This window comes from Musa acuminata, chromosome BXJ3-5 (genome assembly GCF_036884655.1).
Source record: "Musa acuminata AAA Group cultivar baxijiao chromosome BXJ3-5, Cavendish_Baxijiao_AAA, whole genome shotgun sequence".
Classification (NCBI taxonomy): Eukaryota; Viridiplantae; Streptophyta; class Magnoliopsida; order Zingiberales; family Musaceae; genus Musa; species Musa acuminata.
The window spans coordinates 16,698,161-16,770,249 of NC_088353.1; the positions used below are offsets into that span (position 1 = coordinate 16,698,161).

The 72,089-nt window shown below is 36.4% G+C and overlaps 2 protein-coding genes across 3 annotated transcripts; one reads left to right on the top strand and one right to left on the bottom strand.

Annotated features, from left to right (window-relative positions):
- Positions 1-28,015: 28,015 nt before the first annotated feature.
- On the top strand, positions 28,016-55,775 carry LOC135637945 (receptor-like serine/threonine-protein kinase ALE2). 2 transcript variants are annotated; one of them, XM_065150843.1, is made up of 8 exons: positions 28,016-28,474; positions 30,473-30,580; positions 30,651-30,737; positions 30,901-31,275; positions 31,351-31,623; positions 35,371-35,760; positions 36,730-36,970; positions 54,848-55,775. In XM_065150843.1, exons 1-8 carry the CDS (start codon positions 28,417-28,419, stop codon positions 55,536-55,538), a joined length of 2,223 nt encoding a protein of 740 aa, XP_065006915.1. In that variant the 5' UTR covers positions 28,016-28,416; the 3' UTR covers positions 55,539-55,775. The 2 variants fall into 2 exon arrangements, with proteins under 2 accessions (XP_065006915.1, XP_065006916.1); XM_065150844.1 differs by having other exon boundaries at positions 28,017-28,474; positions 30,904-31,275.
- Positions 55,776-56,314: 539 nt separating this feature from the next.
- Positions 56,315-57,406, bottom strand: LOC103985284 (uncharacterized). Its single transcript, XM_009402939.3, has 2 exons — positions 56,968-57,406; positions 56,315-56,854 (listed from the first exon to the last, which is right to left on the bottom strand). Exons 1-2 carry the CDS (start codon positions 57,362-57,364, stop codon positions 56,595-56,597), a joined length of 657 nt encoding a protein of 218 aa, XP_009401214.3. The 5' UTR covers positions 57,365-57,406; the 3' UTR covers positions 56,315-56,594.
- Positions 57,407-72,089: the final 14,683 nt, after the last annotated feature.

Genomic DNA, 72,089 nt, shown 5'->3' on the forward strand with positions numbered 1-72,089 from the left:
TGTTTAGAAGTTTGTCCGTGACATTCTCCCCCACTTATTCCTTCGACGTCCTCGTCGAAGCCTTTGTCGACACTGCAACTCCTCGCCTTTGCTGAGTCTTCAATCTTCTGCTCCAACTGTAATGCGCCTCTTGGCTCCCAACTGCTCTCCGCTGCTATTTTTGAGTAGTCGAACCTTTAATCCGCCATGCTGCTTCAACTCGCCAATGACTCTGACTCTAGTTGGGGTTGGCTGAGTAGTGTTGATCCCTGTTGGCTCCTACGGATCCTCCAGATGAAGGAAAAGACCATCCTTACTATGCGCCTATCTCTCAAATGCTCATGCTACTTGAACTGGGTGGATGCTTGTTGGAGCTTTAACGAGCATCGTCTTGCAAACTTCTGAAGTTTTTGGGTCCTTCCTCCACAAAATTTACCCGTTGACTCTTCTTTCACTTAGTTGTCACTTCCAAGTAGGTTCGCATCACTTCCGCTTTCGATTGGCAGTTCGTTGGGAAATAAAGCGGATAATCTACTCTCAATAGCACTGATCACCGTTGGTGAGGATTTGACAACTATTGTCTTCCATTATCTTCGAAGGGTCTTTGAACAGGTGTAGAGCTCCTCTACTAGATAGATAAGAGAATTGGGATACTCGATTTCGCCCATTCTCTTAAGAGTTGAGAAGGCAAAGGTTACTTGACTTCGCCCGCCTCCTCGAGGTTATACTCCATGCATTGAGCTGGTTAATGGCCTTCGCTTGCTCATTGCTCACACTTCTGAAGCACTTGAAGTGTTTGCACTCCTTGCATTGAGTTAGTTACTGTGATTCACCTTCTCAAGGTCATCGAACTTCTGGAATGCAGGAAGTTTTCACCCCAACTTGGAGTGATTCTCTCATAGGTTTGATCGCCTTTGGGATTGTACCGTCTTCTCCATCGACCCTGCCGCCTACTCCATTGAGTAGCAAAGGTACAACACCGCGTACTGTCTACTTCGTTCCTTAGTCATGCACTCTTGCCTCACCCGAAGTCCTTCACTTTCGGCTATCTTGATGATAAGCTCTTTGACACCGGTCTTACGAAGTTCCTTATCCTCTACCCTTCAGCCTTGTCTCGATACTTGGAGTTTGCCTCTGCATGCTCCACCTCCTCGGCCCCTTTCACGACCAAGCGCTCTCCCTCCATGAGAACAAGGGATCAATGAATTTCATGGAAGTCCCGCCTCTGCGGTACCATGGTGCTGCCATGCCCATGGCCCTACTATCCGTCGCCTCGTATCTGTATCCCTTTTCTTCACGATCGGTAGATATGTCTCCATGACACTCCTCTGAGTCCACCTCCATTCTAACTAATGCTTGATTTTGGGTATCTAAGTCCCTTTGGACTCGTCGTCGCTTCCTCGCCCCTTTCAACCCCCTGCTTCAACACCTCTGTGTTCTCCAAGCAGCTCCCTTTAGTCGATAGAAAGACAGACTGCAACTCCCATGCATGGCCTCTGCCATCGTATTATAGGGTTTGCACCGATTCTGTTTTCCTTAGCTTCTTTGGTAGCAACGTTCGCTTACTCGACCTTGTCCCGTGACTTGCCGAGCTCCCTTAAGCTAATATGAGCTCTGGAGCAATCCAACTCTCCGGTTGCTTCGATCATACCTCTGCATGATCAAGTCCCTCCCATGGGACTCACTGGTACTTGCATTCGAACTTTTCCCTTTGTTGAACACAGCACCCATATGCTGATGACCAAGGCTTTCATCCGATGCAAAATTTGATGCACGCATGGAAGACCTGCCTCTACGGTACCATGGCCTTCACTTATTTAATAAATAGGCCTTTTTGTCATCATGTTGTTCACCGAAGTGAAGCTTCCAGTAGCTCTCGATCATACCTCCGTATGATCTAGTCCCTCATGGGACTATGTTGTGTGTATCGCATTGCCACGAACTGTTCCAACACGATCCGCTGCACCATGTCGCCTTCTGGTGACATCTCTATTACATTCTGATCCTTGTGGGATGAACTCGAATTGTGAACCCTTCATGTGTGGCCTCTACCAATACATCGTAGGGTCTCTTTCACCTTCGATTTTGTTCGCTCCTTTGGCAATCGACCTTCATCCACCCACTCTTGGGTCACACCTAGATGAAGCACCGCTCTAGGATAGTCCATCGCCTAGTAGCTCCCGAAGTCCCCCGACTTCGTTGCAATTAGTGCACCATTGTTTGGATCCTAGGCCTCTGCCCCTACCAGCACAATTTCCGCTATACATCACTTCCTTCGTGGCAACTTGAATGACAACACTGTGGTATATTCTTTAAGAGTACCCGCCTTCGCATCCTCTTGCCCCGTGCCAAGGCCTTCTAAACCCAACTTTGCCTCCGTAAATTGAGTCGCCTTAGTTCCTCCATCAAATGCTTTTCCGAGATAAGGTGCATGTGCCCAAAAGCTCCCTTCGTCTTTGGCACCTTGCAAGATGAGTCCGCTCCGTCAGAATGAAGGACCCATGGAACAACATGATCCTGCTCTTAAATCTGTAAGAGTTCATGTCCTTGACCTCTATCCAAGGAAAGCACTATGCCTCCGCTCCATGTTCTAACTTCTATGCTGACTCCCTTTATGCGGCTTAGGTACTTCGCCAAGTCACACCCAAGTTGCTCCGCTCCTCGGTTTTACATTGAGTTGATGGTAGCACTCGCGCCCACCATTCCACGGGTCAGCCCTCCCTTGAGTCCGATCTCCATATCGACTCCAAGTGTGCCTTCATTTGTGTTGCTTTGGGTTGCACCCCCACTTGATCTCGCAATGCATCCACCAATGCATTCTCTCGAGCGAGATCATGCGATGACTCCTCGCTGCTTGCTCAGTCCATTGAGCTTCGTGGAGTTGTTGTTTGTTGAGGTACTCGTCCTCAACATGTGAGGTCCGTCCCACATGATTCTCCCTCTGGAGAGCCGGGGCTTATCCCTCCTGGATAACTGTCCCGTTGGAGCAACATCTCTCTTCGTTTTGGAGACCACCATCCCCTTGAACTACTTTGATCTGCTAAACGAACTGTGCATTGTTCTGCCTCCTGCAAACGCACTTGCTAGATTGCGACTTCACGTCAATACAGCCCCCGTTGCACCACTCAAGGCCTAGCAATATGCTGAACTCGTTGCACACTTCAGCCTCCTACGGATGTATCCTTCACATGCCGAAGAGAAAGTTTTAATGCTCTATGGCGCCGAGTTTCGGTCGCCTTGGGATGGCCACAAACATTCCATCGTCCGCATACAAGCCCATGCATGAGTACCAAATTCTTCGAGTTAGCAATTCCCCTCACCTCTGTGAGCTTTGCATAACTCTTTCGATCGTTGAGCAACTCATTCCACCTTGTATGGTCTCATCCTTTACCGAGCACCTCGCTTGCCTTGAGCACCATCAAGTATAGTTGTCAACGTTAAGCCGTAGCTCAAACTCAGCCATCTCAACCTTTGTGCGCTCCGCATTCTTCCAAGCTTGCCTGTTCCAGCTAAGTCTGTCATGGACTTAGCTTGTTTTGCCTAAGTCGTGATGTATCCTTGCGTGTCCGTCCACAAAGGTTAGCCTCCCTGAAGCCTCCCATATCTCTTAGGACACACAAAAGAGAGAACGAGTTAGAGAAAATACCTCATTCGGGATCCATAAGCAAACATTTCCGAAAACACTTCATAGATAATGTAAATTACAAACAGACTTTACAAGCTCTGAACAGTTGCACAACAAAGGGTAAAATGGTCCATTACAGACCGAGAATCTCTCACACGTGTCCACATGACACAACCTTTTTTACAAGCCTAAAGCGGCCACCAATCTAACTAAAATGGGACTATTATGCCTTCGACCGCCCCTCTACATGCTGTATAAAGAATGAACATATCAAAAGACACGGACATACATAAGCATTACATCAAACATCTTGTTTAGAAGTTTGTCCGTGACAAGGTGTTAAGTCGGAGTCAAGACCAAGATCATGTTAGGGGTTTGAGAGTTTGTCAGAAGTCCGGACGGTCGTCGAAGGTTCTAAGGGAATAATCCGAGAAGTCCAAGAGCTTGCCAAAGAAGCTCATCGGAACTCACCAAGAGGATCGTCACAAGTCCAGGAGTTTGTTGGGAGTCTATCGGAGCATCGTCGATGGTTCATCGTATGTTCACCGGAAGATCGTCGGAAGCTCGCCGGAAGAAGCGATTGATGCACCGGAATACGATCTGTAGTATTGATGTCTTAATTGTCGTAGTTAGCATGTAGATTAAGTTAGGATTGGGAGGTGATCCCATTAACTTAATCTGGGGCCAACTAGACCCTTGGCAGACCTAAACTGGGCCGAATGGATCAGCCCATTCGGACCTAGAATTCCTGACAGACGATGGCACTGCCTAGGAGACTCGGTCTCCCAGGAGTTCTGGATGGTAGTACCGCCCCTGTCAGGCGGTGGTACCGGCAGGACCCTAGAAATATGAAAATAGACACTTTTGAGCTCCGAATTCAAACGGATTGGGGCCTATATAAACCCCACCCTTTCCTGCATGAAAGGGCAACTGAAAGCTTGCTTTTATTCTGAGTATTTGAGAGCTTAAAAGTTTTATAAAAGGCTAGAGTTCCTCTCCCTCTTTTCTTTTTAAGTCTTGATCATTCAAGAGAGAAGTGAAAACTTGTAAGGGTTATCTCCTAAGCCCGTCAAAAGGAGAAAAACTGCAAAATGATAGTTGGCCTTCGCCTATTGAATGAATGCCTCTAGTGGACGTCGGTGACCTCGTCGGAGAAGGAAGCCAAAAGTGGATGTAGGTCAAGATTGGCCAAACCACTCTAAATCTCAGTTTGCATTTACATTCTACTCTTTTTCTTAACTACAAACTGCCTCCATTGCTTCACATCAACTATACTTTCGTTTGCTCTCAAGTTAAAGATCTTTCCGAAACGGTTTTCGTACGAAATCTTTTTAAACCAACGAAAGTTTTCTACTGTACTAATTCACTCTTCTCCCCCTCGTGCTCTTAACAATCATAATGACATCAATATCAACATAAGTCTAAAAAATATTTAAAAATGTATTTGGAGGCACAGACAAGGTAAAGATTTTAAAGCTTCAAATTCTTCGTGAATTTGAAACTTTTATGATGAAATATTCTGAATCTATCACTAATTTCTTTTCAAAACTTCTTCTATTATGAATCAAATGAGATCTTACGGTGAAAATCAAAAAGATCAAATTATAATAAAAAAAGTTTTATAAAATTTATCTCCAAAATTTGATATGATTTCTAGTTCTATAGAAGAAGCTAAAGATATAAGTATGTTGTCTATTGATGAATTAACTAGCTCCTTTTTAGTTCATGAATATAAAGTAAATATATCTTCATATGAAACTTTATTTTTGTGAGTCTATACAAATTATCTCACGTGATGAATCCTATGAAATTAAAATTGATACGAAGATGCCTCAAAACAAGATTAAAGTTGATGAAAGTTTTGATGAGAGCAACGAGAAACAACAATTCAAGAAGCAAAAAGTTTCAGATTCTATTCCATCTACAAATGGTAAACCTATTACAAAGACTTTGTTCCATCTACTAAAAAGCAGAGCACCTATAGTGATGAAGATGAGGATAACAGCTTTGAATAAAGTTTTGATGATAACCATTCAAAAGGGCCCAAAACTCCTGTTACAAGTCAAACTCACACTCTTCAAAAAAATCTATTAAAACTTAAAGAAGACTTTCAATCCTCTACGTGAAGACTTGCAAACCTATGGAACTGATTGATAAAGGAGAAATTTAAATGAACTACGGCAACACTAAAGACTAGTTTTTGCTGATATCTTCATAAAAGTTTTGGCAAAAGAAAAAAAAAATTTTTAGGACAACTTCAAGTTACAACTATTTGAATTAAAGGGGTGTATTAAGATTAATTTAAATAATTAAAATTAGATAAAATAAAAGATAAAAATTTAGATTTAAATAAATAGATTAGTTTAAAAAAATTATTTGGGATATAGTAGATTTTTGTATTATTTTAAAAAACTTATATATTATCTTTTAGTCCATATATAAATAGTGCACTTGAATGAATCCAAAAATATTAAAAATATTTCTCATGTTTTTTATTATTCTCTTTTCCTTCTGAAATTTTATAAAAAAGCCAACACAGGGAAGCGAAGGTAGATTCTTCTATTCTATTCTTTGGCCACCATGATATATACCTGCGCTGGAGCACGCATGGGGCCTCCCTGTTCTCCGCGGGTAGTACATATGTAATTAACCGAAATCATTAGAGTTGGGCTCTGCTGCACGCCGGGAACACTGCAGTCGGCAGATAGTCTTTTAATCGCAGCAGACGTCGGTACCTGCCGTCAGCCGTCAATTGTAACTAAGAAGAAGCCTATATTTAGGCAACACTGCTTCCACCTCTGCATGCATGAGTAATTTAAATCTCTTGATGAGCAAGAGTTAGCTAATAATAATAGCCGATCATTATTTCAACTGTTCCTGTAGAGTGATTTATGACATCTCTACTACTACATCGCATGATAAAGTTGATGTCCTTTTAGGACGTGAGCTTTCTCGTTGCTTCTTTCTTGCACCGGTAGCGTTCTCATCATGTGCATAGCGTGTGAAGACTCTCCTAGTTGAAGCGAAAACAAGCATGAATGATCTCTTCTACCATCAACCATTCGAGTGCTGCGTAAGATAACTCGTTCTATGGTCAAGCCATCTTCAAGAAAACACATGAACGACTGTTAAGTGACTGCATCATATATATAATATATAAACTGGTGAAAATACTAACTATGGAATGTCCTGGACGAGCAGTTATTATGCGCATAGAAGCTTTGGGAAGTGACTGATGATTAATAATAAAAGTGCCAACTCATTTCAATTCTTAAAGTAATTTTTCATTTTTAGATATCATTAACTTAAGAAAATAAAATATTTGCTAGTTTATTTTTTCATATAACATATCAGAAAACTCAGGTTAATCATTCTCAACCATTTTTAACATTAGTTTGATCGTAGTTAATTCAACAAGTATAAGAAGACATAATAAAACACCATTTTTTTTGCCATGAGTAGTATTTTTAATGTGGTAATGAATTAATTGTTAGAGGGAATTAATGTAGATCAGAGTTTCAAATAATTATCTTATACTAACTAATCTAGATTAGCTAAAACGGAGTGTTGCCTTAATACCCACGGCACCATAATCGTCAGACGCGCTGGGTTACGATCCCATATCCCCTCCACGGCAAGAAAACGGTGCTTAGCATCCAAGTCTCTTTCTCTCTCTCTCTCTCTCTCTCTCTCTATCTATCTATATATATATATATAGTTTCATGAAGGTTACGGTTTCATCTTGAATCTTTTTCTCCCGCACGTACATAGAATAGACGCATCAAATTCAGCCACGCTACAAAGGAAAATAAAATTTAGTTTTTTTGGGAAAGGTTTCTCGTGCATTAATTATACTTGTGTATTGTTCTGCAAAAGTACGGACATCTGTAGTTGCCTTGTGGTGGAAATACCCCTAGTTAATTAGCTTTTCCTCTGGAATGATTTATTAGGTAAGAAGAATACGCAGGCCTGCTTAAGCTAATTCTATATGACACCCTAGGGCTTGGTGATAGCTTCCTTTCTAGGGTGGAAGGTTCAGCAATTGACCATGGGATATTTGGGCATGCAGGTCCCTTTTTCTTATTTATCTATTGTGGAGCATTGAGGACTTCATCATGTAAAAAGATGTCAATGAGTATAGTATTGCTTTTAGCATTTTATTTATTTAATTGGGTTTCTTTACAAATACATGCTCTGATTATGTATATTGAAAAACCATAGTAGAAGATGTATATATATATATATATATATATATATAATTTGGTTTTCTCTAATTCTTTTTTATACTTTTTGTTGTAATTTTTGGTGCCAAGTATGAACGTCCTTGCGTTAGTGCATGCAGATGGATGACTCCTTATATCTTGGGATTAATTTCTCTGACTACAACGGCTAATACGTTATAGTGTTCCTTCTTTTTGACTTTTCTCTTTTGATTTGACATATAAGTTTTCATATTTAAAATTGGGTACTATTTGATCCAAAGCTCTAATAATTCTTGAGGGAAAAACGAAAACGTCGAGAAAGAAATTTTTGAAATGTAAATATATAGTATTTACATTTAATATTAATAGAACAATAAAAGTAAGAAGTCTAAAAAATAAATATATGTATATATAATATAAAAATTCCCTGAAGATTCTGATTAAATAAATAGAAAGTATAGCGTATGTATCTTTTTTCTCCACTTTCTTAATAGCAACTCTTCCCACACTGATGTTTTCTTTTCTTCTCTATGTAATCTTTTATATTTCAAAATAATATATCCTAGGAGTCATATTGATCTTCAATTTAATAACGGATCATGTACTCGATCTAATATGATGATGTTTTATATTATGTTCTATTATATTATAATTGGATTTATTTTACGTTTTTAATTAATTAAAATATCTTACAGTTGAATTTTTATTTTGTTTTATATGTGAGTTTCCTTTATTTTATTTTTTAGAATTTATTTTTTGTATGGAAACCTAATATTTTGTAAATCTACTATGGTTGAATTTTATTTTTATTTTTTTTCATTATATGTTATATTATTTCTCCTAATCTGTAATTTTATATATATATATATATATATATATATATATATATATATATATTTCTATTATGGTTAAATATATGTTTATTTATATATATTTCTTTTTTTTATACAATTTTGTTTATTTTTTATATTATTTTTATTTTATTTTAAGCTATATTACTACTTCCTCAAAAATCTCGACCAAAGAAGACAAGATGACACACACGTTATAGGAGGTGAATATCCAATTACTGGATATTTTTGGTAATAACAATGCTTCCTAGAGAGCATTTCACAGATGAAAAGAAATATTTTACTTAGGCATAGAGGAGACATATAAGGTCTAAATAAAACATAATATTCAATTTTTCATTAATGCATTCATGAGCGTTGCGGCAGCATGACCCCAAATGCTGATGTGCACCGGTGTTGGTGATCGTAAGAAGTTTAGGCAGTAGCGGACAGTAATACGGGTCAAGAAATCGATCACCGGATCGGTGAAGGACCAACAGTGGGTTTCGGTATCGATGCGGCGTTGCATCAGGAATCAGCAATAATTGGTCGTGCGACAACGACGGTTGATGGGCTATGGCATTTAGCGATCACACAATGGAGATACCACATTTAGGAGATCGCTGTGCGACTGTGAGAAGGTCGTCGGTCGGCCATGGAGAGCGTGCATAGCCGGCGAGACAGCGAGCGAAGAAAGGGCATTCGGGTTTAAAGCTTCACCCATCAAAATTCAATTTTGCTTCGTCCAAAACTATTAATTCCAATTTCTATCCCTTGGTTCTATTATTTTTGCCGGTCCTAACTATTTTCGACTTATGTTCTTATTCAATAGAATTCTAGTTCTGCGCTTGTGCGGTTTCCTATTTCCGACTTATGTCCTTATCCAGAGAGATTCCAATTTTATCCTTTTAAACTGCTTTTTTTTTTTTGCTAATATCCTTTATTCTATTTTTAACCTTATCATATTGCCACCATTCTCTCAACAGCCATCATTCAATAATAATGAAAATTATGTCATAAAATCTAATAAATAATTTTATCAGAACTAAATAAAAATAATTTATAGATATTTTATTGCTATCCATATGCCATAATTTATTTTTATCAAATTTTATTACTTATGTTATTTAAAATTTTTAATTATTATTATTTTTATATATTTATGTGGCTATTAAATACAAAAGAATGAAAGAAAAATCATGAAATACTATTTATTTCACATGAAAGCATGATATTTATTCTTGATTGTTGCTATTATCTTATCATGCTTATTGAAATTTATGTTCAATTATTGTGTTTATTTTATTGAATATATTTTGCACAATAATAACATTAAATAAAAATTAAGTGAATATTATTTATAATTTATATTTCTAGGTTTTATTTCACAAATAGTCGCTAAAGTGGTAAAAGATAATAGATTTATAGGATGTAAATTATAATAAATGGAATATTATTTATTTTATATTTTATTAATCTTATAGTCACCAAATTAACCTAAATTAATAATTTTTATAAAATTATATTTAAAAATAATTATAAATAATATTAAAAAATAATATTCAACCTTACACCCATAATTAAGGGATTTAGAAAATCTTAAAGAAGAATTTTTTTAATTAATTATGTGGTGGGGAATGATAATATTGTTTGAATAGCCATGTAGATTATGATTTTATACTCAAATATAATAACATTTAGATATCCGGATGGTATTAACCTTTCATGATTATTATTTTGAGTAAATAATATATATATTAATATTTTAGAAATATAGACGCTATCAATAGTTCATCAAAATTTGATAACTCAAAGTATTAATATTATTTTTTATTTTATAATTTCAATAGTTCTTCCTTCTTCTTTATATACTCAAGCTCGAGCGTTCCGATTCTTTCTAGATCAAATTACTCAAAATAACTTAAGCATGTTTAGTTTACATTAGGAGTATTAGATCTTGATTTAATATTGCTTATTGAAAGACTCGTAGATATCACTAATAATACCAATTTATAGTTGTCATATATAAGATTGATAACTATAAATAATATCAAGATTTCATTATCGCCAACAAATATTACAATCAAATACTCAAAGGGTATTGAAGGGAGTTTCAAGACTATTAATAAGTTATTAGTCGACACTCTAATCAAAAAGTTAATTTTAACTCAATATGATGGTACTAGAGGAATTAGAGATCATATTCTCTATATAGTCGATAAAGCTATTAAGCTCAATGCCTTAGGCATGAATGTTAACATGTCTTTCCTCATATATTTTATTCTCAATTCACTTTTTTCACAATTTGGATCATTCAAGATCCACTATAATACAAATAAAATTGATGAAACTTGAATGAATTGACCAATATATATAGGAGAATCAAGAATAAGATAGAAAAAGGCTAATGATATTTTCATTGTTTCTTGCTGACCTAGTAATAAGAAAAGGAAGATAAAACATTATCCACCAAAGAAGCTCGCTAGGTTTGGAAGTTCTCCTCAAACTCATAAAAAGAAAATCTTTATGATAAAGTATTACTTTTGTGATAAAAAAACAGAAGGATTGTGCTAAACATAAGGCTTGATTCAAAAAACGAGGTAGATCATTTACCTTCATATGTTTTGAATCAAACTTTACTAAAGTGACTTTGATTCATATTACTAATAATGTATAGGAATTTTTTTCAACTCAGAAGTCAAAAGAACATAAAAGATTCATTATTATACATAATTATTTAAAATCAAAGGTGGTAGTAATAAGAATTTATCGCTTGTACTTGGAGATATATCACTTGATGGATATTAAAGGTGTTTTTTATGTTTCTTCAATTTTAAAAAAATTAGTTTCTATTTCTAAATTAGATGGTACATTCTTTCTTTTAGTTATAAAAAACTCAGTATATTTTATAATTCAATAAAAATTAATTTTAAAATTCTATATGATGGTTTATATAGAATTAATTTAGAATATGAGTTTAAGAAAACTAACAATCCTACGATTGCATATTGGAATAAAATGTAATTCCATTAATGAAAATTTTTCATTTTTGTGGCATAGATATTTCTGGTGTATCTCCAAAGAAAAAAGTGAGAGATTAGTAAAAGATAGAATTTGAAAAATCTAGACTTCATTAATTTTGATATGCATATAGATTACATCAAAAAAAAAGCAAATCAAATATATTTAAAAAATATCACAAAAATATATAAAACTCCTTGATATAATGCATAATGATATTTACGAATCACTCAAGATTCCATGTTTTAGCATAGAAAGATATTTTATCACCTTTATTGATAAATTTTTAAGATATTGATATTTATATGTAATACATGAAAAATCTATATCCTTGATATATATATAAGTGAAGTTAAGAGACAATCAATAGAAAAGTCAAAATCATAAAGTCATATAGAGATGGTAAATTCTATGGTAAATATAATGAATTGGATCAGCATCCTATTTATTAAATTATTAGAAAAGCAGGATATTTATACTTAATATTCATTACCAAGAGTGTCATAGCATAATGGTATTGTTAAAAGATGCAATCGTACCCTTATAGATATGTTTAGGAGTATGATGAGTTTTTCTTCCGTTCCTAAATCAATATGGATTAAAACCCTTAAAACTATTATATATATCTTGAATAGGTCACAAGTCAGTTTTATTAACTCCATTCGAGTTACAATAGGAAACTTAATATAAGATATTTACATATTTTGGATTATTCACATAGATAAGAGTCTATAACTCATATGAAAAGAAATTAAATCTAAGAATTATTTTTGAATATTTTATAGGTTCTCTAGAAAAATTTAAGAGTATATACTATATTTTATTGCTCTAACGATAGTATGAGAATAATTAAGTCTGGTAATATAATATTCCTAAAAAATGATTAAACTAGTAAGAGTGAAAAGTCTTCTACTATTTCGAGAAGTTGTTCCTCAAATTACTTAACAAATTAAGGAAAATAAAAAATATGATGGCATTGATGAACTTATAGAATAGCCGTAACCAACACCTTTGAGAAGATATGTCATTTTATATAATATATTTATAAAAATCAGATTATAATATAGGAATAAAAAGGGACTCTACGATAAGATAAAAGAAGAGATTAAATTAGTGAACCACAATAATATTTGAGACTCACTAAATGATCTAATAATTAAAAAAATTGATTGTAAATGGGTCTTAAACACTAAACTTCATTCGAATAATAATATTGAATGATATAAAGCTAGACTTATGAATAAATGTTTTATTAAAAAAGAATACATTGATTAAATAAGATATTTTTTATTTTTAATAATGATTCATTAAGAATCATTATAACCTTAGTAGCTCATTATAATCTTAAGTTACATTAGATGGATGTGAAAATGTCTTAAACTAAGTCTTAGTAGCTCTTGTTTCTAGAGCTTGAAGGGTTCATACAAAAAGAAAGAGAATATTTAGTTTGTAGACTTAAGAAATCTATTTATGGTCTTAAACAAGAATCCAAATAATGATATATATAAAGTTTCATGATATCATTATTTTTTTAGATTTAAAAAAATATAATTGACTAGTGTATATAACCGAAGGTCAGTAGGAGTAAATTTATTACTTTGATCTTATATGAGGATGATATTATACTTGCTAATAGTGATCTTGGTTTACTGTACAAAACCAAGAACTTTCCCACCCAGAATTTTTAGATGATTAATATGAATAAAGTAACATATTGTCACGAACAAACTTCTAAACAGGATGTTTGATGTAATGCTTATGTATGTCCGTGTCTTTTGGTATGTTCATACTTTGCCTAACATGTAAAGGGACAGTCGAAGGCTTAATAGTCTCATTTTAGTTAGGTTTAGTGGTCGTTTTAGGCTTGTAAATAAAGGTTATGTCATGTGGACACTTGTGAGAGATTTTTGGTCTATAGTGGACCATTTTACCCTTTGTTGTGCAACTGTTCAGAGCTTGTAAAGTCTGTTTGTAATTTGCATTGTCTATGAAGTGTTTTTGGGAATGTTTGCTTATGGATCCCGAATGAGGCATTTTTTCTAACTCGTTCTCTCTTTTGTGGGTCCTAAGGGATATGAGAGGCTTCGGGGAGGCTAACCTTTACGGACGGACACGTAAGGGTGCCGCATGATTTAGGCAAAACTAGCTAAGTCCGTGACAGATGGTATCAGAGTGGGACAAGCACTCATAGAAACACTCAGCATGCAAATGTGGGGGACCTAGCGGGGCTGCGTTGAGGGCAGTCAGCACACGCGCGACCATTTGGGGGAAAACGGGCATGGAGATGTAGGAAAAAGGAATCGCTTGGAGGAGTGGGCATATGAGATTGGCATTCAGAGGAATAGCCAACCCTTCGCGCAAGAGGCACCACGAGAACAATCAAGCTTGGAAGAATGCGAAGCACACAAAGGTTGCGATGGTTGAGTTTGAGCTACGGCTCAACGTTGACAACTATACTGTTGGAAAATCTTGAGGGAGACATCACATGCGCAGCGGAAGAACAATAAAAAGAAATCCCCAATTCCCAAACAGATAATCGTTGTCGTACGAAGATTGGTGTGCAAAATCCGCGAAACTGAAAACTACGTATAGAGTAGATTGTGTTACCTAGGGAGATCGTATATCCCTGTTTCCTTACAGATCTTTAGGAGAGGGTGAAGGAGGTCAAGCGTCCTCCTCTCTAGCGGTGATCCATATAGCAGGGCTGCGACGATGCTCCTCAAAACTCCAGGCCTGATCTGAGGTAGAGAGGGGGAGGAGAATATGAGAGATAAGCAAAAGCTCTAGCCTATGAGGCTCTGAATCCCTCCTATTTATAGAGGTCCCCTGTCAAACCCTAATTGATCCTCCCTTAGTGGGTATTGGATCTACATCCAATAACCCAAGCCTTTTAGATTAGTGGATCTCTATCCAATAATCTCTCATGGGCTCTTATTGGATCTCGTTCATGAGATCCAATAATTCAGGGGCTTTTGGGATATCCAATAAGACAAGGGCTCCGTCGGATATCTCATATCCGAACCTCTACTTATCACAATGTCTATCATATGTGTGTGACCCTCTAGGCCCAATATCGAGCTGGCCGTGAGTCATACCTGTCAGAACTCATTCTAACTTAGTGAATTATTATCTCTGTAATAATTCACTCTACTCATCGACTACGGACATGCTAGGCCACTACGCCATAGTCCCCAGACGATAAGGGGAATCCAATACATTGGACCTGTTTGTCCTTAGTTACCGTGTACCTATAGTCCCTCATCTATCTAATATCCTAGAGACCGTATATCGAGCATGGTGTTGTCAGACCCATACGGTTTCTACTCGAGTCTCGCTCTAATCAGATTCTCCCGGAGAAACCTTTCTCTCTTAACCTGAATGACCCTGGCCAAGGATTTGTCTAAGCAAGAACACATGGGATATTTCTCTCATGATGCCGAGAGTGGATGATCCTCTATCAACACTCAATAGCCCTCGTAAGGTCGACTACTACTCCCAATAACCAACTGTACTAGATCTGGGACAGCCAAACCTATTAGTCTGGTATCAAAGAGTGGAGCACTCATACAGGACATCCTTAATGTCTCAAGTCTAAGGACCAGATACACCACTAGGACTACGGAATTGTTGTCTGACAATAAGGCATCATCAACCATCCAGCATTTCGTAAACGAATCAATCAGTGAACTCATTCTCTAATGAGCACCTGTACTGTATCTATAGTGTCCCTACACGAGCGGCTATGAGACCAGCTGCATCCATTATATGGATGGGTATACAGTACACCAGTCTGTCCGGTTATCACGATATCCCTCTTGAGTAACCTATGACCGGGATTATTTAGGATATGTGTTTAAAGGTGAATCGATCTCATTATCGTGATCTCATCACGATCCGATTCCCATTGCACAAATCCAAGGATATCACTATATATATATATATATATATATATATATATATATAAAGTGATATATGCCAAAATATAATAAGCAAAAAGATTCTATATCAAGTCACACGTGTCATCACTCACGTGATTGGCTTGTTAGACACATATGATTAGCATATACTTGATGGTGCTCAAGGTAAGCGAGGCACTTGGTAAAGGATGAGACCATGCAAGGTGAAATGAGTTGCTCAGCGATTGTAAGAGTTGTGCAAAGCTCACAGAGGTGAGAGGAATTGCTAACTCAAAAAATTCGGTACTCATACATGGGCTTGTATGCGGACGATGAATGTTCGTGACCATCCCAAGGCGATCGAAACTCGGTGCCATGGAGCATTGAAACTTTCTCTTCGACATGTGAAGGATACGTCCGTAGAAGGCTGAAGTGTGCAATGAGTTCAGCATGTTACTAGGTCTTGAGTGGTGCAGCGGGGGTTGTATTGACGTGGAGTTGCAATCTAGCAAGTGCGTTTGCAGGAGGCAGACCAATGCACAGTTTGTTCAGCAAATCGAAGTAGTCCAAGGGGATGGTGGTTTCCGAAATGAAGAGAGATGTTGCTCCAATGGGACAGTTATCCAGGAGGGATAAGTCCCGGCTCTCCAGAGGGAGAATCATGTGAGATAGACCTCACATGTTGAGGAGTACCTCAATAAACAACAACTCCACGAAGCGTAATGGACTAAGTAAGCGGCGAGGAGTCGTCGCATGATCTCGCTTGAGAGAATGCATTAGTGGATGCATTGCGAGGTTAAGTGGGGGAGCGACCCAAAGCAATATAAATGAAGGCACACCTGGAGTCGATATGGAGATCGGACTCAAGGGAGGGCTGACCCGTGGAATGGTGGGTGCGAGGGCCACCATCAACTCAATGCAAAATCGAGGAGCAGAGCAACTTGGGTGTAACTTGGCAAAGTACCCAAGCCGCATGAAGGGAGCCAGCATAAAAGATGAAACATGGAGCAGAGGCACAATGCTTTCCTTGGACAGAGGTCAAGGACATGAACTCTTGTAGAGGCAAGAGTAAGATCATGTTATTCCATGGGTCCTTCATTCTGACGGAGCGGACTCATCTTGCATGGTGCCAAAGATGAAGGGAGCTTATGGGCACATGCACCTTATCTCAGAGAAGCATTTGATTGAGGAACTAAGGCAACTCAACTTGCAGAGGCAAAGTTAGGTTCAGAAGGCCTTAGCATGGGGCAAGAGGACACAGAGGCAAGTACTCTTGAAGAATATACCATAGTGTTGCCATTCAAGTTGCCATGAAGGAAGCGGTGCGCAGCGAAAATTATGCTGGTAGGGGTAGAGGCCTAGGATCTAGACAATGGTGCACTAATTGCAGCGAAGTCGGGGGACTTCGGGAGCTACTAGGTGACGGACTTTCCTAGAGCGATGCTTCATCTAGGTGTGACCCAAGAGTGGGTGGATGAAGGTCGATTGCTAAAGGAGCAAACAAAATCGAAGCTGGAAGAGACCCTGCGATATATTGGCAGAGGCCACATATAGAGGGATCACAATTCGAGTTCATCCCACAAGGATCAGAATACAACAGAGATGTCACCAGGAGGCGACATGGTGCAGCGGATTGTGGTGGAACAGTTCGTGGCAATGCGATACACATGAATGAGTCCCGTGAGGGACTAGATCATACGGAGGTATGATCGGGAGCTACTGGAAGCTCCACTTCGGTGAACAACATGACGGCAAGAAGGGCTATAGATTCAAGGAGTGAAGGTCATGGTACCGTAGAGGCGGGTCTTCCGTGTGTGCATCAAATTTTGCATCGGATGAAAGCCTTGGTCATCAGCATATGAGGGTTATGTTCTACCAAGGAAAAAGTTCGAATGCAAGTACCAGTGAGTCCTAGGGGAGGGACTTGATCATGCAGAGGTATGATCAAAGCAGTTGGAGAGTTGGACTACTCTAGAGCCCATATTCGCTTAAGGGAGCCCGACAAGTCAGAGGACAAAGTCGAGTAAGCGAACATTGCTACCAAGAAAGCTAAGGAGAATAGAATCGGTGCAAATCCTATAACGTGATGGCAGAGGCCATGTATGGGAGTTGTAGTCTGTCTTTCCATCGACCAAAGGGAGCTGCTTGGAGAACATAGAAGTGTTGAAGCAGGGGGTCGAAAGGGGCGAGGAAGCGACGACGAGTCCAAAGGGACTTAACTATCCAAAATCAAGCATCAAGTTAGAATGGAGGTGGACTCAGATGAGTGTCATAGAGACATATCTACTGATCATGAAAAAAATGGATGCAGATGCAAGGCGACGGATAGTAGGGCTATGAGCATAGCAGCGCCATGGTACCGCAGAGGTGGGACTTCCGCGAAAGTCATTGATCCCTTGCTCTCATGGAGGGAGAGCGCTTGGTCATAAAAGGGGGCGAGGAGGCAGAGCATGCAGAGGCAAACTCCAAATACCGAGACAAGACTGAAGGGCAGAGGCCAAGGAATTTCATAAGACCAGTGTCAACGAGCTTCTCATTGAGATAGCCGAAAGTGAAGGGCTTTGGATCATGCAAGAGTGCATGACCAAGGAACAAAGTAGGCAGTACGCAGTGTTGTACATTTGCTATTCAGGGGAGTAGGCGACAGGGTTGATGGAGAAGACGAAATAATCCCAAAGGTGACCAAATCTATTAGAGAATTACTCCAAGTTGGGGTGAAAACTTCTTGCATTCCAGAAGTTCGATGGATTGAGAAGGTGAATCACAGTAGCTAACTCAACGCAAGGAGTGCAAACACTTCAAGTGCTTCAAAAGTGTGAGAAAAGAGCAGGTGAAAGTCAGTAACCAGCTCGATGCATGAAGTACAACCTCGAGGAGGCGGGCGAAGTCAAGTAACCTTTGCCTTCTCAACCCTTAAGAGAATGGGCGAAACTAAGTACCATAATTCTCTTATCTATCCAGTAGAGGAGCTCTACATAGGTTCAAAGACCCTTCGAAGATATTAGAAGATAATAGTTGTCAAATCCTTACCATTGGTGATTAGTGCTACTGAGAATAGAGTATCCGCCTCATTTCCCAACAGAATGCTAATCGAAAATGGAAGTGATGCGAATCTACTTGGAAGTGACAACTAAGTGAAAGAAGAGTCGATGAGCAAATTTTATGGAGGAAGGACCAAAAACTTTGAAAGTTTGCGAGGCGATGCTCGTTAAAGCTCCAACAAGCATCCACCCAGTTCAAGTAGCATGAGGCATCTGAGAGACTAGCACATAGTAAGGATGGTCTTTTCCTTCATTTGGAGGATCCGCAGGAATTTAACAAGGATCAACACAACTCAGCCAACCCCACACCAGAGTTAAAGTCATTGGTGAGTTGAAGCAGCATGGCGAATCAAAGGTTCGACTACTCAAAAAAAGTAACGGAGAGCAGCTGGGAGCCAAGAGGTGCATTGTAGCTGGAACAGAATATTGAAGACTTAGCAAAGGCGAGGAGTTGCGGCAAAGGCTTCAACAAGGACGTCGAAGGAATAAGTGGGGGAGAATGTCACAGACAAACTTCTAAACAGAATGTTTGATGTAATGCTTATGTATGTCCGTGTCTTTTGGTATATTCATACTTTGCCTAACATGTAGAGAGACAGCCGAATACTTAATAGTCCTATTTTAGTTGGGTTTGGTGGTTGTTTTAGGCTTGTAAATAAATGTTGTGTCATGTGAACACTTATGAGAGATTTTTGATCTATAATGGATAATTTTACCCTTTGTTTTGTAACTATTCAGAGCTTGTAAAGTTTGTTTGTAATTTGCATTGTCTATGAAGTGTTTTCGGGAATGTTTGCTTGTGAATCTCGAATGAGACATTTTCTTTAACCCGTTCTCTCTTTTGTGTGTCCTAAGGGACATGGGAGGCTTCGGGGAGGCTGACCTTTGCGGACAGACACGCAAGGGTGCCGTACGACTTACGTAAAACCAGCTAAGTCCGTGACACTATGTTATTGGTATAGAGATCATCAAAGTTCGATTCGAGGATTACTAGGGCTCTCTCAAATAAGATATTTTGATCGAGTCACACAGAGACTCAATATGCAACTTTGTTTAGTGAATGATATACCTATGACTAAAGGTAAAAAATTTAAAACTAGTATCCTAAAAACGACTTAGAAAGAAATTAGATGAAAGATACGTCGTGAAAGTCTACTATATGTACTAGACCAATATATTAATTTTGTAGTTGGAATGTTGAGTGATATTGAAGTAACCTAGGAATAGAGCATTAGAAAGCTAATAAGAAAGTAATGTGATATATATATGGAACGAAGGATTATATGTTCACTTATAGAAGTTCTGATCGATTAGAAGTGATAAGATATACAAATACTGATTTTGTGAGTTACCTCACTAACAAAAAGTTCGCTTAAGGATATATTTTTTTTGGTAACCAACAAGACAATTTTTTTAGAAGAGTGTTAAGCAATCTATTATTGCATTATCGATAATAGAAGCTGAATTTATGATATACTTTGAGGTCACTAAGCAAGTTTCAAACCTATGAAATTTTATATAATGATTTGGTATAGTCTACTCAATTGCTAGGCTACTAAAGATATTTTATGATAATATTATAAGATTTTTTTTCTTCTTAGAATAATAAGTAGTAAAGTCATTCTAAGCACATAAAATACTTAATTGTTAGAGAAAGAGTCCAGAAATAAGTGTATATCGAGAACCTAAGCAATTTAATATTTGTTGATCGATTGACTAGAGCCTTATAGTCTCAAGTGCATAAAGTACATATTCTTATACTAGGTCTTTTAAACAACTCAAATGTCTAGTGATGTATGTGTAAATGGTTATTTTAATTGATAGTATTGCTAATGTAAGTAATAGTTAGTATTTTTGCTATCTTATTTTTTATTTATATATATACATATTGTGTATGTACTTGATGATAGGTTTGACCTAACAAGAAAAATTACAATAACTATTATGGATTATATTGATAGTTTAATTTAATATAGTATTATGATATTTATTGGATTTATCGACATGTTTTCTAAAATCGTGCATATATAAATTATTTTTTAAAGCTTATATAAATTATTTTTTAAAACTTAGGATTTGATTAAATAAATTTTTTTAAATAAAATTTTATTTTGTTGTTATGATTTTGAATGTTTGTTTTATATGTCTTTCAGTATCTAAGTCAAGTGAGAGAATATTAACAATATATGTGGCTCACTCATAACCATATTGTTGTTAAGATGTATTAAAGATAACGATTAGATTATAATCAAAGATCTAAATATCGATATTTATATACGTCCAAATCTTATATATTAATATTGATGAAAGAGAATATCCAAGATTTCTTTTCTAGACTCACCTATATTGATGAAATAGATAAGGCCTATTATGTTTTAAGAATATAACTCCTTTAGAAGAAGAAGAAAGAGGTGAGAAGGGCTGGTGGATCGGAGATGCAATAATGTTGATGTATATAATTCGACATAAGCACACTAAATAAATATACATATCCTCTTTTCGTATATCTAAAATAAATTAGATTGCACTCATTGGTATTAATTTCTTTAATCATATATTTATTTTCTAAGATGAATGTCGTCATGACATCTGCCAAAGGTGGGGACAGATTTAATTATCTCAATTGATAGTGTCGAAAGCATCAAAGTGGAGACAGAGGGGGGTTGAAGTCCTGATTTGGCCTTATGAAGTCCTTCCAGCACTGTTAATACCCTCCATCTATTCTATTTGGTATGACTAGATTGGCAAGGCGTACATATGGACTCGGAATAGTCATTGGTCGTAGCCATAGCCACAACCTTACACCACAAGGTTGCAGAAGATGAAGTGCCAAAGAAGACATGGAATTAAGTGACGAGTCTCATCTCAAGAGCAATGAGCAAAGATTCACTAGTAACGGAGGCATAATGACTCTAGAATATTCTAGCAGAAGCTACAAGATACACATTAATATCGTATTAAGATAATTAATAAGTTATTACAATGATTATATTAAGGTGATGATTCAGGGTGTAAGGTTAATAGGATTCTTGATAAATAGAGGAAGCCAATGGAAAGTGTGATAAAGAACCATAACCTTATAGAAAATGAAAGAAGATTAACGTTGTTATAGAAGAAATTCTTTTGTGCTAAATAATGATTTTTTATTCCTTTGATGAACTATGATTTATACTAGCGTTCTTATAGAAGAAAATCTTTTTTTTTTCTTTTGTACTAAATAATTCTTTTGTATGGTATGAACTATGTCGTGCACGTACCATATAGCCTTGAAATATGATTTATAAAGTTCCTTTAGTATGATTATTCACTAGGCAAATTAATGCCTTGGAGATTGGTTGGTCGGAAACAGATTGAACAGTGACTCGACTTGGGAGTCTTAAGCTAAAACATTGGTGAAGAATTTCTAGAAGAGTCAGAAGCTCTTGTAGCTTTTGATGCTATAAGAGAGAGGGAGATATATATATATATATATATATATATATATATATATATATATATATATATATATATATATATATAGTTTATTGCCAGCGTGTGTTATACCTTTAGATTAGTAGGTAGATCATCTTTTGGGTTGTTAGCATTGGCGTTTGATGGATTGGTGCTACCTTATTCACCTTAGTTGTGGCTCCACTAGTTAGTCATTTCTATATTATTTTTTTCATTGACTTGTTATATACAAAGTGTTGTGAGAAATATTTCAAGTATATCAACCTACTTTCATCCATGTATATATATCTTGAACCATCTATTAAAATAAAGTGAAATTTTGGTAAATAATTTGATTGAGGATTTATTTATATATTTATATATATACAAAATTATACAAAATTATGTTGCTTTATTCAATTTTTAATGAAATTGTCTTTGTATTCTCACTATTCAAAGTAGAATACATTACAGTTAAAATAACTTTACACGTATCAAAAGATGTTAGTCAACGTAAATGTTCTTTAACGACTATTAATAATATCTTGGGATCAAATATTGTCTTCACCATTTGTCCTTTGTCAAAACAAAAACAATGAATCCATATTTTCTAATGTAAAACAAAGCACATCTCATTTTCTTATTCATGCTTCACAATCTAAAACTTATCGAAAAGAAATGTTGGTTTTAATTTATAAATATAAGAAATTGACGACATATGTGTCGGGGAAAAAGATTTGTCTCTTATAAATTCACTAAAACCTTGATTTGTAGGAAAAATATCAGCCCTTAGTGCAATAGATATGGCTAATGAAGCTAATGGAGTTCGAATCACTTGGACCGATGGGTCTCTATCCAAACTCGGTCCAATTAGAGAAGAGTTATGCCGTTTCTTTATCAAAATAAACAAGAAAATTTTGGTTTCATTGGCAGGTCTATCTCCAAATGATTGAAAAATATAGAAGAATTTGAACAAGTGTTTTATTTTATTATGTTCACTACAAGAAAAATTATGATAAGTCATAGACAAAAATAATTACTGGCACTTCAAATTTTCATTAAAACGTCGTGTCAAGAAATGATGTACCATCGCTAGGTCACCAAGTTAAAAATTTTAGTGACAAATATATATATATATATATATATATATATATATATATATATATATATATATATATATATATATATATATATATATATATATATATATATATATATATATATATATATATGCATGTATGTATATATATCACTGGTTTTTTATTTTATGATCGTTTATATTTTTATGAACTATTCAGCTTATGAACTATGTGTCATTTTCTATTTTTGTCTAACTTTTTCTCATTTTCATCAAAATATAATGGATCCATACTATGCTTCTAAATTGGTCCAAAACACCTGATAAAAATTTAGACTATAGAAAATATTACCTAATATGTGATATACTAGTTTTGCCTAAAATCCAAAAATAGTGCACACTTTGAAGGACTATTCTAAATAATGTGAAAATTTTAGGAATGGTTATAATTAGACTAAGATGGACCTATGTTAATGGTTTTTTTCTTTTACAAAAAAATTTGATATTTTTATGAATTATTCAGATTTTGGAGTTTGTGTTATTTTTAAATTTTGGCTAACTTTTTTCTATTTTCTTAGAAATATCATTGATTAATACAATATTTTTTGAAATTTTAAAGTAAATGATATTTAATATAATATAAATGATGATTCCAAATGATCTGAAATTTTTAGAAAATATTTAAAATAACTCAGATGGTCATATATCCATAATTTTCTATTTTAGGGATTTTATTTTGATATTTTTTATGAATTATTTGTCATTTTCTATTTTTGCCAACTTTTTCTCATTTTCACAAAAATATGGATCCATGCAATGATTTTTGATATTGAGCTTCAAAATTGGTCTAAAAGAACTGATAAAAATTTGGGTGAAAGAAAATATTTCCTAATATATGATGTACTATTTTCACCCAAAATCTTGAAAATAATTTATGACTGATCCAGTAGACCTAAAAAATTAAGAAAAAGCTTCAATTGAACCTAAATGGACATATGTCACTTGTCTTCTATTTGAAAATTTAGGAAAAACTATGAATCATTTTTATTTTTTACCAATTTTTCATATTTTCACATAAATATCATGGATCCACGTAATGTTTTAGACATTTGAGCTTCTAAATTGATCCAAAATACCATGTAAAAATTAGAGCATAGAAAATATATTATAATATATGATGCATTATTTTTACCCGAAATCCAAAATTAGTGTATCGCATCGAAGGATTGATCCAAATGATATAAATTTTTTAGTAAATATTTGAATTGGAGTTAAATGGACATATGTCATTAGTTTTTTATTTTATAAATTTTTTTTTGATATTTTATGAATTATTTGACTTGCAAATTGTGTGCCAATTTTTATTTTTGGCCAGTGTTTTTTTTTTTTTCACAGAAATATTATGGAATATTTTTTGATATTTGAACTTCTAAATTAGTTCAAAATACATGACAAAAATTTGGGATAGGAAAAATATTTCCTAATATATGATGATGTATTGCTTTTGCCTAAAATCCAAAAAGTAATGCATTGCATCGATGAATTTGTCCAATAGATCTAAAAATCTTAGGAAAGACTTCAATTGGACCCAAATGGTCATAAGTCATTTTTCATTTTAATTTTTTTTATATTATTATGAATTATTCGGCTTATGAATTATGTGTCGTTTGCTATTTTTTGCCAACATTTTCCCTTTTCCCATTATTCAGCTTTCAATATTTTTTGACATTTATTCTTCTAAATTTGTCTAAAATACCAGATAAAATTTTGGGCATATAAAATAGAGCATGTAATGTAAAAAGTGAATCTACTGAAACTAACAATTCCAATATTACTTGCGTTAACTTTGGACAATCAAGCAGTTAGAAAATATTAAAGCATATTTAAACTACAAATGTACATGTCACTCTAAGTAAGTTTTCACTAAGCCACTTCAAAATTATAATTCAATTTTAATAAGCTGCTATAATTTCGATCTAAATGTCATTGCCCTCAGGTTACTTGATGGATGATTATATCTAAATTGTTTGCATCTTGAATACTTTTTTTTTTTTTTTTTTTCTTGCATTCAATCCTTCCTGTCTTTCTTTTAATTGCCTACATCATAATTTTTGAAGGTAATACAATACCATCGTATTCTCATCATATATAAATTTTTTTTTATAAAAAATATTTTATCATTGTAGGTCTTTTTTAAGATGTTTGCTCTATAATAATCTTCACAAAATGAATATGAATTACCTAATAGTAATCATAACATGAGAATATAAAATTATCAAAATATAAAAATACTGATATGAATAATTTTTTTTTTCTTTCTAAATCTACTATAATTGTTTGAATAGGTCTTGACACTTTCAATATGAGGAAAGACACCATAGTATAAAACCCTTGTCCTTTGACAAGTTGATGTAGAATCATTAGGTAATCTTTTCTCTTAGTCATTTTTATCATAAAGATAATAAGTAAGTTATACACATCCTTTAGCAATGAATTCATACTTACTTTCTGATGCATTTGTGGTCAGCATTATATAACAACGATCATAAAAATATACAAAAACCCATTTCTTATTCTTAATTTTAGATATTCATATAAAAGTTTTTTTAATGATTTTTTCTCAACTTTTTTATATATTCATTAAACTTGTACATACTAGGGGATCTAACAATAGTCTAAAATAGTTGAAAGATTTTTAAATAGATGTATGAAACGAAGATTGGTGTACTACTAGGAAGATCTCTTTCATATTTAAATTTTTTTTAGATTTTGATCACCAATAATAATCCATATAATCAATGAAAGAACTACTGCATTCCATATAATCCATATTAATCTTGGCAAATTACAATCATGCTTTTTATAAAACTTGATAATTTAGAAACTATTAATTCCATCACAAGATACTGTCATTTATTACCAATCGAAACTTTACATTTCACTTTTATTTTATGACTTCTAGTTGCATGACATAGTCTTCAAGAATTTTTAAATTTCAGCCCTATCTCAAGACACCTAGATATTATTTAGATTATAAAATAATATATAAATAATAATATAATTTTAATGTCATTCAAATACTTATACTATACGTGACTAACAAACATATCATTATATTATATGAACAATCATCATCTTTAGTGAAGAACTGGTGTTTAATAACACATCATATTCAACGAGTATTTATTCAACATTATCATACACATTCTGACCAATAACATCTAATGTATCATAAATATTAGGATTTATGTCATCTTTAACCTCTTATTGTATTCTTTCTTTAGCTGATTCATTTTCTAATAAATATATCACCATCATCATCATCTTTATCATAATAAATAAGATCATTCAAGTTATTTGGCAAATGATGTTCACCCAAACTTGATATCTCACATAATATCCGTATATCAATATCGTCAAGAACTAAAAATACTTCATTAGGATCTTCCCTATAATGAGATAATTAGAAATAAAAAAAAAATATTTTTTGGAATCAATGAATCGAATCAATATAATAGTCAAATGGATTGTAACACGTTAGCTTCTAAGAAAGTACAATATGAAAGAGACGTTTTTACAAAGATATCAATATACTTGCATGATATTTTGTATCTTCTGGATTCAAGATGAAAGGAAAAGAGATAGAATAAGATGAAAAAAAAAAAAAAAAACTGTAGCAACCCACATATGAAAGAGAAATAAAGTAGATAAAGAAGAAGGAGATGGACAAAGAAAAATTAACCAAAGAGAAGTATTTTCTTCTTCATCGAGATCAACACATACTCATACTATGACAACAGTTTATTTATCGTAGTTAAAATGTTAAACCAGTAGTAAACTATCTCAACTCGAATCAATCAGCAAGGAATCTACAGTCCAAAAGTCACTATTTTAGATGAAAAAAATAGTGACTTAGGTGTTTTTAAGGGTAAATGGATAAAATAACTCACCAAAAATATTATTTGAGTAATTTTTTTTTAAAAAAATGCTCTATGGGAAAAAGTTAAAGTTATTTTTTTTTTCAAAAAAATACGCAATTATTAATCCCCCATAATAATACTATTTTCACCCAGAACTATAATTAATAATTATTATGGGATTACAAGTAGTCGAACGACATGATTTGGTTTGCTCTTCCATTTGATGTCCTACCTTGGCACATCACATAGAGTCAGTCGGCAGGCAGGTGGGGGATCCGATCCATCCACAATTAATTCACATGTGATCCCAACCACCTTTTCATCTTTTATTTATTATCTCTCTTGCTGTAATGCTGTGTGCCTTTTCTTTTGTGGTCCCTCCCCGACTTGACATGGGAGCTTTCCGCATGCCAACTTCTTTTTCTGTCTACCTCTTCGAATCCATGCTCCACCACCCACCATATGTAGTAGTGGTTTGATCTCAGCAGCAAAGGTGAGAAGCCCATCTTCTTATTTCTGCTTCCTCGACTTATATGTTAGAGTTTAATATAGTTTTTCTTGAGATTAATAAGTACCCAATCTTTGTCAGGTTTTTAGCCAAATTTTATGCAAACTCACTCCCTTTTAGTGACAGCCCCCATTAGGAAGGAAGAAAGACCTCCTCCTCCTGTCAGGATTTTTTTTTTACCTTTCAACATTCTTACATGGAATTAATATGTAGCAAAGAAAGGAACAACATAAATATGCTTTCAAGGATTTGAAAATGCTGTTCATGGCGGTGCTTCTTCCTATTATCAGCAAAATACACGGTCCTTAAAGCAGCCAATCAAGCAGCTGCACTGATCTTACATGACAAAACAACTCGGCAATTTGGAAAATGCCTTTTGTCACAAAAATCAAAACAAAAAAGAAATTGCTTTCTGGGTGGGAAGGCGTGTCCCATCATTGCCTTTTCCCTTTCCCTTTCCCTTTCCCTCTCTACATTTGAAAGTAGGGAACGGAAAAACCAACACCGTATCTGCTCCGCTCTCTTCTCGCTTCTCTCCTCTCTCTCATCTCACTGCCATTACTCGAGCATAATAAATACTAAATCGAGATTTAGGAGAAGGCCATGAGGCTTTACAGACCTCTCTCTCTCTCTCTCTCTCTCTCTCTTCCTAGGCCTCGAATCCTAAGGCCAGCGGAGATGGGAAACCACTTCCGCCGCCTTGAGACGCCCGCCTGCGCCTAGGGTTTCGCTTATCGGCGTTCCGCCGCCCGAGGCGCCTCCACCAGCACCACTTCCGCAGGCGGCGAGAGCATGTCGGCAATGCAGTCGAATGTGGCTCTTCTTCGGTCTCTCTGCTGATAATGGCGCTCGATCGCTGCTTCTTGTGATGGTTTCTTCGGCTTGGAATGATGCGCGTGTTCGCGATGCTTGTGCTTTGTCTTCACTTGGGTACTCTTTGTTGCGGTATTCTCCCGAACCCTACGTTTGATCCGTCTTCTTCTTTTGTTGCGAATTTCTTTTCTTTACTTCCTTGGGGTGCTCAATAGTTCTGCACTGTGAGGCCGTACACGTTGGTGCCCAATGATCTTATCATACGTGAAATCCTATCCCTTCGCCTGTCAGAACGGTTCGATTAGCATCTACTAATATCACCGAAAATATTGTGAAAATACTTTTATGACAAGGTTTTATTGAAATCGTTCGGAAACATCAGAAAAAATTTTAAGTGCTGTTGATTTGCGGGAATCTAATCGAGAATTCTACCAGGTTTGGGTGGTGGTTGTCGTGTTTGCTGAAATAAAAAAATAAAAAAAAGAATTTAAGTAGTTGGTTTCCCTCTGTATTGTTATTATTGAGACCTAGATCTAGAGTATTTTCTTTATTTATAATTTGCTTTTTGGAAAATAGAAGAAAACATGCCTTTGGTTTGGGTGGTGTCTTGATCAAGATTAACCTTTGTGTATAATCTGATTTTCTCCTTCATTTTTTTTGATTTTTTGAGTACATAACTGATGAGTGGAAATTCCATGTTTGTTTTACTCTTGTATTATGGACTGCAAACACTCTCTGTCATCTCCATTCTTTGGAGGAGTTCTATAATTGTGCACCCTACTTGCTTATGTTTGGACGGGGAATGATCGGTTAACTCAGTCTTCAAGGGGTTTCGTTTTCCTCTTACAAACTCCCTGCCCCTTGTCTAAATATTTCTTTTATAGGAACTTCTTTTATAAATTTTAGAGACCATAAAAATGACAGTTAGTTGTATAGTATTTCTTGAATAACCATTCCTTAATTTGATGACTCTCTGACCTATATCCAGGTTCAAGGCTTGGATGATATTCTCTCTAATGCACCAAGTCATTGCACTTCAATACTCATTCTTTCAAATTCTGGACATGATAACCATTTGGAAAATTGATTGCTAATTTTTGTTTAATTCTTATGATTGTTGACTCATTGTTGTTGTGCTGATTCATTGTTAACAATGAGATAAAACAAGTGGTTGATACATTTTTTATATGCACAAACTGCTCATGGGTTTTACTCTCTTATTAAAATAACTCTAAATGGGAATTAAGTTTTACATGAAATTGTCCACATCCAAAAACTGCCAAGTGGATATGCATCAGAAGATATATTTTTATATTCATAATTATGCAAGGACTATTACATATTGCCCTGAAAGTGCTAAAGTGATGTACATTTCAAAGTATACTGAACATATATATATTCTTAATTGAAGTGTTTATTCTTGGCTGAGCTGACCCGAGCTCATATCATCTATTATATATAGCAATTTATTGCATAATTTTACAAACCTGCTGCCCGAGGTGTTTCACTGGATACATACCGTTTCGTCTGGTTATCAACATGTGGACCACATTGAACTAGGAGCTTTGCTACCTTAGGTCCTTAACAAGGCTTACAGCATGATTATGAACTGGGTGGTAAGCCCAATTCTTTCCTTAATAGTTTTATTTTTTGAAACCATAATAACACAACCGTTCTGACATCTCTCTCTTTCCTCATATAGTCTCCCCACACTCATTGTCTGTCACACTGACTGCCGCCTCCTACACCCATCCACCTCCCTCCAACAATGGGGCTATTTTGTTATTCCTCCTCTTCTTCTTCTTCTTCCTCCTCCTCCTCCTCCTCCTCGTCCTCCTCCTTCTCACCTTTTCATCTTCCACTTCTTCTCCTCCCCTTTCTTTGTACTGTGATATGCTGGAATGAGTCACTAAGGATAAAGTACCCAAAACTGTAAACCTTGGTTTATTGTAGATATATATAGATTAATTTATTTTATATACGAATGCATTTTTTGAACCTCTTGTTAAACCAAGGTTCATCATGCTGAGTGTGGGTTGCTTATTATGATTGCAAATTGGATAACTACATGTTCATCATGCTGTAATCATTACTCGTGATCTTTGTTTTCTTTGTCATGACACCTTACAGCAATAAACAAATTGAGACCTGCACTAAGCCCTGCCAGATCACCTGAAGTTTTGCCCAAGGCAATCATGGGACCAGGACCTGCCCCAGCTTTTGCTCCAAAGCATCATGGTACTTGATTTATTGTAACTTCATTGGCCTCATTGATATTTTTAGTATCTAATGAATATTCCTATTTTAGTACACAGTCATGGTCCTCTTGCAAAACATCACCACAGAATGCCTCATGCTCCATCACCAACATTATCTATTCCACCAAGAGGCCAAGGTTTGTTATCTATACATCCCTCTGTATTCCTGATTGTAACCCTATGGTTTATTTATTTAGGTCAATTTTTCTCCAGCTATAGTCAAACATTCTTTTGTCTGTTTACACCACTATCTGAACATATGCTCTTTGTTATGACTTATGGAACAACCTGTATGTTCAGCAGATTGCGATGAAGTGATATGTTCTGAACCACTTACTTCGACTCCAATTGGTTCACCTTGTGGTTGTGTATCACCGATGCGAGTAGTTATTGATTTAGGGGTGGCTCCATATCTGTTATTTACACATATTGCAGAATTTGAAGTTGAGGTTGCAACAGGCACATTCTTGAAACAGAGCCAGGTAAAAATCATGGCTGCATTTGGTCTTATCCAGAATCAAGGGAAGACACGAGTTACTATTTACTTGGTACCTCTTGGTGAGAAGTTTGATACCACAACAGCTTTGCTTATTTATGAGAGGCTTTGGCAGAAAAAGGTGTCCATTGAGATGTCACTGTTTGGTGATTATGAAGTGATATATGTTCATTATCCAGGTAACACACTGTCTCTCTCTAGGATAATACTATTTATGTGTTTCGTGTAATTAGTCATCTGAAACATTGTTACAGGACTTCCTTCTTCCCCACCATCTGTATCTGATGGATCCACAGAGTTCAGGCCTAGCAACAATGGAAACCACCAATATCCCTTTACAGCAGATGTTTCAAGTGGCCGAGCTCGAAAATTGAATGCTGGAATCATTGCTGTAATTTCAGTTTCCTCGTTCACCCTTATATTGGCTTGTATTGGTATTGTTCTTTTTATCTTGAAGTGGAAAAATCTCAGGCAACCATCTCCTCCTCAGGGCTCTGCAGTTACCCAATCAGATACTGGAAGATCTGGTAAGAAAATGTTCAAATGTCTAACCACAGCGTGATCTCTTGCTTTTCGGCTATATTACATAACTTAGTTGCCTTTGCACAAATTGATATTATATCCAAACCCCCCCTGATTAAGCTTGCAAGACATACTTATATTGCTTTTAATGGATTTACATATGGTGCCTATATGTATGCGTTGTCAGTTAAGTAGATGAGTGCACATATACTTGAACTTTGGTTGCCAATTTCCATATATATAATGCAAGTATATGACTAGGATAGCCATTGCCCTTTAGAAAGATGGTTTCCACTTGTTTCTTATTTGAGAAAACTGAAAAATGATTTATTCTATTTTGTTACAGTGATAATTGTACTTCTATCTTGAAACTATGTTGTGGTAAAATGAGATTCATGGTTGTTGTCGGTCTTATGATGGTTATGAACATTGATTTGTTCAATTGTGATAACAACGGGGATAATACAAGCTTGCTTTGTTTCACTATTTTGCCTAGATAAGCCCATTGGCCCACTAACTTAGATTAAATGGGCTGTGAATCATGCGACCCAAAATGTTTTAAGCCCATTTTGTGAATAGTGACACTGAGACTATTTAATGCTATACATGTGTGGGATCAATTTAGGCATCACCTGTTCCTTTTTTATTTTTAAAGGTTTGACAACGTCTCAAGACTGAAATCATAGGCCATAGTCACACTTTGGTAAGTAGCATGTCGGTTCATTGGCTTCAATGGCAGCTCCACATTTTGATGTGCCTTTATATGGACCGATGGTTGTTCTTTCCTATTTTGGTCTGCTCACATCCATGGTGTAGCAGCTGTAGCAGTGCTTGACACACTCAATGTTGTTGCCAAACCAGAATTACTGCCACTTATCATGACTTTTGGCAAGCAAAACCATCATGTCCAACCATTGCCCTTACAACACTTGCCACATACCTACAATGCTACTGGACAACAAACTCTGCTTTGAATTGATGACAACACTTGTAGATAGAATGACAAGGCAAATTTGCATTGCAACAGTAGCTTTGCGACTCTCCAAATTCATGACCAATATCTCCCTCCATCGGCATTGCCGTCATGGCACCTTCACTTCAACTCTGCTATCTCAATTCATCGGCATCTTCCTCTCATCTTGATCTTGTTGTACCTGATGACAGTAGCAAACAGACAAGACCTGCCTCTTCCACTTTCCCCTTTTGTGCTACATAATCTTTGACTTAGTATCTGATCTCCTCCAGATCCAAGAAAAAATCATCCTATCACTTATAACAAATCCCATAATCCATTATCATTAGATTATTTAAATTCAACCAGGCATGTTTTCTAATATTAGTTGACTCCTCTCATGATCAACAACTATGTGGTCACTATTCTTGAATCATTAATCACATATTAGTTATATGAGATCAAAAGTAATGGGCAAGAGAAACAATAATCTAAAAGGAATCACAATACAGAAGATGAAAGACAAATTATTCGATTAAGAAAGTCCTATGGTTGATTGTTCACTCTCCAACTCCAATGACATTGCTCATTAAAAAGGCATCATATCTCAAATGAAACTATTCCTACTATCTATGACTCTAAAGGTCCTTAAAATCATGCCACAATATCATGATACAATTTAGTTAGCCTAGAGTCCATTCCCCAAAGCTTAAGTTAATAGAAAATGACCCAAATACTCTTAACAAATCCATGCAAGCCAAATGAAGAATTAATGGGCTTGACATGTGGACCCAACTGCAAGACAAAGATACATGCAAAAGGGCTACAAGAGACCCATGTATGGGTGATTATACCTTGGGTGAAATATTTAAGCAGGTATTTAAGAGGTTTTTTTGAACTCATGACCTGATTTTGCATTATCACAACCTGACCCTAATAGACCGTCAGTACAATATCTCAGATATTTTGGGCCTTGAGTGAAGTGGCCTGAAGTGCTCAAACTAGAAGGCTGCATGGCAGATTGACTGGTTCCATTCAGTTTCTTTTTGATTGCAGTGTTGTAGGTCAAAGTATCTTGTGGTCTTTTAACTCGTGTTAACTATGGTAAAGCCAGTTGGTCTTTTGGCTAATCCTTGATCAATTCTTTAATTATGTCTGTTTACTGTTTGCAATGCTCACCAAACTTTTCAATGGGATGAAAACTTGATATCAATAATATTGAAGGGAAATTCAAGAATTGAACAAAATAATAAAGAACTATGAATGTACATTAAGAACACAAAAGCAATGTCTATCTTAGCAAGTGAAAAGGAAGAGATGCAGAAAACATGTAGCAATATAATTGTGATGCAGAAAGACAGCAACAAAATCCAAACTATTATTGTTTAGTTTATTGGTCAAGATTCTTGATATGGATTCAGAATTTAAAATATTGTATATAAAGTATGTGATTGCCAAAATATGTGTGAGATTGCTCTTGTATTTTTCCTCTTATTTAGTTTTCTGGCTTTCCTTATTTAATCTTGTTGGTGCTCCTTCTCTTCCTAGAACAGAACATGATGAAACAATAAATACGAGGATAGATTATAGAAGGCTATGCAAGAGGTTGGAGGAATCTCATACTTGTTTGGTGAATGTCATTGTGGTTTTAACCATGATTCACCTTATTGGTTCGTACCAGTGTACCAATCGGCCATCGGTATGGCATGTACTGATCTATATTGATGTACCGACAAATGGTACGGCGAGGTATATCAATAAATCAGTATGTACCACCCATATCGATTCTCTATCGGACTGTTATGTACCACCCATACTAGGTAATATGCCATGGTATGGCGATCCTTGGTTTTATTGCTTCTCTTCCTTTGTAGAAAAAGAAGAAAAAATTAACAAAAACCAAAAGGAAAGAAAGAGGAGAGAGGAAAAAGTGGAATCTCACCGTGGTTTTAGGTTTTTACAAAATTTTATACTAATGCCCTATTGAAGAGATGACATGGATAGAGATCACTCGAGGAAGCAAAACATGGAGAAACAGGAAGTGACACGCTATTAGAAGGCCACAAAGATCTCTAATCAGCAAAGTTGGCATGTTGTTTGTGTTCATTGGCTGGGAAATGAAGATGAAAGGTCGATAAATTAGAGACAAATTGTCATTCCCTATGAAATAACATGTCTGATCAATTGAGGGATATAAGTTCTTAAATCCTATATCAAAAGAATTGCTAGAATGTTTCCTGATTTTAATCACAATTTAGTTAATCTCATTGATCTATGATGAAAACCACAATTAGCTGCTTATCATGAGCTGTGAGATGGGTTTTCAACTTACCTCAACATATATTAAACAAATTGATTTGGTGGGATCATTCCCATATTGGACAGAAGAACAGGCCCTTTAGTGCCAATGAATTAGTTCACATAAAACCACAACATGCTAAGTTAGAAAGTGTAAGAAATATAATGGCAATACAAAATTTAAACAAGCAAGATATGATGTCAGATAAATTTGGACTTCTGTCATGTGGGAAAATTTTGAAACTCAACCAACAAGCAGCTAAAAATTAATATGAAAATTTTAAAAGAAAAGAACTTATACAATAACTTTTGGATGGGGATTGCACTTTTTTTTTCTTTGGCAACTTTGCTTTACTTGTCTTTGCTGCATTATGTCTTCTTCCACCTATTGTTGCTGATATTAACTGACTTCTTTGTCTCTTCTGCATCTGGAGTTATATGTTCATTTTTATTTAAGTAGTCAAAACTAAATCAATTATGCAAGGTCCTTGATTTGATGCAGGCATCAAGTCCACTATATCAAATAGCGTGGCTAGCTCACCATCTGCTTCCTTTATTTCGGTTATGGCTGCTTGTCCACCATCATTGAGGACATTTTCAATGGCAGAGCTTGAGAAAGCTACAGATAAGTTCTGTTCAGAAAAGGTATTGGGTGAAGGTGGTTTTGGACGAGTTTACCATGGGATAATGAATGATGGAAACGAAGTTGCAGTTAAATTGCTGAATAAGGGGAATCAAAATGGAGAGCATGAGTTCATTTCAGAAGTAGAGATGGTTAGTCGACTGCATCACCGAAATCTTGTCAAATTGATTGGTATTTGCATTGAAGGAAATAAAAGATGTCTGGTTTATGAGCTTGTTCGGAATGGAAGTGTTGAGTCCCATCTGCATGGTATGTGTCTATACAATTTCTTGTGGAATTGAATATCCAAACTTGTGTTTGTTTTTGGTCTTATCTTTTTTAGATGCCAAACAACTCATGCGTCCTTCCGTGAGACTCAGTACCAACTTTGTTGATATTACATTATACAGATGCTGAAGTATACTGAAAATAACAGCATGTAGATATGACATTTTCCTCTGAAAAGGAAGTCTAATATGACATAATACTTCCATAGAACATGGAGAATACATAATCTTATAAATAGTAACCGATAACAAGGGGCATCCATGACTCAATTGATAACTGAATAATTATTTTGTATGGTTACAATCATATCCATATGGTGGCACAAAAAAGACACTGTCTGCAAGTAAGATTATCTATATTCAAGAAAACTTTGCAAAGTATTCGAAAATACCCTTGATGTGTTCTGTCTCAAAGCTATACATAACTATATATGTTACCATATTTCATGACTCCTACCAAGTAATATCAAATATATGTAACAACTGTTGAAATATTTGCAAAAAGAATTGTACCTTCTTTGTTCTACACCAATATGCTTCTTTGCTGAATCATTATAATTTCTATTGAAGATATATTTAATGGCTGAACCTGAAATTCCTGCAGCTTCATCTCTTGGTCTTGTAAATTGAAACCATCTTTTTCATATGGTCAGTGTATTAGTTAAATGCCCTGAAGTTATTGTCGAAATATTTTTAGAAGTTATTCTATTAATTTCTTTGTTATTGTTCTAAAATATTTTTAGAACTTAAACTCTCAAAATTTTAAGTTCTTTACTGAATATGACTAAGGATTTATTGGCTTAATGCTTTCGAAAGATTTGATATCATTCAGTGCACTGTATAAATTCCATGCCACTCTTTAGTTTTCTGGACCAATTTCTGATATCTTGCAACTATCTAATTATCTAGTAATTCAAAGCAGTGGACTAGGGCTGTTTGACTATTGTTACAGGTGCTGACAAGAAGAAAGGACCTCTGGACTGGGATGCACGGATGAGGATTGCTCTTGGTGCTGCTAGAGGCCTAGCATATCTACATGAAGATTCCAATCCTCATGTTATACATCGTGATTTTAAGGCTAGTAATATACTACTGGAGGAAGATTTCACAGCAAAGGTGACAGATTTTGGCTTGGCAAGAGAAGCATCTGAAGGAAGCCAACATATTTCGACTCAGGTCATGGGGACGTTCGGGTAAGATTTACTTTCAACTCCATAACTAGCAGCCAAATTTATTAAATAACAATAGATGTCCTTGAAATTTTGTGCATACTTAGGTAGTGTTTCATTCAATGATTTATTGTTATTTTTTAGTCTTATTCATTCTCATTTGTCTAGTAAGTGAAACCCAATTAGAGTGCTAGGTTGGTAGTCCTCTTATGATATCATAGAACTAATACCAAGTGTTTTCTATTTAATAATTGATTCTGAAATTTGAGTTTTGTAGCTCCTAATACTCTTGGCTTGTCTGTTTGGACAGTTTTGACAGTTCCCATTTGGGTCTGTAATTACATTGAAGACACATATTAAAACATAATATTAGGAGTACACAATGGAGAGGACAAATTACACACTAATTTCACGAACATTAGTGCACAATTAGACTATATCATGTTTGAATTTGGATGGATTTAATTAAAAGTCTTATGAAGTGTAGAAATCATCAAGAACCAAAAACAATTCCCTAATGAGTTATTCTTGTGACATATCCAGCATCTTGATTATTCCAACTTAGCTTACAAGACCATATTTTGAAGTATTCATTTTAATTTTTTAAATTTATTATTTAAATGTTACAGACATGCGAGACAAGGTGGGGCCTGAGCATCCCAAATTAACTCAGGTAACCCATTAGCCTCGGGCGACACCTATATGTGTGAGTCTAATCTCGGACCAAATCCAATTTGATTTGAAACCTAACCGAGCCAAATGATTTGGCTTAGTCAACTAAGAGTCTATAACTTGATCCTGTGATTTGAACTTGAATGAGTTCCCAAACCCGATCCTATGATTTGAACTTAAATAAGCAAATTGATTAGCTCAATCAACTAAGAGCCAATTGATTATGGCAACTAGTGATTTATAAAGTGCTAAACACTAAGGTCCCAAAATTGCCTAGGTGCCAAGCCCTCGTTTAGGCGCTCGCTCGAGCGAAATGAGGCGCTTTGAAATATTAAAATATATAATCTAATTGATAAATATGATTATATAAATAAAAATATGATATTAAAATAAAAAGATCTAAAGTACCAAGTCATATTATTCATCTTCTAATAACAAAAATGTCAAAAGACTCAAAATAATAAAGTTTTGCATCAAATTCATTCATCATCGTAATCAACTTCATTATTATCAAACATATCATTATCATTTTCTTCCTTTTGTCCTTTATCAAAATATGTTTCCTCCTCTTCAATAATGGCAGGAGATGAGCTTAAGGCTTTTGCATTCATTTTTTCTTTTGTTATCTATCTTGTATATGTCTGTAATTCTCCGACACCTGAGGCTATTGCCACATCTTCCCATGTCAAGCTATTATCTTCAAATACAAGCTCATCTTCGACATCTTATAAGTTTGCACCTATTTCTCCCACCAACCACTTATCTTTAATGCTTGATTATACTTTATATAAACAAGATCATATAATCGTTGATGCTTTAATCGATTTTTTCTTTTTGTGTGAATCTATCATATCATATAATTTAAAAATTATATTAAAAAATATATTAATTGAAATAAGAATATTCTGCTATCTTTATATGTTCAAGGGCACTTCAGTTTTGCTCACAACCCGTAGCATTATATGTCAAACTAAGAATTTTGATAGTCAATAGCTGTAAGTTCGGAGTGAAATTTTCAAATAGACTCCACCATTTAATTATAAGATTTATTTTATTATTAAAAATAACATAGTAACATTCTATAGATGAAATTAATTATATCAATTTATTAATACCTCGGGATATAGTTGTCATAAATCGAACTACTATTGGAATTTTAAAAAGATCTTCAATATTCTTATATGAAGATAATTCACTTATGATCTTATCTTGCATCTCAAGGTTTGAAACCAATTTTGCAATGTACTGATATAACTCATTTATAACTTTTGCATCAAACCTAATGGAAGTATTCTTATAAAAAAAATCTGGGTTCAAATAATGTCTTGCTGTATGTAATGGACAATGAAGTTGATAATTCTATCTTTCGTCACTGATTGTAAATATTTTCATATACTTTTCTTCATTTCCATTAAAAGATTTTTGAATCGTCTCCTTTGCTCTATCTATAGCATCGTAAATATATCCCATTGTAAGCTTATTTTTATTATCCGCTAACCAAAGGACTCGAACAAGAGAACCCATTATCTTTAATGCATAAATTATAAGATTCCAAAAGGATGACAATAAGATAATATCGTTGGCCCTTTTGCCTTTAGCTTTTTTTTACTCGTTTGCTTGTTACCAATTTCTCAAAGGTAAATATATTTCTCAGGTTATGCTTTTGATGATGCACACTCTGTATTGTCAAGAAGGAAGTAGCAAATCGGGTGATACTATATTTCATGAATTTTTTGTTGTTTGTGAATTCTCTTATTATATTTAAAGCCCTAGTATGATTGTAGAGAAATCCAACAACAAAGAATGCCCTTTCTAAAGTTTTCTTGATTTCAGAAACATTTTTAATATCTTTCAGCATTAAATCAATGCAATATGCCGTACATAGAGTTCAATATAAGTGTTATTTTTTTGCTTTCTGTAATTTACTTAAGATAAAAGATAAAAAAATTCAAAAGACCTAGGAATCTCATAGTTCTTCTATTTAAATTAGAGTTAAAGTAATTAAAAAATTAAAAGATAAATATTAGGAGCTAACATATAGTTGTTTTCATTATTGGCTATAACTTGAACAATATTTTGTTCACCAATTTCTTTCACAAACTTATCAAGCAAATCATATATCTTTTCTCTAGATTTCACAAAAGATAATGCATCTATTAACTTCACAAACATGGTTTTTAAAGAACAGTTAATTATAAAATTAATTATACTCTTATATCTCTTGTCGGTCCAAGCATTCAACATAATAGAGTAACCATGCTTTACCTATGATTATTTATGACCATTTAATAAGTCATTTATATAATCCAACTCTATTTTTGGTAATGAAACTCGTATATATAATAACTTGATAGTTTTAATCCCTCACAATGTTTTTCAATAACTTCAATCATCTCTTTAAAACTATCTAAACGAGTTGTACCAAGGGGAAGGTTAGCTTGATAAAAGAAGTGAATAATATGCTAAATTGTTCTTCTCCTTAATTTCTTATCATGAGCATCACTTATATTTGTTTGTCTTAATTTTCTTCCTGCTTGCCATTTTTGTTTCTATGATCCTTGGTACATAGATAAGTCTATGCATCCCTTTTTACCCTTCTTAATAACCATGACTTCTTTTTATTTTCTGTCTCGTACTCTTTTCTCATTTGAATTGATATTTTTAGAATAATCTTTTTCTTCGTCTCTATTATGTTTAACACTATCCTCTGTTCTTGTAGCGGATTGTAACCAATGATTATGTCCTCGCTAGCCATTATGCCAACTATGACCCTTAATCCAGGGGTTTAAAGATGCGCTCGCCTCGACGCTTGGGTGAGGCGAGGCTAGGCCCGAGCACCTTAGGCCTCGACCAGGCGTTGGGCACCTCGGGCGAGCACTTGGTTCAAGTGACGCAACCAAACTAAACATAAGTCTGGTTCAATTGAATAATAGCTAGTTGGTTTGATTAAAACAATTAAGCTCGGGTGAGCACCCGATTCAAATGAAGTAATCGAACCAGACTTTTAAGTTTGGTTCGGTTGAACAATAGCTAATTGGTTTGAACCAACTAAGCTACATACTATTTCTATACCTAGCTTGCCCTCTCCATGTGACCTTGAGTAATATACCATACCATAGTTGTTGCCTTTATTATCGATGCTTTGCTTCCTTTGTCGTTGCCTCCGTTGATGCATAGGATCGATGCTTCCTTTATCGCTAACGGATAGGTCCTACGACCTAGCATTTGTGCGTGGTTCTCTTCGTCGCTATTGCTTTCGTGTGCAGCTCCTTCTATTGTTGAGGGAGAGGACTGTTGGGAAACTTGGGGTAGTATCATATGCACAGCAGAAGAACAAAAAATAAAAATCTTAGATTTCTCGTAGAAAATAGTTTTTCATTGTCGTGCGAAGATTGGTGCGTAAAAACTCACAAAACCGAAAAACTGTGCGTATATAAAAAACATATTATATAGGGAGATTGTATATCCCTATAAACCTGCAGATCTATGAGAGAGGATGAAGGAGGTCAATTGTCCTCCTCTCTAGCGGTGATTCATATGATAGATGTGATGAAGACGCTCTTCAAATCGCTATATAATCCCCCTCTTCACGCTCACCACGTGATCAAGAAGGGGCTGACTCTTTTTGCTGTCCACATACCCCAAGCTGGGGCTGTTGGCTGAGGAGGAGAGAGAGAGAGAGGAAAATAGGAGGTGGCAGCCAATAAGGGTCTAGCTTGTGGCCCCTTTGGTTCCCTCCTATTTATAAAGATCTTTATCAATTTAACCATAATGGATCATATTTTATTGGGTATTGGATCTCCATCTAACTACCAAAGACTTCTGGATTAGTAGATTTATATCCAATTAACTTTCATTGGCTTTTTATTGGATCATATCCACAAGATCCAATAATTCAAGGGTTTATTGGATATCCAATAAGATAGGGGTTTTAACGGATATCTTATATCTGAATCATTACTCGTCGCAACATTTATCATATGTGTGACCCTCTAGGCCTAATATCGAGTTGATTGTGAATTATACCTATCAAAACTTCTTGACTCAGTGAATTATTATCTTTATAATAATTCATTCGATTTATCGACTACGAACGTACTAGGCCATTATGCTGTAGTCCCCAGACGATATAGGGGAATCCAATCCACTAGACCTATCTGTCCTCAGTTATTGTGTATCTATAGTTCCTCATTCATTTAATATCCCAGAGATCATATATCGGGCATGGTGTTATCAGGCCAATACGAAATTTATCTCGCTCTAATCAGATTTTTCCAAAGAATTATTTTTCTCTTAATCTGAATGACCCTAGCCAGGGATTTACCTGAGCAAGAACACATAAGATATTCTTTTCATGACATTGAGAGCGGATGATTCTTTATCGACATTCAATTGCCCTTGTAAGGTTGGCTGCCACTTCCGATGACTGACTGTACTAGACCTGAAACTTTCTGACTTATAAGTCTGGTATCAAGGAGTAGAGTACTTATTATAGGATATTCTTGGTGTCTCATGTCTAAGGATCAGATACACAACTGGGATGACGGAATCGTTGTCTGACAATAAGGTATCATCAACCATCCAGCATTCCCCGTGAGTGGATCAATCAATAAACTCATTCTCCAATGAGTACCTGCACTGTATCCTTAGTGTCCTCACACGAGCACCTATAAGATCAACCGCTTCCGTCATATGAACGAGTATATGATATATCAGTCTGTTCGGTTATTTCGATATCTCTCTCGAGTAACCTATGACTAAGATTATTTAGGGTTTGTGTTTAAAGACGAATCAGTCTCATTATCGTGATCTCATCACGATCTGATTCCCATTACACAGACCCATGAATATAACGATATATGCAACAGACAACATAAAGTAAGAAAAATACCAATAAATAATAATAAGCAAAAAGAGTGTGTATCGTATTATATGTACCATCACTCACGTGACTGGCTTGCAGGGCACCTATGACTAGTAAGGACTGTAGCTTCCTTTGTCATTGACAGATACCTTTGAAGCTTCCTCCTGACATTGTTGTCTATAGCTTTCGCCATCGTAGATAACTCTTTTTTCCCCCTTTAACTACCGTTAACATTATATAATCTACTGTTAATAGTAGATTGTTAACTACTGCTATTATATAACAGTCCTTATTTAGATTTTAACACTGTTAATCTCTATTTATTTAGAATTATTATTAGAGTTTTAGGATTAATGACAAGTGTAAAAAGCAATTCAGAGTATTCATTAAAAAATTTAAGAAAGGATCCTACTTGGAAATACAATTACCTAAAGGATATTAAGGATCCTAGTGCAGTTACTTGTATCAGCCAGTACAACACCCAGGAGTTACTCGGGTGGCACATGGCTCGATGGGCCTTTGGGTAGGGCCTAGGGTTGGTTCGTTATCTTATTTAACATCAATATTATGTGGGCACTTGTGGGGACTTTTGGTTATGACGAATCTTGGATCCTTTGTCGCATGATCGTTTAGAGCTTGCTAAGTTTATATTTGTAATTTGTATTGCCTATCAAATATTTGTTGAAATAGCTGCTTGTAGATCTCGAGTTAAATGCTTCCTTTAACCCATTTTCTGTTTTGCGTGTCCTTAAGAGACAATAAGAGGTTTTGGGGAAGTTGACTCTTTGCGGAAGAACACACAAGGGTGCTTCACGATTTAGACAAAACTAAGTTCGTGACATTTGTACTTTAGGTATTTTAATTTAATATCATATTTTTATTTATATAATCAATATTTATCAATTATATTATATATTTTTTATATTTTAATAGTTTAGAATCTCTCGCATTGCTTGGGCGAGCATCTAGCGTCTTGGGTATTTTGGAACCTTGGTGCCTAACACTTTTTAAATCACTGCCTTAATCAACTATGGCCAACAATAACCATCCCAGACTATGTCGACATCCAACTAAGAGTCCAACATTGCAACCTTCCCCTCGTCGCACAATCCCTAGCTCTCTATTGCCATGTCAAACTTAAAAGCACCCCCAACCTGCGGTTGCCTTCTTTCTGTCATTGTCCCTCATTCATGTGTCCAAGTTATCCCATGCAGTACCTTCCCCCTTCCCTCTAGTCCAAGCCACCAGATGCTGTACCTTCCCCCTTCTCCGTGTGTGATAACCAGTTGAGGGACATCACCGTAGAAAGTGTCAGAATGTATATGCCATGGAGACAACATTAGATTGTGTCACCTTTGGACTCACTTGGAATCCATTGCACCTCTCCTTTCCATCACTACACCTCGTCTCAGTTGCCTCTACACTATGTCAGTATAGCCTCACGCTTAATTTTTTATCTCATTGTTAACTCTTGTTAATAATAGTTCGTGATGTTAATTGTTGTTAATAATGGTTAACTCTTGTTAATAGTGGCTAATGATTGAGTTCTTTAATGCTTTATTTATGGTTAATCTTATGTAATTTAATGTTTTAGTGATAATCCTTTATGTATTTTTTATTTAATTACTGTTTTTATTCTTAATTATATTTAGTGCCTCGATCGTTTTGGAATCTTCATGTCTCCCAGCACCTTAGTGCCTCTGACAATTCTCGGACAGAACATATCTACTATTTTATTTTCAGTTGATGTAAGATGATTAAGGCACAAATAATTGTAAATGAACGTTACATAATTGTTGATATAGATTTACAAAAGGCGGCTATTTATTTCTTGCTTACATATGTAGTTGCACTGTAGAAAGAATACGGAAGAAAGAAGCCATTCAGTGTCCTTCCATGTTGTATTAGTTACCAAACCTAGCTTCACTTTGAATAATCTGTAACTTTAAACAATATCTGCAATTTGTTTTTTAGCACAAATGCCCAATAGAAAAAAAGGAGGGTTCAAAGGAAACATTTTAACAGTATGTAGAATCAATATTAACAAATACAAGAGTTTATGTCGTGTAGGAATAGAATATCAAGGATGAAGGTTAAAAAATTAATAAGGATATCTTTCTTATAGAAGAGAACTCACAACAAATGATTCATATCTACTATACGTTAATCATATATTTGTCACGCCCCTCAAAAAATATATCGATAATATTTAAAATTTTCATCACAAACTAATTTAGGATCCAAACTAACATTTGAGGACACTGAAAAACATTCTATCAAATTCACATCTATAAAACCTGTGTAGTTTATAATTATATATCACATCACTCGATAATTCACATTTATGGCAATCCAAGCCAACTTAACAAACATGAACAACATTTATAAATCCACAAGCTAAGTAATTTATACAATCATAACTCCAACCATTTACTACAAGTTCATATCATCGTAAATTAGACTTAACATTCTGAAATCCCAAATAAGAAAGATCTTCTAACACTTTTATAAGGTATATCCATTTTGGTTTATCGACAACATTTCATTACATACAAAATATACTTATACAACAATAACATAATAACCAACAAGACTTGCCCATAATTCTGAATAGCTCTCTACTGCCTCAGCCCAATTCAAACATCTCAAAGAGTGACAAGCTGACCTGAAAGATTTTATATAACAACGGAGTGAGCTAAAAACAGCTCAGCAAGTGACAAATAATGCAAGGCATATATCATAATGAGTTCAAACAAGTAAGATATCATAATGCAAGACATAATACAAGAATTTTCAAGATACCATATCCTTAGATACAAAATCATGTGTCATGTCATTCAAAACCTATTTGATTCATAACAGATGGAGCATAGAGTAATTGGAGCATATCAATAGCGTATGAAATGTTCCGGAGCATATCAACTACATATGGAACATTTCGAAGCATAACAATAGCAAATGAAACATTTCGGAGCATATCAAAGGCGTATGAAATGTTTCGGAGCATATCAATGATAAATGAAACATTTCGGAACATATCAATGGCGTATTGACCATTTCGGAGCATTTCAAAGAACGAATACGAAACAGAAGCTCAAACGTCGAATTGACGTTGCATTCATTTCATTTTTATCCAAAGCATGTATAGAAACATATAACCAAAGCTCTGGATACCATATCAAACATACAGAAGGTGAAGTGGGACTATAACATAATATGGTACATCCATTTCTGAATGACCACCAAACATAAGTCTCCAACGTCTGGGAGCTCCATCCACCCACGTTTGAGTGAAGTCATAAGGGCCGGCAGAGCATCACAGGCTCTATGCATAACTCCCTTAACCATTTCTGGCAAAGGTTCATAATATCCCACAAACACCAAAGTACAAAAGGATAGTATGCACAATAAATAGCACATATCGGAAGCACACGCGGAACAACAAAACGTACATGTGCCTTTACGAGTCAATGCGAAGTAAGCAATAATCTTTCACAATTGTATTCAGATTTGAAAGGAAATAAAAGCAGGAGCATTCAAGGATTCCAAGCAATCACATATAACTTAATTCAAATAAGAAGGTTAGATGAATTCATTGTCCAAAGGAATGAAACTGGAATAGGCACATATCGAAAGCAAATGTGGAACAATGGGATATACATGTGCCTATATGAGTCAATACGATATAGCATAAACATTACACAATAGTTTTCAAGAATGCAAATAATTTGAAGGACAAGAGCATACAAGAATTCAAAGCAGTAATATAAAGCTTAATTGAATAAGAAAGCTAAAGGATATTAATTTCCAAAGGAATGAAACCAGAATATGCGAAATCGACCAAAGCTCGATTTCTGGCAGAATTCAAGAGGCACATTGAACAAATGATTTAAACTATCAATCGTGCTCCAATTGACACAAGAAAGCTATTGTGGAAAGATATTTCAATCTATTTTCAAATAAAACAAGTCTCGTATGAATCAAAGTTTCCAACAAAGAGTTACAATAGATTTAGTAACCCAAGATCAAAGAACAAATCTTAATTTTACAGAATTCACAGGGTCGATTTCAACAGAAAACCGGGCAGGCATTTGGACTTTAAATCTTTCAATCCAGGTATCAAAGAAAGATCTACGAGTCTAGTTTCCAATGAAATAAGTTTTGAACAAATCGGAGTTTCCAACATCGACTTATAGGCAGCTCGGTATCAAAAGGTCAGAAATTACGATCCCTGTTTTGCAGAATCTGTAGGCTCATTTGAAACAGAAGTTTGGGCAGACAAACTTACTCCGAATTCTTAAAATAAGCTATCAAAAGAAAGGTTTATGAGTCTATATTCTGATCAAATAATTTTTGTCCAAATCAGAGGTCAATATATGAAGTTATAACCATAACCATGTAGAAGGATCAGAATCTCAGAAGTTGCACAGATTCGAATCGTTACGTCTAAATAGGAGATATATCAAATAAGGCTAGAACAATTCAAAGTTCCTTATATTCAAAGCAAATGTAGAGATAAAATTGCAGTAAGGAAAGGTCAGGACACTTGCAATAGGAAAGATTAGAAAGCTTGCAATAGGAAGGATCGGAACACTTGTAATAGGAAGGATCGGAACACTTGCCTTTCAAAGATTTTGATCCGAAGATCCAAAGAAGGTGTCAGCCCAAATCCTTCTACTTTTCGTCCGTGTTCTACATATGTCTTCTCTTTTTCCTCCACAACTGCAGCTCATGCAGAACATAGAGGCATAGTCACCTGCTCTCTCTTACTCTCATTCCTTCGTTTTCTTTTTCAAACGCAGCTATCGTAGCCATTGCCGCTGCCACTACCACAGTCGTAGCCACGACCGCAGCTGCTGTCACAACCACAGCCCTTTCCACTGCACTACTTCCTTCCTCCCTTCTCTCGTTCCTACTTTTTTCTTTCCCAAACACAGCTGCCGCAGACGCAGCCGCCACCACCGCAGCCGCAACCTCTTCTTCCTCCCTTGCTCTGTTTCCTCTCCTTCTCTTCCAGCTGTAGCTGCCACTGCCGCAGCTGCCTCCCCTTCTCCTCTTCCTCTCTTCTTCCCTTTTCCTTTCTCTTCTTCTTCCTTTCCTTCTCTTCTTTCCCAACTGCACTGCTGCAGTCGCAGCCTCAGCCACGGCCGCAGCCTCTTCTTCCTCCCCTACTCATCTTCCTCTCCTTCTTCTCTTCCAACAGCAGCTGCCATCGCCGCAGCCGCAGCCGCAGCCCCTTCTTCCCCTTCTCTTCTTCCTCTCCTTCCCTTCTTCCTTCCTCTTCCTCTTTCCCTGCCACAGCTGCAGCAGCCGCAGCAGCAGCCGCAGCCGCAGCCGCAGCTACTTCTTTCCCTTCTCCTTCTTTTCTTCTTCTTTCTCTTCTTCTCCTTCCTCCCCTTCTTCTCCCCGAAGAACAACACCTCCTCTCCTCTGTTTCCTCCTGCAGGAAACAGAGGTGCCGCCTCTTCACCCGCTTCTACTTCTTCTCTTCCTCTTCTTCTTCTTCTCCTTCTTCTCCTTCTTCTTCTCCTCTTCTTCCCTTCTCCTACCCGACACCCCACACCTTCTCACTGCAGCCCATGCCGCAGCTATCCTTCTTTTTTTCTTCTTTTTCTCTTCTTCTTTTTCCTCTTCTTCTTCTTCTCCTCCCCACGCCCCACACCTCCTCTCCTCTGTTTCCGCCTGCAGGAAACAGAGGTGCTGCAGCCCTAGCTGCTGCCACCTCTCGCTCCTCTCCCACTTCCCTCTCTTTTTCTTCTTCTTCTATTCTTCTCTTCTCCCTCTTCTTCCTCCTCTCTTCTTTTCCCTCTTCTTCTTTTCTTCTTCTCCTCTTCTTCCTTTCTCCTCCCCAACGCCCCACAGCTCCTCGCTGTAGCCCTTGCCACAGCCACCTCCTCTTTTCTTCTTCTTCTTCTTCTTCTTCTGCATCTCTTCTTCTCCTCTTCTTCCCTTCTCCTCCCCGACGCCCCACACATGAACTCCTCTGTTTCCTCCTACACGAAACAGAGGTGCTGCAGCCCTAGCTGCTGCAGCTATCTCTCTTTCCTCTCCCTCTTCCCTCTCTTCTTCTTATTCTTTTCTTCTCTTCTCCCTCTTCTTCCTCTCTTCTTTTCCCTCTTCTTCTTCTTTTCTTCTCTTCTCCCTCTACTTCTCTTCTTCTTCTGCCCACGTCCCACCGCTACTCTCTCTGTTTCTCGAGAAATAGAGAGCGTGAGAGGCGGTGGGATAAAACCGAAATTTTCGGTTTTTTTTTTAACTTAACAGTTTAGTCCTTGAAATTTCTATATTTATATATAGGTCCTCCGATTTATAAATAAATTTTTATTAATAATTTTTAAAAGTGAGGGGTATTACAATATTAATGTAATAAATGAATCATAACTGTTGATCATATCTACTAGGTGTTGATCATATATCGATGTAAACAAAAACTATCATATAACTCAAGCATAATGCCTACTGATTTACTCTAATTACACATTGCATGTCATTAAATGTTACATGTCGTAAACTAAAACCAATTTAATGTAGAATACATTACATTCAACATATATCTTATAAGTAACAATTCTATATTGCATGTCATGTGTCTTTTTTTTTCTTTCATCTTCTTTTTATATCACATATCATATTATATATATATATATTTATTTATTTATATAACAAAATATGATAATTATGCAACTCATATATATTAAATTTGTGAGAATTAGTCCCACGTTATGGACAACATTCTTAATTGGCTTAAACACCATCTCTCATTGTCACGGACAAAGTTGTAAATGGGGTGTTTGATGTAATGCTCATGTATGTTCATACCTTTTGGTTTTGTTCATGCTTTGTGCAACATGTAAATGGCTGGCTGTAGGCTTGACAATTCCATTTTGGTTGACTTTGATGATCGTTTTAGGGTTGTAAACGAAGGTTATGTCATGTGGGCACTTGTGGGGATTTTAGTTTATAGTGGACCATCTTGGACTCTTTGTTGTACGATCGTTTAGAGCTTATGAAGTATGTCTGTATTGCATTGGCTATAAAGTGTTTGCTAAAATGGTTGCTTATGGATCTCGAGTGAAATGCTTTCTCTAGCTCGTTTTCTCTTTTGTAGGTTCTAAGGGACCATAGGAGGTTTTGGGGAGGTTGACCTTTGCAGATTGTCACTGACAAACTTCTAAACAGGATGTTTGATGTAATGCTTATGTATGTCCGTGTCTTTTGGTATGTTCATACTTTGCACAGCATGTAGATGGATGATCGAAGGCTTAATAGTTCCATTTTAGTTGGGTTAGTGGCCACTTTAGGCTTGTAAATAAAGGTTGTGTCATGTGGACACTTGTGAGAGATTTTCAATCTATAGTGGACCATTTTGACCCTTTATTATGCAACTGTTCAGAGCTTGTAAAGTCTGTTTGTAATTTGCATTGTCTATGAAGTGTTTTCTGGAATGTTTGTTTGTGGATCCCGAGTGAGGCGTTCTCTCTAACCTGTTTTCTCTTTTGTAGGTTCTAAGGGACCATGAGAGGCTTCGGGGAGGTTGACCTTTGCGGACGGACACGCAAGGGTGTCGCACGACTTAGGCAAAACTAGCTAAGTCCGTGACAGGATTGACATGCAAGGGTACCACACGATTTAGGCAAAACCAACTAAGTTTGTGATTGTTGGTATCAGAGCGGGACAAGCACACATAAAAACACTTAGTATGTAAATGTGAGGGACCTAGCGAGGCTGTGTTGAGGGCAGCTAGCACATGCGGCCGTTTGAGGGAAACGAGCATTGAGATGTAGGGAAATGAGTCACTCAAAGGAGCAGACATCCAAGATTGGTATTTAGAGGAATGTCCAATATTTCGTGCGAGTGGCACCACGAGGACAAGCGAGCTAAGAATAATGTGTAGCATACAAAGGTTAGGATGGCTGAGTTCGAGGTGCGACTCGATGTTGGCAACCAAGCTTGATGGTGCTCAAGGTAAGCGGGGTGCTTGGTAAAGGATGAGACCATGTAAAATGGGATGGGTTGCTCAGCGATCGAAAGAGTTATGCAAAGCTCAAAGAGGTGAGAGGAATTGCTAACTTTAAGAATTCGGTACTCATGCAAAGAGTTATGCAAAGCTCAAAGTCCATGGCCATTCCAAGGTGATTGAAACTCAGCGCTATGGAGTATTAAAACTTTCTCTTCGATATGAGAAGGATACATCTATAGGAAGTTGAAGTGTGTTGTAAGTTCAACATGTTTCTAGGCCTTGAGGGGTGCGGCGGGGGTTATATTAGCGAAGAGTCACAATTTAACAAGTGCATTTGTAGGGGCAGAACAATGCATAGTTTTTTTAGCAAGACAGAGAAGTTCAAGGAGATGGTGATCTTCGAAACTTTCATAGGGAAGGATGTGAAGAGATAAGTTGCTATAACGGGATAAATATCCAGAAGAGATAAGTACCGATTCTCTAGAGAGAGAATCATATGCAATGGACTACACATGTTGAGGGGGAGTATCTCAAGACAACAACTCCACAAAGCTCAACGAACCAAGCGAGCGGGCAAGGAGTTTGTCGTATGATTTTGCATGAGCTAATGCGTTGGTGGACGCATTACGAAATCAAGTGGGGGAGTGACCCAAGGTAACTCCCCCACTTGATTTCGTGGGGGAGTTACCATTTACGAATGAAGGCACACTTGGGGCTGATATGAAGATTGGACTCAACGAAAGGTTGACTTGTAGAACGATGGGCACGAAGGCTACCATTTACTCAATACAAACCATGGAGCAGAGCAACTTGGGCGTAGCTTGGTGAAGTGCCTAAGCCACATGAAGGGAGTTGACATAGAAGGCTGAATATGGAGCGAATACACAAAGCTTTAGACAGAGGTCAAGGACATGAACTCTTGAACAGGCAATAGTGGGAATGAAGTAGGTAGTACGCAATGTTGTACCTTTGCTACTCAGAGGAGCAGGCAGCAGAGATGATGGAAATGACGGTACAATCCTAGAGGCTACCAAAACTATTATAGACTGGCTTCAAGTTCGGGTGAAAACTTCTTGCATTTTAGAAGTTCGATAGCAATGAGAAAGTGAATTATAGTAGCTAACTCAACGTAAGGAGTGCAAACACTTTGAGTGCTTCAGAAGTGTGGGCATAGAGCAAGCGAAGGCTAGTGCTCGATGTATGGAGTACAACTCTCTGAGAGGTGGGCAAGTCAAACAACTTTTGCCTTCTCAACGCTTAAGAGAATGGGCGAAATTAAGTACCCCAATTCTCTTATTTATCCAACATAGGAGCTTTATATAGGTTCAAAGACCCTTCGAAGAAATCTAGTGGAAGACAATAGTTGTTAAATCCTCACCAGTAGTGATTAGTGCTACAAAGAGTAGACTATCTGCTTTATTTCCCAACAAAATATCGTTCGAAAGTAAAGTGATGCAAATATACTTGGAAGCGATAACTAAGTGGAAGAGGAATCGATGGGCAAATTTTACGAAGGATCCCAAAAGCTTTAAAGTCTGTGAGGCGATGCTCGTTAAAGCTCCAGCAGGCATCCACCCAGTTCAAGCAGCATGAGACATTTGAGAGACTGACGCATAACAAGAAAGGTCTTTTCCTTCATCTGAAGGATCCACAGGAATCAATAAGGATTAGCACAACTCAGTCGACCTCATACCAAAGTCAGAGTCATTGGCGAGTTGAAGCAGCATGACGAATCAAAGTTTCACTACGCAACAATAGCGGCGAAGAGCAGTTGGGAGCCAAAAGGCACGTTGCAGTTGGAGCAAAAGATTGAAGACTCAGCAAAGGAGAGGAAATGCAACGTCTGTAAAGGCTTTGACAAGGACATCGAAGGAATAAGTATGGGAAAATACCACGGACAAAGTTATAAATGGGGTATTTAATGTAATGCTCATGTACGTCCGCGCCTTTCGGTTTTGTTCATGCTTTGTATAGCATGTAGAGGGTTGGTCGTAGGCTTGGTAGCCAAATTTTGGTTGGCTTTAGTGATCGTTTTATGCTTGTAAACGAAGGTTGTATCATTTGGGCACTCGTGGGGATTTCGGTCTGTAAGGGACTATCTTGGACCCTTTGTTATGCGACTGTTCAGAGTTTGTGAAGTTTACATTTGTAATTTGCATTGGTTATAAAGTGTTTGTTGAAATGGTTGCTTGTGGATCTCGAGTGAAACACTTTCTCTAACCTGTTTTCTCTTTTGTAGGTCCTAAAGGATGATAGGAGATTTCGGAGAGGTTGATCTTTGTGGATGGACGCACAAGGGTATCGTACGACTTATGCAAAACCAGCTAATTCCGTGATATCATGTCAGATCATTGGTTTACCACCCAAGGATAGTTGATAATATTCCACCTTTGTTGATATAATATTTATAAAAATTAATTTATTTTAACAAAAAGTATTATTTTAAGGTTTTTTACTAGGGCTACTATCAGGTACAACTTATAGTATCTAGTTGCCTCCACCTTGGTAGATTTAAATGTTATTATTTCATCAGTCCAAAGATTTAATCTATGGTAAGAGAACTACTAAGAAACTAACTTGAAAAAATATATATAATAAGTATGTAATACTCAATCATATATAAGTATCAACATCACACAATGATGCATCTTTATACAACACCAAATTTTGATTTATGATTTTTGATACATGACGTATTAACCTTTTAATCATATTGAATCTCATAACATAAGTAATATAAACATTCATCGCATATCAAATAAGACAATTAATATTTTAAGTGCAAGATTTATCATATTCAAACAAATCACTGAATATATGCTTGGTAAAAATTTGATACCAAAATAACATTATGTCTTTTGAGACTAAGTCAACTTGCCATTTTTATACATCATATGAAATTAATAATTAATCACATTGGATGTTATGACACATGAAATATAGACATTCATTATTTTCATATATTGGAAGATTTTGTAAATTAGAGTTAACTAACTATATATATAATATTTCTCAAGAATTATTTATTAGATCATCGACATTATTACCTATACTCATATATAAGAGCCTACTTTTCTTATCAACTCATGGTGCATTTTCTTGATCAGTTTTATGATGTTCTCTTTAATTCCATTAGTTATGAATGTCATAAATTGAACAAGATGCATTTTGATATAAATTTAATTGTGAGGTCTAAGTGTATACATTTATGTTATCCAGGTTTAGTGGGCTCTAATAGAACCCTGTTGCCTTAAGCATAGTAATGATTTATTTGTCCAGGAGAATTGATTCTCTTTTTCCCCTTCTTTTAATTATTATTTATTTTTTATCGTTTATGACTATTATCCCTCTCTCCCTTCCTTTTGTAGATCAATCCCCCTCGTGATTTCTTAAGTATATCTACTATGCAATTCAAGATTACCCAACTCAAAGTAAGTACATTATCTAGAATCTCAATCTTCACAGGTTCATGGATGATAAACTAAATTGATGCATATAGTGAAAGAGACCAATAAAAGGACAACAGAACTTTGTGAAAGAGACAAGAAGGATCCCTACATTATAATATTATATTGTTCTATGGAAGATAAAAAAAATAAGAATTTAAACCCCTAACTTTATCTTGTAAGTGATGACCTAACATCGTCTTCTTCTCTCTTCATAGCCATGCTCTCTACCACCAACAGGGAGGAGGTGGGGGTGGATGTAAATTTAGAGGGAGGGGTGCTAACCGTAACCCTAGATTCCACTCATTTAATCCTTTGTGCCTGTACAACAAGAGGGTGAGTCATGGCATAATGATACGGTTGATCTCGGGGACAAGGGTTTGGATCATGGAAATAGCCTCCCTGCTTACAAGGGTAAAATGCTTCCACTAGCCTTATGCTCGTAGATCAAGAACATTCCATATCCAAACCAAAGCCCCTGAACTCAAATCCTAGCTTTACTAGGATTTCCAAAATGGGCTTAGACTTGTTTTTATTTGGTATTATTTGGGTCTTCCCTAACATATACTACTTGTACTTCACATTTGGATCTTTTGCTTAGCTTATGATAACATTGTTAGTTGATTTTATTTTTAAAGCTTGATAATATACTGGTTAGTGATTATGTGTGCTTATATATTTGATGTTATCTCTAGGTTTCAACATATTTGAATTTGGTTTACCTAGCATGTAATTGTTGTAAGTATTCTGTACCTTTGGAAAATATGCCATAGATGGTGATTATTATCATGCTCATTAACAGTAAACCACTAAAAACAGGTAAATTTTTTCAGATTGTTGCCCTCTTATATACTTGTGCCAATCAGATGTGTTTAGCTTTCCTGGCATGTTTCCTTGTGCTCGACTCTTTTGACCATTGGATTATTTATCTTTCCTGATGGAAAATCATGAATTTGCAGGTATGTTGCACCAGAGTATGCAATGACAGGACATCTACTTGTTAAGAGTGATGTATACAGCTATGGGGTTGTGTTGCTGGAGCTTTTATCTGGTCGGAAGCCTGTCTACATGTCTGAGTCCGAGGGGCCAGAGAACCTTGTAACGTGGGCACGCTCTCTCCTGGCTAGCAGGGAAGGAGTGGAGAAACTGATGGATCCATCATTGCATGGAAAATGTGACCTAGATGATGTGGCCAGAGTTGCAGCCATAGCTTCAATGTGTGTTCATGCCGAGCCATCTCAAAGGCCATTCATGGGAGAAGTTGTACAGGCCCTGAAGTTGATATACAACGACATGGAGGAGACTTGTGAAGGTTCATACAGCCAGAAAGAGTCGTCAACTGGTATGGATGATGACTACAGAGGAGATTTTGGAGCCGAGAGTAGCTGGTGGAGGAACGGGGTTTCCCCATTGTCATACAGGCATGGCTCTCCCTTCATAACCATGGACTATAGTTCAGATCCAATGGACGAACTGCAGAGGCCCCATTCAACATCTCAGTTGGCTTCTAGGACTGAAGCAAGGTACAACAGGTCTGGTCCTTTAAGGACGAAGAAGAAAATATCTGATAGATTGAGAGGAAGCATAAGTGAACATGAGCACCATTCACGGCATCTGGGTATGAAAGATCATTACGGCTCAAGTTTGTGAACGGTGATTCTGTTTCTCACTTTTTTTTCTTCTTTTTATTGTATAGCTTTGTCATATAGTTTTTTGTGCTTTGGGCATCCCATGAGCTTCTGATTTTGGATGACAGTGATTCATTTCTTGTGAATTCCATGTGTTTTGGATTATGTTGTGGCTGTCGCCAAAGTTAGCTGGTAATGTTTTGTTAGTTTCTAACCTACTGTTGGGTTTTCGTGTTTGTTAGTTGTTTCCTTTGTCAAATTGAATAATTGGTGGCTGGCAGCTAATTGTTAGACTTGCTCAAGCAATAGCTCCTTTTTTGGTGGTGTTATTATCTATTCCCTAAGATTCAATTGATACATTTACAAGTGTCAGAGGTTTCGGGTGTGTTTAGTTGCAGAAGGAGTTCATCAAAATAAATTTTCTCTGAAAATTTTCTTTTGATTGTTCGTTGCTTGTTTGATGTGAAATCCTAAGATCTTATTTCCAGGAAAAAAAAAAGTCTTCAAACATCTTATTTCTTATTTTAGCCTAATTTTCAGAGAAGACTGTTTTTAATATCCCCAAGAGTTGGACTAAAGCAATCCTTCAAGATAGGGTTTGTAGCAGTCTTTTTCCTATCAACATCTTCTTATTATGTTTGGATTAAATTTGGTCCCAAACATAGTTAAATTAGTACGATAGCATTTTAGGCAACATTAACTTGTTCGGAGTCCTAAATTTCTCCACAATTGGATTGCTTCCAAATTGTGATGGAAAATAGAAAGATTAATAATTAATAGTTATTACAGGCAATGATCAGATTGAGCAACTGATAAATCGACATATCCTTTTTTTACTATAACTTGCAATGATCAGAGTTTCTACATCCTATCTGGAATGAGATTCCAGAAGTAAAGAGGCTCTTTTTCTCTTTTTGTCGGATATGTTGTGAACAATATGTCCGAACACGACATCATTTGGCTTTCACTAATCTTCTCGTTTAACCTCAAGAGTGCAGAGGATCAGCTCAGTACGTTTGATAAGAAGTAGATTCTTTCGGATTTTATGTGGTTCTGATGCAAGATTTGGATCGACTACTTATCTTAGTTCACGGCATTTTCCTCTCAAAGTCGGTGTTCCAGAGTCGGAGTTGCTTCTTTCTTCTTCCCGATTCGTTTCGTTGCTCAGAATTCTTAGGCTCTGCCTCAGAATGTCGATCTCTCGATCTCTCTTGCGTGCCTCCTCCTCCATTTTATCCACGCGTGATCGCAGTCTTTCCACTGTCTCCTCTTTGGCTTTCGCCTCCCTCTCCAGCGGCTCGATCATGCCTTCTTCAGCTCCCAAGTAGAACCTCTCCCCTGGAACAGCGGTCGGTGTTAAGCAACAGCTGGGGTAGAACCTCTCCCCTGGAACAGCGGTCGTTCATGCTGTCGTCGGTGCACGTAAATTATTGTGTGTACTAACTACCCACGTCGAGTCCTTCGGATGAGGTCGTCAAGCTCGGTCTTGATGGCCAGGTAGAGCTGCTTCCACTTCTCCACGGCTTCCTCTCGCCGCGCTCGCTCCTCCTTGAGGTGCTCGACCAGGCAATCCGTGCCCAAGCGGAGCCACTCCTTGGCCCCCCTGCTTCCTCTCGCCGCCGTCTCCTCCTCTTCCATCACCCGCTTCCTCAGCTCGGCCGCCTCCTCCCTGTGCTGCCTCCTCTCCTGCTCCCACTCCGCCTCCTTGGACGTGAAGGCTCGCGCCTCCTGCTCCCTTACGCGTCTCATCTCCTTCATCTCTTCCTCTAGCGCCACTACTTTGGCTCTCAGTTCGTTGGTCTTCTTGCGGTGATCGGTGTGAGAACATTTGCTGGCGACACATCCCATGATGTTATTGACCGGAGCCAACTCTTTTGGCGTGTTAGGGAAGGACCGATAAAGGAGGAGAAGAGCGACATGGACTGTCCAAGAAGAGGAGTCGCACTAACTTGTTTAATACGAAAAATTTTCAGATTTATTATTTAACCAGAATGTGACGTTGATAAAATCATGCGACTAACATAAACAAGTTCAAAAGTTTTTATGTGAAATCATCAAAAAATAGGAGAAGAAATACTATAAATAAATTCTCTTATATGATACTAAAAACGAGGAAAAAAAAAAAATCTAGGATGATATGTCCGAAGAAGAATATTTAAATGCTTTTGTTTGCCAACATATAAGACAGTCAGTCGATCAAGATTGATACAAAGGAAAACATAAGAATTTGCTAAAATTAATACTCTTAATTTAAACGAGAATAATTATTCTTTGGATATCAAGAATTGGCCGTCCACATCGCCTCCTATTTCAAACATTATAAATCCCCCCCCTCTCTCTCTCTCTCTCGCTTCGCACACTTTCCAAATGACTCCTCGCTGTCGGCTACGGTAACTTTGGTTAACACTTACGGCTAAGACAATCGCACCAGACCGTGGTGGTGGGGCTCCGCTTTGTTCATCTGATTGGGATTGGGAGTCGAGCTTCTCCGTCGTTCGATGTCAGGGGTGGTCCGCAGTCCCTAGCACGGACAGGAGTCGGGGTCGTGACAGACTCGTCGTTGGCTGCAGATGATGCAGCTCATGAACGACGACTACCACTGGAGTTCGTGAGGGTCCGCTTTGTTCGCTTGTTCATGATGGATTACTGAGACGACAGAAATGGGCCCTGTCTTTTCTTCCTCTTTTTCTTTCTCTCTCCTTCTTTCGGGTCTTGAATTAGAGACTTTTATGGTTGCTTCCTTCTTTGTTTTCAGGCTCTGCACACCTACTGCTAGGGGCTGATTGTCCCTACGGAGGCGGGTCCAACGGAAGGAATGGAGGCGCTGGCCATCTGGTGGTAGATCAATAATGGACTAGAATTAGATGACAATTATGTGCCATTATAGGCCATCCATCTAGTGGAATGATAATTAAGGCTAACTACTCCATGTCGAGTGATTGGGTAGGACCTATGTTAGTGACATGATAAAATATGTAATGAATTTTCTTTTGGGATGGATGTTGACAAATGGTACTTACTATAGAGGGAGGGTGTTAATATATAGGAGAATTTTTTTTAATCTTATTAAAGGTATTCCATAAATTGAAGAAATAATGCATAGTTCAGTCCCATATATATATCGATAAATCGAGAAATGTTAAAATTTTTATAATAAAAAGTGTTTTAGACCCATTTAAAACCTCTTATACTTAATATATATATATATATATATATATATATATATATATATATATATATATATAGTTTTCAGACTTTGTGAGTATAGATAGGTAGGTAAAGAAGACCCAATAATAATACTAAACTGGAAGGATCATAACAAAGTGACTTGCTTTAATTGATACGATCCATCAGTGTCAATCCATCGCATGCATACTAAGATTTCTTTGTGTGTCTTTTGGCTGCCATTTGTATTCGTACCACCGGCATCAAGCGACAGTGCTCGCTTCATCCAAAATCTTTCAGTTTCTATTTTATTATAAATATAAACATTTATGTGATATGATATAAGCCAATTTAGATGATAAATACGTAGTTACAAATGCACGACTCAAGAACGAGATTGAAGTTAAATATTGTTTTTATTTTAATTTTAAGATATTTTCTTGGATAGCAACATATCACAAATTTGTTGGCATGTAAAAGTCTCTGTCGATACTTATTTCTTGTACCTCTTTTGCTTCTGATTTTATACCCACAAAAAAAAAAAAAGTCAGTATAAAATTATCTTAACAAATTATATTGCTTTTTTTTTTTCCCGTCATTGTTCGACTCAAGAATTCTTTTTTACTTGAGGTAAATTTATGCTATCTGGTTTGTCTGTGGGAGTAAAATTATGTCTCCATTAAGGCTCAACAATTGTTGACAACTACTTAATATGCTGCTGCATTAGTTTGCCAATAAGATTTTTTGATCAGATCGATTCAAAAGATTTGTGTCGAGAGTGATCCATGATGGATCATAAGTTGATGACTTATCAAAGACATGTATGATTACTAATATACTTTCATATTCTTTCTTTCAAACTTAATTTCGGGGAGGATGTTGGAAGCTTAATCAAACTTTTATATTTGAGAGCATTTAGTTAATTTTTAATCACTAAATATAATTGCAATTAGTTTCCTAATCTTATCGGATGTGAAATTTTTAATCACTGAGCGGCGATAATACCAAGTGTAGTGTCAGTGTTGGATTAACACTAGCGATGGTACCGCCCAGCGTAGGCAGTAGTACCGCTCGTGCCCAGGAAACCCGGGATGAGATGTTTTTAGGCTCCAAGTTTGAATCAACTTAAAGCATATAAAAACCCCTCTCATCCCTGGTTAAAAGACACAAGCACATAGAGTTTAAAAGTGAAGAAACGCTGCTGTAATCTCTTTAAAAATTCCATCCTCCATTCTTAAGTTTAGAATTATGTAAGAGAGAAGTGTGAGTGCTTGTAAGGGTTGTCTCCTAAACCTGGTAAAAGAAGAAGAGGAGTGTAAGAAGGAGGTTAATCTTCGCCTATTAAAGGAAGATTAGTAGTGGATGCCGGTGGCCTCGATAGAGTGGATATAGGTCACGACGACCGAACCACTATAAAATTGGTGTGTTCTCTGGTTTGCATTTACTTCCTGCCATTTACATACTGCAAATTGAATATTTACTTGCCTACTACATTCACTTCATAAACGTATGCTTTCAAAGTTAAGTTTCCGAAATCGTTTTCAACGTAAACATATTTTATCGTACGAAAGTTTTTGAAGACGTGATTTTACCGCTGCACTAATTCACCCCCCCCCCCCCCCCTCTTAGTGTTGACTCCATTCCTAACAATTGGTATCAAAGCCTCATTTTCTCATTTGGTTTAACACAAAGAGAAATGACTCTTTTCGGTTTTCAAGAGGGCCACTCTCTTATTCGTCCTCCCTTTTTCAATGGAACGGACCACTTATTGGAAAACTCGAATGAGAGTTTTCTTGATTTCATTGAATATTGATTTTTGGCACACTCTTAAAATCACACACAAAGGCACTAGCAAAGTTAAGGATTTTAAAGTTAATTTTTTAATGCATGATTTTGAACATTTTCGAATGAAGCATAACGAAACCATTGTTGACATGTACACCCATTTTACGAATGTCGTCAATGGTTTAAAAGCTCTTGGCAAATGTTTTTCGGATTTTGAACTTGTAAACAAGATTCAAAAGTAACGACAATTCAAGAATCAAAAAAATTGATTACCCTTCTGATTGAAGAACTAATAGTTGATGACCTATGAATTATGAAATGACGTGTAATGCACGTAAAGAACTCAAGAATAACCTTCCAAAGGACAGGAAGGATTTCGGACTAAGAACAATCGAAGATCACTTAAACATAAGATCAAGTGATGGTAAACTTGAACTCCTAACTAATAAATTTTAAAAAGTTAATGAAACAAAAATTAAAGAACGTAACTACTTGTTTTGAACGCAAGAAGAAGAACACAAATTAGGATGAATCGAGCTCCTCCGAATACGAGGAGAAAATCAACAAAGGCGAGGTGGCAAATTATGCCTTAACGACATTCGACAATGAGGTAGTCAAAATGCCTTTAATTTATTTTGAAATTACATGATACTTTCCATGAGTTATTTTTAATTTAGTTTAGAATAATTATTTTTTTAAAAATTACATGTTTAATATAATGAAAATACTAGAAAATTGGGATCATGCTAGTAATTTTAAAAATAATCATGAAAAATAAAAAAAATGATTTTGATTGAAGATGATTTATGTTTAATGAAATCGATTTTATTCTATGCATGAGACTTTGAAGTTATTCACGATGAAATGTTGCTTTTTCGGTTTTAAATAAGATGGATGGTTTTCATACAAAAACATAAGCATATTGATTTAAAATTATGTTTAATGGTTTTATAATTTGAAATTATGCATGATGAATCTTACGATTTATGGATTATCGATTTTTTCCATAATGAAAGTCGCTTATTGATTTTTTTCATAATAAATCTTACACTTTTGTTTTAAACGATGATATATATTTTCATTTGACATAAATGAAAAAAGATATGCTGGAATGAAATAAATCAAATGAATTGAAACAACTGAAAAGAGAAAAGGTTTCTCCTTGAAAAATTTATTTTTTTGACTTTATTGATTTTTCCAAAAAGGAGATTAATGAAAACATGTATATTATACTTTTATGAATCTCATGGATTATGAAAATGATTTGACATTAATGGGTTTTATCGAAATCATGATCTTGATTTCTTGGAATAATATGAGATTATCTTTGATGATCATTTTGATTATTTTGATTCATGGAATTTTGAATTCATGACTTGATCTTTCGTTTGTTTATAAGATAGTTGAAATCTTTGTACTTTTGAATTCTTCCCTTCTCCTTTCAATTTTTGAAATTATGCATGTTATATATTGGAGAATTGAAACCATATTTTGATATCATGCATACCCAAGAAATGTTGATTTGACAAATTGAATAATAATTTTTCTCTTGATTATAACTTGTGATATTTTTTATGAATCATCATATTGATTTCTCGATATTCGATACATGAAATTTTTCTATGAATCAAGATTTTTTCATGCTATGATTCTTCTTCGTATTCACTAAAAATGATGTATTAAAATTAACCATGATATACAACTTGACATCTTGATAATTTATGATTTGAATTTTATTATGTAAAATTCCTTGTATTCATGAAATGTTTATCTCATCACCAAAATTCTCTTGATATTTTGAATGTGATGAAATGAAATTATGCATGAAATATAAATGAGAAGTTAATGATCATGCATGATAGGATGTAATGAATTTTAACATTTAGATACCATCATTTGAAAAGCTATGATCATGTTGCCAAAATGATGTAGCATGAATGCTTGAATATCATGTATGATATACCCATAGTGATGATTGATTTATTTGTATCATGCATGAAGTAAGGATACAAATATATGGTTTTGAAATTGTGCATATTTTAAGTTGAAATCATAATGATGCACAAACATATTGAAACAATGTTGATACTTTACCTTTATCATAATTTGAAAATTGATATAAAGGGTCTTCTCTTCTTTTTGATAATGACAAAGGGGGAGATAAAAGATGCTAGCTCGCACAATTCAAGAAGAAAGCAAAAATTACACTTCTCAAAAGAGAAAAAAGAACTTGCTTCTTGAACATCTCAAATTGTTAGCTTCCATGTTGTAAAATAATGCAACATTTTGTGAACTTGAATATTTGCAAAGGAAGCAAAAATAATTGCACTTCTCGAAAGAGAAGAAATTGCCATCTTGAACATCACCAAGAATTACTAGCTTGAAATCTCAAGAAGATGCAAAAATATGCTATCTTGCACATCGCAAAGAAAAGTAAATATGACAACTTGCACATCTTTAAATTTGTTAGTTTTTATGTTGTAAAACTTGCATATCTAAAACTTGATAGCTTGCATGTTTTAATATGATATAGCACTTGGTAAATTTTTGCTAGCTTGCATGATGATAATAATGGAGATTATGTTTATCATGCAATGAGTTGAACTTATGTTTCCAAACATTTGAAAGTTACACTTCTAATGACAAAGGGGGAGAAGTATGACCATGTTATGCATGATGAAATGTTACAAATATTCATGATAAAATTTGCAATGACTTGAATTCAAGGTTCTATCAATATGACATATTGATAGGGGGAGTTTGTTTAAACTCTAGGAGTTAAGGATAACTCTGTCATCAATTGGTTGTCATCATAAAAAAGGGAGAGATTATTGAATCTCGTATTTTGATGATGAAATTAATTGATAAGTGTTTATGTTTTAATATACAATTTGAGTGATGCAGGATGCTTTGATCGGGATGAGATAATTAAAGCAAAAAGAATCATGTTGGGCCGGAGGAAAACATGTCAGAAGATTGAACGTCGAGCTGGAGGATCGATCGACGTATCGACAGAAGGCTTCGAGCTATGGATTCGGGCATCGGGCCAAGAAGAGCAGATATTGTGATAAGGATATCGAAGTTGCGGAGTCAACTGGCCAATTGGACAATAGGCCGCAAGAGAGGACGATGTGTCGAAAAATCGGACGAAGCGTTGAGGGACCAATGACATGTCGGACAACATGATTAATGCTTAGTATTAATTGTCTAGATCGAAGTGTGTTTTACATGTGTAGGATTAACTACGATAGCAAGACATGAAACAAAATGAAGTCCTAGAGTTAGGTATGCGTTTTCGTTGGGAGTTCGAGAGTTCGTCGGAAGTTCAGACATTTGTTAGAAGTTCTATCGGAACCAGTTGAGAAGTCTCGGAGCTTGCTAGAGAAGCTCGTCGGAACTCACCAAGAAGATCATCGTAAAGTCTAGGAGCTTGTCGGGAGTCCACTGGAACATTGCCGAGAGATCGTCAGAAGTTCGCCGGAGGATCGCCGGAAACTCGCTAGAAGAAACTAGACTTACGGACTTGTTTAGCTTAGAATATGTCTTACGAATTGTAGTTAGCACGTAATTGGGTTTAGATTTGGGCCAACCCAATTAGGGGCCAGTTGGGCCCATGTAAGGACTATGTTGGGCCCAATGAGAGGCCCAAACAGTGCCCCAAGAAGTGGCATTGACGTGACATAGTCTTCGAGACTGTCAGGTGGTGGTATCGCCCTTGGCAGGGTGCCAGGCGGTGGTACCGCTAGTCTGGGTGGTGGCACCACCTAGTAAAGCCTCCTAAGCGGTGGTACCGCAAGACTGAGCGGTGGTACTGCCCAGTGCGGTGTCAGTGTCAGACTGACACTAGCGGTGGTACCGCCCAATGCAGGCGGTAGTACCGCCCGTGCCTAGGAAACCCGGGATGAGATATTTTTAGGCTCCAAGTTTGAATCAACTTGAAGCCTATAAAATCCCCTCTCATCCCTGGTTAAAAGATACAAGCATAGAGAGTTTAAAAGTGAAGAAACACTGTTGTAATCTCTTTAGAAATTCCCTCCTCCACTTATAAGTTTAGAATTCTATAAGAGAGGAGTGTAAGTGCTTGTAAGGGTTGTCTCCTAAACCCGGTAAAAGGAGAAGTGGGGTGTAAGAAGGAGGTTAATCTTCACCTATTAAAGGAAGATCAATAGTGGATGCTGGTGGCCTCGACGGAGGAGGAATCGGCGGAGTGGATATAGGTCACGACGATTGAACCACTATAAAATTAGTGTGTTCTCTAGTTTGTATTTACTTCCTGCTATTTATATACTGCAAACTAAATCTTTACTTGCCTACTGCATTCACTTCATAAACGTATGATTTTAAAGTTAAGTTTTCGAAATCGTTTTCAACGTAAATAGATTTTATAGTACGAAAGTTTTTGAAGATGTGATTTTACCACTGCACTAATTCACCCCCGCTCTTAGTGCTGACTATGTTCCTAACAATTGGTATCTGAGCCTCGTTTTCTCATTTGGTTTAACACCCAAAGAGAAACGACTCTTTTCGGCTTTCAAGAGGGTCACTCGCTTATTCGTCCTCCCTTTTTCAATGGGACGGACTACACTTATTGAAAAACTCGAATAAGAGTTTTCTTGCTTTCATTGAATCTTGATTTTTGGCACACTCTTAAAATCACATACGAAGGCACTAGCAAAGTTAAGGATTCTAAAGTTAATTTTTTAATGGATGATTTTGAACTTTTTCGAATGAAGCCTAGCAAAACTATTGTTGACATGTACACCCGTTTTACGGATGTTTTCAATGGTTTAAAAGCTCTTGGCAAATGCTATGATTCTTCTTGGTATTCACTAAAAATGTTGTATTCAAATTAACCATGATATGCTACTTGACATCTTGATAATTTATGACTTGAATTTTATTATGTAAAATTCCTTGTATTCATGAAATGTTTATCTCATCACCAAAATTCTTTTGATATTTTGAATGTAATAAAATGAAATTATGCATGAAATACAAATGAGAATTTAATGATCATGCATGATAGGATGTAATGAATTTTGACATTTAGATACCATCATTTGAAAAGCTATGATCATGTTGCCAAAATGATGTATCATGAATGCTTGAATATCATGATATGCCCATAATAATGATTGATTTATTTGTATCATGCATGAAGTAAGGATACAAATGTAAGGTTTTGAAATTGTGTATATTTCAAGTTGAAATCATAATGATGCATAAACATATTGAAACAAGGTTGATAATTTACCTTTGTCATAATATGAAAATTGATATAAAGGGTCTTCCCTTCTTTTTGACAATGACAAAGGGAGAGATAAAATATGCTAGCTCACACAATTCAAGAAGAAAGCAAAAAATTACACTTCTCAAAAGAGAAGAAAGAACTTGCTTCTTAAACATATCAAATTGTCAGCTTCCATGTTGTAAAATAATGTAACATTTTGTGAACTTGCGTTTTTGCAAAGGAAGAAAAAATAATCGCACTTCTCAAAAGAGAAGAAATTGCCATCTTGAATATCACCAAGAATTGCTAGCTTGAAATCTCAAGAAGATACAAAAATATGCTATCTTGCACATCGCAAAGAAAAGCAAATATGCCAACTTGCACATCTTTATATTTCCTAGCTTGTATATTGTAAAACTTGCATATCTAAAACTTAATAGCTTGCATGTTCTAATATGATATAGCACTTGGTAAATTTTTGCTAGCTTGCATGATGATAAAAATGGAGATTATGATTATCATGCAATGAGTTGAACTTATGTTTCCAAACATTTGAAAGTTACACTTCTAATGACAAAGGGGGAGAAGTATGATCATGTTATGCATAATAAAATGTTACAAATATTTATGATGAAATTTGCAATGACTTGAATTCAGGTTGAATTCAAGGTTCTATCAATATGGAATATTGATAGGGGGAGTTTGTTTAAACTCCGGGAGTTAAGGTTAACTCTGTCATCAATTGGTTGCCATCATAAAAAAGGAAAATGTTGTTGAATCTCGTGTTTTGATAATAAAACTAATTGATAAGTGTTTATGTTTTAATATGCATTTTGAGTGACGCAAGATGCTTCGATCAGGATGAGACAATTAAAGCAAGAAGAATCATGTTGGGCCGGAGGAAAACATGTCAGAAGATTGGACGTCGGGCCGAAGGATCGGTCGACGTATCGACAGAAGGTTTCAGGCCAAGACGAGCGGATATTACGCCAAGGATATCGGAGTTGCAAACTCAACTGGCCGATTGGGCAATAGGCCGCAAGAGAGGACGATGCACTGAAGAATCAGACGATGCGTCGAGGGACCAATGATATGCCGGACAACATGATTAATGCTTAGTATTAATTGTCTAAATCGAAGTGTGTTTTACATGTGCAGGATTAATTGTGATAACAAGGCATGAAGCAAAATGAAGTCCCAAAGTCAAGGACGCGATTTCGTTGGGAGTTCGAGAGTTCATCGGAAGTCTGGATGTTCGTCGGAAGTTCTGTCGGAACCAGCTGAGAAGTCTCGGAGCTTGCTAGAGAAGCTCGTCAGAACTCACTAAGAAGATCATTGTGAAGTCCAGGAGCTTACTGGAAGTCTGCTGGAACATTACCGAGAGATCGACGGAAGTTCGCCAAAAGATGATTGGAAGCTTGTCGGAAGAAACTAGACTTATGTACTTGTTTAGCTTAGAATATGTCTTAGGAATCGTAGTTAGCACGTAATTGTTAGGATCGGAGCGGCACTAAGAGGGGGGGGGGGGGGGGTGAATTAGTGCAGCAAATTAAAACGTCGGTTTTAACAAATCTTTCATACGATAAAAAATCGAACTCGGAAGTGCTTAACTTGAAAGCATATTCGTAAAGTTGTGCAGCAAAGGTAATGAGGAAATAAAGCATGTAAGAAGGTTTGCAGTAATGTAAATAGCAATAATGAAATGCAAACCAAAGATCATGCCGATTTTAAAGTGGTTCGGTCAAATGACCTACATCCACTTGCGAGGCCCTCTTCGATGAGGCTCCCACCTTCCACTAGCAAATCTCTTGAAGGGAAAGGGCAAATACCCCTCTTACAACTCTTTACAAGCGGTTCACACTCTTACAAATTTTCAGTAAGAAAGAAGGAGGTGAACACTCTAGCAAATTGAAAACAAGACTTGCTACGACTTTTCTAAGACCTTTCTCTCAATCAATTGCTTCTCAAAAAGTTGTTATCTCAGCTGAGATTTGAGGGGTATTTATAGGCCTCAAGAGGATTCAAATTTGGGCTCCAAAATTTAAATTCTCTTTAGTTCCCGATGCTGGCGGTGCCACCGCCTGTCAATGTTTGACACTGACAGTGGACTGGCGGTGCCACCGCCCAGCCAAGCGGTGTCACCGCTTGGCTCTCGGGTGCTGGGCGGTGCAACCGCGCAGTCTGGCGGTGCCACCGCCAGACCCTTCGGTTCACTGGTCGGGCTTTAAATTTAGCCCAAACCAAGTTTAATTTTGGGCCCAATTGACCCCTAACCAGGATAAAGGATTATCTCTTAATCCTAATCCTAATTACATGTGAACTACATAACTAAAAACATCCTAAGCAAGTTTTCAACCACGAACGTCGAGTCTTGTTCCGGTGAGCTTTCCGACGAATTTCTTCCGACGGACTCCCAACAATCTCCTGATCTTGTGATGACTTTAACGAGTAGCCGAGCCTTCTTGGTGATCTCCGCGAACCTTCGACGATCTCTTCGGCGAACTTCCGAAAATTCCGACAGGTTCTCGATTTCTTCTCGGTTGGTTCCGGCAGCATCTCCAATGATTCTTCGGTCTCTTAAACGTCCATCGAACTTGACTATGGTATTCTTGCTTTATGTTTTCTGGTTATCGTAGTTAATCATGCACACTTAACTCAATAATATGGATTAGGTCAATTAACCTATCAATTGATTTTATCATCAAAATCCGAGATTCAACAATCTCCCCCTTTTTTATGATGACAATCAATTGATGACGGAGTTAAACGTAACTCCCCTTATCTATATGCCATATTATGAGAAGATAAAAACACTTGAATTCCATCCCATTGAATTCAAGCATAAATCGATAAGTTCTAATCGTAGAACTTATCGTTATTCTCATTAAGCAATAGTAAATACGAAACTTTGATGAAAATCATTTTCAAGTCAAATGATAAGGGATGATTTTCACTATGACAGGAGATAAAGATTTTTAACATAAATTTCATGATATAGATGTAAGGCATGCTTTCAATATAATCAATCAATCTTGCGATATTATCAAGGATTTTACAAGGCATATAAGACATTCATATCACATAATCAATCAATCTTGCGATATTCTAAAAAAATTTGTAAGGCATATAAGACATTCATATCACATATAAGTCAATCTATCAAAATGGTACAAGTCATCACTTTTCTCCCCCTTTGTCATCAACAAAAAGGAGATGAGACTTTGAAACACACAATTTGTGATCATCAAATCAATAGAGAAAAAAAAATCAGCATTAAGATTAATCATTCAAATTTGCCAAAAATATTTATCCAGAATTCATCTTAAAAAAATCAGCATTCATCCAGAAAAAAATCAGCATATATCCAGAATTTTAAACATACATCTAAGAAGAAGGTTTAGTTTTCGTTCAAAAGATGACAGGCTTCGAACTTGATATTAAGAGTAAACAGAACAGAATAAAAAGATACATCAATTAATCCTTAGGAGGTAATCCATAGTGCTGATACATAACATCTATTTTTTGATTCATTTGTCGTAGTTCCTTCAAAATTTCAATTTGCTGGAGTTGAATTTGTTCTTGCTGCGATTTGAGTTGGTCTTGTTGGAATTTGATCTGAGACAGTTCTACCATAATGAGTCCTTCAGAGGATGAAACAGGAGCTGAAGGTGGTGTGCCAAAGGGACTAGGAGGAGGAGATTCATTTCCCCTAAAAATTGATGTTTCTGATTGTTCTACTGGTGGAGGAATAGGATCAATCCTTCTAGGTTACCTTACCCATATTCCATTGTTAAATGTGCACCTAAGTCTCTTTAGTAGATTTTTATTGATGATGTTATATCTATCACTTTGAATTGTTTCTGTTGAATCTCGGATTTTGATGATGAAACTAATTGATTGTGTTTAGATGTTTAACTGCATTTTGAGTGATGCAGGTCTACTCGATCAGGATTAGACAGTTGACGCAGGAGGAATTGACGTTGCGCTGGAGGAGATCACGTTAGGATATTGGACGGCAGAAGGCTTCGGACGTCGGGCATCGAGCCAAGGAGAGCGGAACTGCGCCAAGGATATCGGGGTTGCGGAGGTCAACCACCGATTGGGCAACAAGCCACAAGAGAGGATGATGCGCTGAGGAATCGGATGAAGTGCCAACCAATGACGTGCCGGGCAACGGAATGTCGATTCGCATTGTAACAATTGTCTAGATCGGAGTAGAGTTTTGGATTGTGTGTGCAGGATTAACTACGATAACGATGAAGACATAAAGCGAAACAAAGTGCGGAGTCAAGCGCGAAGGATTCGTTGGGAGTTCAAGAGTTTGACGGAAGTCCGAAGGTTCGTCGAGAACGCTGCCGGAACTCGCCGAGAGAGATCGTAGCTTGCCGAAAAAGCTCATTGGAACTCTCCAAGATCAAATCGTGAAGTTTAAGAGCTTGCCGGGAGTCCGTAGAATGGTTATCGGAAGACCGCCGAAAGTTTGTCGGAAGCTCGCCGGAAGAAGTCTTGACTTTTGGATTTTGTAATAGCTTATAAAATGTCTTTAAATTCGTAGTTAGCATGTTAATTAGGGTTAGGATTAGGTATTAATCCTATAACCCAAGTAGGGGCCAATTGGGCTCGAGTTCGGACTAGTTTGGGCCAAGATTGAAGCCCAACTAGTGGGCTGAAAACACTGTAGTTGGGCCGAAAACACTGTAGGCGGTAGCACCGCCTGGGCTAGGCGGTGGCACCGCCCAGTGCCCGAGAGCTGGGCAGTAGCACCGCTTGAGCTGGGCGGTGGCACCGCCCAGCACTGTCAACGTCTGATAGTAGCAGGCGGTGGCACCGCCAGCATCGGGAACATAAGAGAATTCAAATTTTTGGAGCCCAAATTTGAATCCTCTTGAGGCCTATAAATACCCCGCAAGTCTCAGCTGAGAATACAACTTTTGAGAAGCATTTTGATTGAGAGAAAAGTCTTAGAAAGTCTTAGCAAGTCTTGTTTTCAATTTGCTAGAGAGTTCTCCTCCTTCTTTCTTATTGAAAATTTGTAAGAGGTTGAACTGCTTGTAAAAGGTTGTAAGAGGGGTATTTACCCTTCCATTTCAAGAGATTTGCTAGTGGAAGGTGGGAGCCTCATCGAAGAGGGGCCTCGCAAGTGGAGTAGGTCATTTGACCGAACCACTCTAAAATCGGCGTGATCTCTGGTTTGCATTTCATTACTGCATTTATCTTTCTGCAAACCTTTACTTTGCTAAGTTCACTGCCCTCATCTTATTACGTACGCTTTCAACGCAATTAAGACGATTTCATACGAAACATTATTTTTATCGTACGAAAGATATTCTAAAACCGAAGTTTTAATCCGCTGCACTAATTCACCCCCCCCTCTTAGTGCCGCTCCGATCCTGACAGTTTCTTCATCGGGTGGGATGCAAATGTCATAGGCAAGAAGAAATCTAGTGATTAACCCCCCATATGGCAATATAGTATCTTTAGCTATAATATCCTGCATGTGTTGCCGTATTGAGTATCCAAAACAGTATGTTGATCGGTCATAATCCAATACATGGTGCTTATCTCTATTAGACTCATTTCATTAAGATGATATTGCTTAGGGAATAATATGCTTGTTATGATATGATGAAGAATCTTAGAGTTAAAAGGTAGTAAGTGTTCACAACTCTTAGGTATTATTCTGAGGTCCGAGTTTGCAAAAATAGTTTCGACAGCTTCGGTGTAAGTTGCTCCTATTATATTAACATCCCATTTACCTCTAAAATAGCAGCCCTTATCTTTTTCAGTGATTCCAATTAGTTCACAAATAGTATTATCAGAAATCCTAATTTGTGTTCCTAAAAGGTAAGTACTTAGGCTATCGTTATCTACCCATAGGTTTGCATAAAAGAGCCTAACTAACCTAGGATAAATTGGTTCATCTATTTGTAGGAGAGGTAGGGCCTCTAGATGAGCAAACCACCTAATGGGTTCTAAGTCTCCTAGTTCCTCGAGATCAACGTGTTTACCCTTATGGATATATCTTGTTTCAAATTTTGGAAACCTAAGGGCCTCTTCTTTGGATCTAAAAAGATCGTGGTCATATGAATCTCCTTCAATCTTTTTCCCTTTTGATCTCTTAGGAGACATTATCTAGACAAGATGATAGAAAAAAAAAAATGAAATTGTAATGAGTAGGTAAAGCAAGAAGAGGAAGGAAAGATTTTACCTCATGGAGTGTTTCTTGGAGGATGGAGAGCTTGGACCAATAAGAATCCCTCTCCAAGAATTCTAGAGGTTAGAATGAGAGTTAGGAAGGTTTTTTGGAGAGTTTGAGGGAGGCCTTCTCGGGTTGGGGGCGGTGTCACTGCCGGCCCTAACCCTTGGTATTTAAAGGGTGTCTCGGGCGGTGCC

Bases quoted from the DNA above. Each gene is read 5' to 3' on its own strand.
- LOC135637945 (XM_065150843.1), top strand. From the start codon at position 28,417: ATGATGCGCGTGTTCGCGATGCTTGTGCTTTGTCTTCACTTGGGTACT. The intron at 28,475-30,472 runs GTATTCTCCCGA...GACACCTTACAG, and splicing joins CTTGGGTACTCTTTGTTGCG to CAATAAACAAATTGAGACCT. The intron at 31,276-31,350 runs GTAACACACTGT...ACATTGTTACAG, and splicing joins GATATATGTTCATTATCCAG to GACTTCCTTCTTCCCCACCA.
- LOC103985284 (XM_009402939.3), bottom strand. From the start codon at position 57,364: ATGGGATGTGTCGCCAGCAAATGTTCTCACACCGATCACCGCAAGAAG. The intron at 56,855-56,967 runs GTGGGTAGTTAG...CCGCTGTTCCAG, and splicing joins CCTCATCCGAAGGACTCGAC to GGGAGAGGTTCTACTTGGGA.